The 67,068-nt window shown below is 30.4% G+C and overlaps 2 protein-coding genes across 3 annotated transcripts; one reads left to right on the plus strand and one right to left on the minus strand.

Moving 5' to 3' along the window:
* Positions 1 to 4,196: 4,196 nt before the first annotated feature.
* Positions 4,197 to 30,344, minus strand: LOC143079543 (large neutral amino acids transporter small subunit 2-like). 2 transcript variants are annotated; one of them, XM_076254951.1, is made up of 12 exons: positions 30,072 to 30,344; positions 22,420 to 22,578; positions 21,476 to 21,611; positions 14,053 to 14,178; positions 11,179 to 11,272; positions 10,338 to 10,382; positions 9,596 to 9,719; positions 7,864 to 7,967; positions 7,346 to 7,442; positions 6,549 to 6,698; positions 5,462 to 5,639; positions 4,197 to 4,417 (listed from the first exon to the last, which is right to left on the minus strand). In XM_076254951.1, the coding sequence occupies exons 1-12, from the start codon at positions 30,249 to 30,251 to the stop codon at positions 4,347 to 4,349; spliced, it is 1,464 nt and encodes a 487-aa protein (XP_076111066.1). In that variant the 5' UTR covers positions 30,252 to 30,344; the 3' UTR covers positions 4,197 to 4,346. The 2 variants fall into 2 exon arrangements, with proteins under 2 accessions (XP_076111066.1, XP_076111065.1); XM_076254950.1 differs by lacking the exon at positions 9,596 to 9,719 and adding an exon at positions 9,796 to 9,919 and having other exon boundaries at positions 30,072 to 30,340.
* Positions 30,345 to 34,190: 3,846 nt separating this feature from the next.
* On the plus strand, positions 34,191 to 57,917 carry LOC143079545 (large neutral amino acids transporter small subunit 2-like). Its single transcript, XM_076254953.1, has 10 exons — positions 34,191 to 34,965; positions 36,560 to 36,685; positions 41,456 to 41,555; positions 43,023 to 43,067; positions 46,021 to 46,144; positions 47,656 to 47,759; positions 49,433 to 49,529; positions 49,972 to 50,121; positions 51,119 to 51,296; positions 52,545 to 57,917. The coding sequence occupies exons 1-10, from the start codon at positions 34,479 to 34,481 to the stop codon at positions 52,607 to 52,609; spliced, it is 1,476 nt and encodes a 491-aa protein (XP_076111068.1). The 5' UTR covers positions 34,191 to 34,478; the 3' UTR covers positions 52,610 to 57,917.
* The last annotated feature ends 9,151 nt before the right edge of the window (positions 57,918 to 67,068 follow it).

Here is a 67,068-nt window from a genome sequence, read left to right on the forward strand (position 1 = left end):
GTACAGAACTAAAGTTGTAAAATCTGAAGAAAAAAACAATCAGTTTGGTGTGGCCTTAACACATAAAATACATTGGTGAATGCATTGAACTGCAACCACATTTGAGATTCTTAAATACATGATTAGCTGCAAGTATGTAAAACACAAAAATGTTCTTGTTACCATATGTGCTCAACAATTTACACCAAAACTCATACAACTGTTAACTAATTTTCTAGCAGTTCAAATTTAATTTCACATACAGCTATTTCAACATTCATATTTTAAAAGTATATCATATATTATCAGATACATGTATCAATTTGGCAAAAGCCGAAACAGTTCGTGATGGTGATTAAATTATTATGAGTACCACCAACAAATTTTGGTTGCATACATTTCTTCATAAAATTTCCATATGCAAGAAAATTTGTTAAAACATTTATATCTTTGGTTGTAAAGAAGTCAGAAACCCATCATTACACACACAGACTTTCACTATAGTTACACATTTAAACAATGTGCAATTTCTGTATAAAAATTTCCTCAAAATATTGCCACTTGCAAAAGTCATCAACATTACACTGCTGCAAGATCTTATTTTGCTACTCAAATATAAATATGTGTTTTTTTTTAAAGGCACAATCTTCATCCGCATCTAAATATACTTCATATCAAAATCTCACATGATCTTGAAAATAAGATCAATAGACTTACGACTGTGGATTTATTATTATTTGTGGTATACCAATTTTCATTGATTTTGGGGGCAAATGTGAACAATGAAATTCAATGTTCAAAGAAGTGCTGATATTATATAGTTTGAATGCAGACTTCACAAAATCGAATATTCATGAAAATTACAATTTTTTCTCAATACGCAAAAATTGGTACCCATGAAACTGAAACTAAATAAATCCACAGTTTTCTGCAAATAAATATTTCAAACACACATCTAAATATCTTCATATCCTATTAATCAACATTTGAACTTATATATCTGATACAAGTGTTTGAACAAAGTAAAGTAGTGTTATCTATATTTAGATCGAAATGAGATACAAACTCATTTTTTGATACATAAAAACTAACCATATATTGATCATTTACGGCCAATATGAAATAATCCTCAAATATTCATCAATCTGTACACAGGCAAGTTTTCATCACTTGTTTCTTGTAAAAAATTGAAAATTTCCTTGTTATAAATGAACATTTTTTCCAAGAGGCAAAAATATGAAATAAATAAGTTAATATGTGTGGAGATGAGATTCAAAGAATTACTTTTTGATGGCCTTAGTGAAGAAATGATGAAAATTCATTCAAATATTTACAATTCATTTAATTACATGAATACACAAAAGACATCGTATCAACACCTGATGTAATTCTGTAAATTCAGAAATATTTGCGATTTTTTTTAATTGCGAAAAATGCGACAGGGTTATTATCGCAATAATTTAAACATCGCATTTTGAAATTTGATACATCAATTAAAACAATTTTTCTCAATATTGCAAAAATTACAATCGCATTTTAGACTAAAATGTGCAATAATAAATGCACGCAATAATTTCTGAATTTACAGTGCATAAATACACAACTGTTACCAAGCCAAATGTTTTCTAACATGCTAATGCAAAAAATGGTTTTGGGATGAAAGACTAGAATTTGATACCTATTAATAATGCCCAAATAAACTGAGCAATATTTGTGTAAAATTTTCATTTTTTTTATTTAATCATATGCTTTTTGATATGGCAGTTATCCATAAGTTTCTACATGTTAATTCACAGCAAAGTTAATGTCAATTGTACCAACATGTCTAATTTTTGAAAGTTTATTCCTGACATATAAGGCAGTTAAGTTATTTATATCTGCATCAGAGGTAGGTATACTCAGACTCTATTAAATAAATAATAACAAGACACAAACAGTAAACAAAAATTACATACAATACTGTAAACTAAAAAAATTGTGTAATCTCATATTTAAAATGTAATACATGTTGTATCAAGGGAAGACACTTTTACACAAAGGGAACAACCAAATAATCCCCCTTTATGCCCCTCATTGAATATTTCTGTTCTTTGGATTTATAATAAATTAAATCTTTCAAAGGAATGAAAATATAAAATAATAATGTGATATGAAATGTGAAAATTATAGGAACCAAGTAGGATTAAAAAAAAAAAAAAAAAAAAAAAAGTAAGCATGTTTAAATGTATGTAGACCTCTACTTGATATATTTTCCACAATTTTTTCAGTTTACAGTACTCCAAATAAAATGGCTGACACTAAATAACAAGTCTCCAACATCATGTATCTTGTAAAATATAACACTTGAAGTCTTTCATTAACAACTTCTAACAATATTGATAAAATAGTTGTAAAAGTCATTAGAATTATAACATTATAGCAAAATCAAGCAGCTCATAAATGAAGCAAACATGTCAAAATTCAACTCATTAAAAAAATCAAAGATGTCAGATCTTACTCAGATAACTTACGATACAAAATCTACATCTTGTCAATTGCATATCTTATTTCGTAACATTTTTCAGTTATGCAAAATGTCACTCAAAATTACTTATTTTTGCATTTTATACAATTCATTTATAATAAAAAGAATCAAATTCAGAATTTGACAATTACAATGAACATCTAAAAGTTTTCTAATAAATTCAACTAAAGGCAAAATGAAAACTATAGCAAAAACAACAGAGATTCAAATAATAACAATTGATCTAAAAATACTAAAATTCTATTAATCTCAAAAATTGCTATATTATAAATATATTGCATTTCAAAGATGCATAAAAGAGCTAAATGAATGATTTTATTTCATGATATGATTAAAAATCCTATAAGGATAGCAGACAACTATAATAAATATATAACCATGATAAAGCTTAGCAAAACATACCCTGTGCAAAAAATACAATGCAATGATATTTTTTTTCAAATGTAACAAAAAAGTTATATTTCAACTGAGCGTCAATGATTTTTTTTTGAATATGAAACAATTCATCTGAGCTTCAATGAATTTTTTTTAATGTATGTAAAATTTCAACTGAGCAATGCCAATGGAGAGTAGCAACAGATTTTTTATGAAACATATTTATCCAAATAACATGTCGATGATCAATGTTTTACAATCAAGAACTTTAAATGCCTGAAAACAGACATAATTTTTTGTATCTTTCTAAACAGTTTAACAATGCTATAATTCATATTTTTATGAGCAAATTCTAAATTCTGTCATGGAAGTACAAAGAGTATTTGCCTAAATTGCAATCTTTCATCAACTTTTACACAAAATCTAAAAATACAATTGAATTTTATCAAAAAGTTTCCAATTTTTTCTATAACAGAAACTCTTTCAATCTTATGTAATAACATGTGGCAAACAGAACACGATAGATTTTTACCAAATAATAGAATTTCAATAGTATTTTTAAAGTGATACATGTTTGAACATCTCTTTAAATGCACAAATCTAAATGCAATCGACTCCTTTTCTCAATTTGACCAATTGCCAAAGAAATTTTTAAATCTCGAGAATTAATTGGTCTAATGGGACAGAGTCTTTACTTTACAATTCAGAAAAAATTAAATGAAGTTAATGCTTAATGTCATCAAAGTAATTTTTTTTTAAAAAGATCGTGCATTTTATTTATATGTTAATATTCTCTTTCATTCATTCCAAACATTCAAAGAAACAGGTCTTGCTACTTTTAAAAAATACTTCAGAAATGAGCACCATGTGTTTTATTAAATGTTGATACAAAGTATTTGCTAATGATATATAAATATATTAATGAAAAAAATAATGTACAATATGTCCTATTGCATTGCATTCCAATTTTATTGGCTAGGCTTTATGACATTTTCAAAGTTGAAAAAAGTTAAAATTAAATGTAAATAATAAATAAATTACTTAAAAATATTTCTCCAAATGTATGATTCAAGTATTGTATACATAGATATATATATATATATATAAGAATTAAAAAATAACAACATTTGTCCAAAAGTTATTTCTTATGCTAGTTAGCAGTCCTTTAAATGAACCATTTGATAACAACACATTTTTTATCAACAATTTCTTCAATAGTTCAGTTTAAGCAGTTAATATTGATTAAAAATTGAATAAATGCATTATAATAAATAAAAAATGAAGAAAAAAATAAAGCAAAAATGTATAGAATAAGCTGCTTTCGGTGAAATAGAAACAAACAATAGAGATTTGAAAAATGGCAGTACATACTGTTCTTAAAAAGATTGCTTCTGCAAAAATAAATATTTCAACAACAGACAATTAACAAAAAATGGCAATTATTTTGATCTCTAGATTTTCTGTAGTCTTAACTTTCCTTGACCTCTGTTTCTTGAGCGACTACATTACAACACTTCTGTCCTAGTATAGTACAACTTGCTGAAAATAGAGAAAGTCCAAATATTATAAGTTTTACTCATTATTTGTTTAAAAACTACATTTATTTCGAAAGTTTATTATAATTGCTTGTTAGTTATCACATATTATTGACTGTGAATTGCCATATAGAAAAGATTGCAAGTTGCCACATGTAATTGCTTGTAAGTTATCAAATTTTATTGACTGATTTGCCACATGTAATTGCTTGTAAGTTATCACATATTATTGACTGAGTTGCCACATGAAATTGTTTGTAAGATATCACATTTTATTGACTGAGTTGCCACATGTAATTGATTGTAAGATATCACATTTTATTGACTGAGTTGCCACATGTAATTGATTGCAAGTTATCACATTTTATTGACTGAGTTGCCACATGAAATTGCTTGTAAGTTATCACATTTTATTGACTGAGTTGCCACATGTAATTGATTGTAAGCTATCACATTTTATTGACTGAGTTGCCACATGTAATTGCTTGTAAGTTATCACATATTATTGACTGAGTTGCCACATGTAATTGATTGTAAGTTTTCACATTTTATTGACTGAGTTGCCACATGTAATTGATTGTAAGTTATCAGATATTATTGACTGAGTTGCCACATGTAATTGATTGTAAGTTATCAAATATTATTGACTGAGTTGCCATATATAATTGATTGGGAGTTGCTACATGTAATTGATTGGGAGTTGCCACATGTAAATGATTGGGAGTTGCCACATGTAATTGTCAATTGAGCGTTTCCATGTGTAATTAAATTTGATACATTTGCATTTGTATAAAAACAGAACCAAATGCATTGGGAAAATTGATTGTTCTACCATGTAGTTTAGAAAATAACAAAGAACTGAAGGACAGTGGCTAAAATGTCTTGTAAATGGTTTATTCACTACAATAATATAAAAAAAGAAATAAAACAGTGGAACTGTTTCAAGTTAAGGAAAAATAAGATATAAACTTTTAACTTAATAAACATATGAACCATAAGAGTATTAATAGGTATAAAATACTTTGCGTTATTCTATTTGTATACTAACCAATGAATTGTCTGACAGACTTGGGCTTACTCTTCCACTTGACACCAAGTACGTAAACTGGTAACCCAGACAGAACCATAAGCAGGGCCATACCAGTCTGTTCAGGTGCAGCATATAAAGGTACCACCAGTAAAAATATAACACACAACAGGAAGGTTACTGGAATAACCAGGTTGAACTGAAATATAAACATATATTATAAACAGTAATCAATAAACTGGAAGTAGCCAATTATTATTTGTGAGGTATCAAATTTCGTGGGTATAATTTCTCAAAGGATAATCCCTTGTTTTCAAATTTTGGCAAAATCATAAAATCAGACACTAATGAAGATATAACTTCTTCAACCCACTAAAATTGGTTCCTAAGAAAATAAAAGAATCTGAAGAAACTTATAAATCATCAGTGGGGGATCCAGAAATTTTCATAAGTGGGGGCCCACTGACTGCCTAAGAGAGGTCCAGCTCCGGTCATGCTTCAGTGATTCCCTATATAAGCAACAAAATTTTTCCGAGAAAAGGGGCCCCCCCAAATCCGCCTCTGATCATGTAAATGTGCTCAAGCAAAAATTGCCGTTCCTAAAGGACACTGACTGATGTTAGATCTATATAACCTGTTGAATAAAGCTAACTGTATTCATGATACAGGAGTTGGCTGCATTAAGTGCTTATCATAAACTTGTACCACAGAATGACCACCTTCTTATTGTCTATATAACTTTCATTTAAGACAAGTCAATTAGCAGTACTTTAAGGAAATTGTGTTTTATCGTTTATGTTAAATGTTTGAATAAGATGTATTGCACTAAGAATCTATGAAAAAGTCCATTATAACTGTTTTTGTTGGAACATTTAAACCTCCCTGTTCCCAGTTGTTTCATATACAACATTTCACTAGAGAATGATTGGTGCAACTTTACCTACAAAAGTGAAATTAGTCTTTAATTACAAGTCAAAATATTAAAAGTTTCAGATCATGTTTTTCGTAGGTCATATGAATTCGAACTATGCAACCTTTTTCAATGGAAATTGTGACGTAACAATGCATTCTTAAAAGCACAGAAAACCCACAAGACGAGGATAATTACCTTGATAGGACGATACATTTCAGGTCTGGCATAACGTAGGTATAATAATGCTGCTATAGACATTCCAACAGACAGCCATTGTACAAAACTCATGTAGTTAATAAGGAAGAAAACATCATCTGTTATTAACATCAGTATAGAAAGTCCTCCCTGGAATATAGAAATAGGGAAATAAAATAATAAGACTAAAATCTTTACAAATACGTATTTGCTCTAAGATGTCCTAATCGCAGTTCACACATTATTTCACTTATACAGTGTAACCTGCCTAATCTGACACCTGAGTATTCAAACATCCTGCTTTAATCAACACATTTTTCTGGTCCCAAAATATGCCTATCCTTGTAGAAAAAACGAAATTTTGCTTAATCCAACATTTTTTCTGGTCCCCCAGTGTGTCGGATAACACAGGTTACACTGTATATCCCTATTGCTTTCATATAAAGTTACAGTCTATTGTAATTTTGATGTAAATATTGAAACTTTTTACGCTTTTTATTCAAATTTCCATAACCTTTCAGTCTACTGGTAAGCACTTTATATTATATGTATATATCTGCAGTGAAATCTGTCTAATCTATGAAGTCATGACAAGTCACTTCATATCATAAACAAATACCAGATAAATAGGATAAACATATTGTAATCTTGATGGAATTTGGTTTAGAAGTGTTTATTGTGAGAAGAAAGTTCAAGAAACCAGTATGTAATACATGTAGTAGAATTTTCATAGAAAAAGGTGAACTTAAATCAATTTCAGTTTTAGACACATATAGTATATGATTATAAATTCATACCGTGAACAACATGGCGGGCATAGGTGTCCTTCTGTTAACCTGTATCATAGACAAGAAATCAGGAAGATGTCCTTCTCTAGCTCCAACAAAGAATAATCTGCAAATGCAAATAGCTTTCATTACAATAGTGGTAACATCAAGAAAGAGACATATATAAAAAGAAACATCTGTGAAAAGCAGTTTGTGTATTTTATGGTTTTACTTTTCCTATTAAGTCATCTCTTTATAAAAGCATGGGATTGTATATCATTTATAGAATCAATTAAGCTATCAATCGTTGCAGAATCTGACATATCCAGAAAGGGGGGGGGGGGGGGGGGGGGGGGGGGTGCAACTGACTACCTAAGAGGGGGCTTACTCCAGTCAAGTTTCAATGATTCCCTATATATCAACCAAATTTTTCTGAAAAAAAAGGGCACCCTGTCCTCCCCTAAATCCACCTCTGAGCACCAAGTGGGCTTCTCTATTGAATTGGGACATTTCAGAAGCATGTCTACTGTAAATACACAAATGTTTACCTTCCTGATGTGAAGAGTAGACCATTTACACCTCCAAATGTTGAGAGTGATACAAACACAGGTACTATCCAGGCCATTACACCAAAAACTTTATCTCCAAAAGTCTGAAAGTAAACAGCATATAAAACAACTTAAATAATCTCATAGGTTGTTGTGTTCAATGGTTTCAAAAAAGTATAAAGCTGAATAAAATCTGATTGTGTAATTTTTTGAATTTTTTTTTTATCTATGGTGGTAAAGGGCTTCAATGTCATAAGTTTTCTGTTTAAAATTATTTAGAATACTTTATCTTTCAGTCAAAAAAACTTACAAACATTTTTTCTCTACATGTAGCATTTTTGGTTTATCGAAATTAGTAATTTTAAGTACATCAAAACTTGTCAACACTAAAATTCCTTCTTTACTTAAGATTTGCATGGAATCACAGAAGTGTTTAAATTTCACAGTTTTATTCACTAAAGAGTAATCCATGTTTGTCCTGATGTAAGAGTTCAGCTAAGACTAAGTTTTTTCTCTCATTGTATAATCACACTATTCCGAAGTATCAGTTAAGATTTAAATAAGTGTACCACTTCATAAACATTGTCTACTAAGAATTCATTATTATTTGTGGAATATAACTTTTGTTGTTGATTTTGTGGATATTTATGTGAACCATGAATTTGAATATTTAATAAGGAATAAAATTTCTATAGGCCATAGTATGAAAAATTTTGAAACACCAAATCAAATATACACCAAATTTATTTTTTCAACATCCATCAATTTGAACCCACAAAATAAATCAATCTTCAGTATTTTTATTATTAAATGTAAAGAAGACATACGGCATAATAAGCATAAATACAAAGTAAGCATAATTAGCAGATGCTCCTGAAGATGAACACAGACAAAATACATCCGATAGAAGATAGCTTTTGTTTAGGGCTATTCCAGAAAAAATGTATGGGGGGGTTGGAGGAATGCACATTGTATTAATAATACATGGGTGATGGATATCAGAGCAATTTTCACACTATAATGCACTATTATTCTCAATTACAATTGTCTGGGTGGCGGTGCTGACAAAAACTGCCTTCCAACCCCCCCATACATTTTTTTTGGAATAGCCCTTATTTTCAAATTGCCCAACTCATGAATAGTTCTAGTCATCATAAATCAGATCAAAAAGGGTTGTTTGGCCTGAATTTCCCATTTGTAACAAGACAAAATTTGACAAAAATTTCCATTCAAGAAATGTTTCATGATCTCTTGACAGATTTTATTGAACAAATCTTATTCTGAACACACAATTTTAGGATAGTATATGCCTTCTAGGATATGTTTGGCAGTAGGAAAGAAAGGAAACAACATAACTGCTAAACATGCATGCAGTTGGAAAGTATTTTTAATTGGATCATCTCATACAATATAGTTTGAAATTATGGAAACAAACAAAAACAAAAATTTTTACTAAAGAAAATATTCAATTCCACTTTGACATAACTTGTACTAATTGTTAATAAACTTATGTTTAGATATCAAATATTTTTTGAATGAATTCAATAGTATTTAATTAAAAGGTCAAAATTTAAAAAGTAATGAGGGGTCTCATCAATTCTGGCTTTGAATAAACCCAACTTAACAATGCAGCAGAGAAGATTCTTGTAAAAGAAGAACAATGGATTCAGTTTAGATTGCAATGCAAACATTCAGTCGTCATGAAATAATGATTTTTTGGTTCATTACTTACAACAGCTACGGCATTAGATTCTAACATCTCCCGTGGTGAGATAATTGTCATGTAGGCGACGTTAGCCATGACGTACACAAAACTAACAATGGGGATTGATATATAAATTGCTCTTGGCAAATTCCTGCAAAAAAGGATAAGAATGTCATAAATACACATATATAATAAATGTTCGAAATAAAAAGCTTAAGAAAACTTACAACTGCTACTGCATTGGAATCAAGCATTTCTCGTGGCGATATAATTGTCATGTACGCCACATTTGCAAAAACATAGACAAAACTGACAATTGGAATAGAGATATAGATGGCACGTGGTAAATTTCTGAAAGCACAAAATTTGGTAATGTAATACATGAATTTATTCAATTTTAATGCAAGCATAGTGGCTATCTGTTTCTTTATGCATGTGTACAGGCAAACCTGCTTCCTTCTAAATGATTATTTTAAGTGGCACATGTTAAGAAAAAAAAATGAAGTTTACAGCAATTAAAAATTCTGTGAAACTACTGTGTATATAGAATTTAATGTCATTAAAAGCATTCCCTTTTTCTTTTGAATTTCAATAGTTGCTCAGTCTTAAGTTTTCTTTGTTTAGTGGACTGGGGGCTTTACATTTTCTTTTTTTTCTTTCTACCATGGTATTGTCTAACTTTTCAACTTTTTTTTTTTTGTACCCCCTCTGTATTTCTATATGAAATCACACATTTATATCCTAACAATGACTGAATGTGCCAACTTACTTGTAAGGATCAATCATTTCTTCTGTCACAAAATTCAAGAAGTTCCTGTAATGAAAATAAAAGTAAATTACTTCAAATATCGAATACAATTTTTGTATAGAACAGTACTGTTGGTTTTATAAGAATTGATATTGACATGATTCAACAAATCTGTCTCTTTCAAGAAATTTTAACGATTATATAAGTAACTCCATTGGTATCAAAAGCCAATTCGTAAATCAATATTCAGTAGAAGAATAGTATCTGTTATTATGCTGATAATATATAGATATAATTGGACCCAGCTAATGTCAACAAATTACACAGACCTATTTATGCAATAAGAAAAAAACCACACACACAATCTAAAAGGCTTTTGTACCAAAACAGACCACATGAATGTGTATAAATGGATCAAGCTATTGTAATGACTCCTAAAATTGGGTCTCAAAGTTAAGACCAAAATGACCTCTCAGGTTCAGCCAACAAAACATGGCTTTGGTGTTGCGACATTGTTAAAAACTTTCACAGCAAAAATGTATAATAGCTTTTCAAGATGTCATAGTTATTTGAACTAGATATACTGTATAGACTCTTGTTTAGACTATATCTTGCCCTCTAGATGGCTTTTTCGGTATTTTTTGTTGCAAACATAGTTGTCTAAGTAATTGGTTATTTTTCAGATTGGATTAAAAAGTGATAAGATATACATGTATATATGCAAAATGTTTGATATTCCTGTCTATGACCATCAGCATGAAAATGAAAGTCGATTTTTTTTTTTTAAAATAAAAGGATAAATTGGTTATAATTTAAGAACCTGCTAGTCAGTCTATTTTTATTATTATTGCTAAGTACTAACCATCCAGCATAAGCAAATAGTCCAGAGTACAAAGCCAGTGACATTTTTCCAACATCTGGATTTGTGTTCTCAAATGTAAAATATTCTGTTTCACCTGTAATATAAAATATTAAAATAAAATAATCATTTCAGCAAGATTTTTCTTAATATTTTTATTATTTCTCATCTTACTTTATTTTTTGAATTTTATTACATATATCCCATAAATTATCTTTTTGTGTCATGCAAAGTCACAGCTTTAATAAACATGTGCATATTTCATAAAAAGTGCACACTTCTTCACCATTTTTTCTGGTTGAAGGACCAGAAAATCAGTTTCTTAAGAAATTCAGTATACCGGGGTATTAATAAGCTTGTAACTAGGACTAACTCTTAATTTAATTTAGGTGTTGCTGGTATTACATTTATTACAATTTCACAAGCCTCATCATTTTGGGGCCATTTATAGCTGACAATGCGGTATGGCCTTTGCTCATTGTTGAAGGCCGTATAGTGACCCATAGGTGTTAATTTCTGTGTCATTTGGTCTCCTTTGCAATGTTACCACATTTTCTTTTTTTATATTGACCAATGGGCTGTTGTTTAATCATTAAGACTGAAACTGGTACACCCACCCCTCTTTCCCCCCTGAATAATCGAGAGTAAAGGTATTTGATTACATGTACTTTATAATACCCCATTCATAATTTGTCCCATTATTGTAACACATGTGACAAAGAAATGAAAGGAATATTTTCTTCTGTTATAAATGAACTTTTCTACTTTTGCTTTACTTATATTTCTTATATAGATATTTAATTCATTTCTTATATAGATTTTGAGTACCATATAGCATATGTTGTGACTACAAACATAAAAAAATCAATATTTAAATCATTCAAAAAATCATTTGTAACTCTAAAGTAAAATGAAGAAAAAATTCAACCGTTCTTACATTCTTTTTCAAACACGACTACAAACAGAGGCGAACCACCCATTTTCAAAAGGAGGGGTTCCCAACCCAGGATAAAGGAGGGGTTCCAACCATTATACCCATTCAAATGCATTGATCGTCTAAAAAAAAAACCAGGGTTCAAACCCACAGACCATTCCACCCTTCAAAACTGCAAGGTTTACAGGAAACAAAATTTGAACTCCTAGGAGGCTGATTTTAACTGATTGGCGTATTTTAATAAGTTACACAATATATCTTCTATTTGCAGGAAACTGAGAAAAACACACAGACTAAGATTTCTGGGTCCAGCAAGTCATGTGGAAAAGTAAGTGATATATCCAATCCATAATACATTAACTTACAGACCTTTGCATAAAAAAGTTATGGTGAGCTGCAAAATAAAGTGATGTATTTGATCACTTGATCTAACAGTGTAAGTTGCTCCCCAAGGAATCTGAATTTCCCCTGAGAATTCCAACTGGACTGAATGAAACCATGAAATAGTTGAGTATTGTATAGAAATTTGGATGACTGATCTTCAATCATTCTTAATTTCAGAAAAAAAAACTATGATATCTTTATTTCATTTTTTATGCCCCATTTATGGGCATTATGTTTACTGGTCTGTGTGTCAGTTCGTCTGTCTGGTTGTCCCTTCGTCCGTACGTTTATGTGTTCGTCTCTTCCGCTTCAGGTTAAAGTTTTTGGTTGAGGTAGTTTTAGATAAAGTTGAAGTCCAATCAACTCGAAACTTGGTATACATGTTCCCTATGATATGATCTTTCTAATTTTAAAGTCAAATTACAGATTTGACCCAATTTCACCGGTCAACTGACCATAGACAATTAGTGCGGATGGGGCATCTGTGTACTATGGACACATTCTTGTTTCCATTTCTTTAAGTTTGAATTTAGGTTACATTCACTTCATTTGAACTTTGGTGAATAGTCTCATTGTCAATCAAACCTGATCTCCTTATTTTGATAAAAATACAAGGAAAACTAATAAGTTTAATTCACTCTTCCGGAAATTAATTCCTTTATAAATAATGGCCATTTCCTTCTCTTTTTTAAATATCAAAGTTTAAAAAACTTGTTCATAACAACTACACTTGTTAATTCACGGAAGCATGGTAAATTTATGCACTTATGACATAAGAATTTACCTAACAACTTTAACAATAAACATGTACTGACGTACAATAGTCAGACCTTCAGACCTTAAGACCTTCGGCATAATTTTTATTCAAAGTACAAAAATAACTATCACTATAGTTTTAAAACCACAAATGCCACAGGTATAAATAAAACAACATTCTGAACTCAAAATATTTTTTAAAATTGCATCTAGTTTATGATCTAAAATTGTAATGATGTGTTATGATTATATTTTTCAAACCTTTTTTCTTGTATACACAAAAAGAGGAAGAGAATAAAAATACATTGAAGCAAGAGTAAACTGTGCTACTGATTAATTTTCCATGGTTATAATTTTTATAAGGATTCATGAAAAATGCTGATTAATTTTCCAGAATTCATGAAAAATGCATCATGGATAATTGATTTCATAGTTTTTCAAATGTCTGCCAATTTGACATTTGTTTCAATTCCTGCTTCACTTGTTTCCATGAACAAATCCTCCCCCCCCCCCCCCCCAAAAAAAATGGTTTCCATTGAATCCAGAGGTGGAAACCCCTTTTTTTTGATGGTCATTAATGCTTTTGAATGGGGACACATGGTTGGATCCCTCTCATTATCCTAGGTTGGAACCCCTTCTTTTAAACATGGCTTGATAAGCTCCTGATGATTTTATATTGTCATTCATACACAACGCTCACACTGAATGACAACACAACTTATGAGGTTCATAATTGTGACTGCCCTTAAATATCCCTTTACAGTCAATGAAGTTTACAAAAACTGACTTGACCTTTGACTCACCTTGACCTATCATAACAAAACCAGTTAAGGTGATGATTATCAGAGCAAGTATCTTAGCAACTGTGAAAACATCTTGTATCCTTGTGGCTGCTCGAACACTGAATACATTAATGAAGGTTAGGATACCTGAAATATACAAAATAATAAATTTACAAAACTCTCCAGTATATATTTCATTTGAACATAATTAAAGTTCAAGGACAGCTTTTACATGTTTTAATTAATAGGTGACGCATAATTATATGATCTGTTGTTAATATCTGTATATATAGCAGTTTAAAAAATAAATATAATGGTATTTAAGCTTCTAAAGCTTTCTGAATGTATTTTTTCAATTTGTTTTGATTCAGAACAACTACACTTGTTAATTCACTATTTTAATGGTAGTAAATTTAAGACTCCTGATGTAAGAATTTGCCTAGCAATTTTGAAGAATAAAAATTTACTGACATACAAGTCAGATTGTTGATGCATTTTATTTGTCAAATATTTTTTTCCTGGATTAAGTGGTCTCTTTTATCCATACCCCAACATCTCCTCTTATCTGTCTGCTGTACCAAATTTCTAACTTCTTTTTTTTTTAAATTTTATTAATATAGTAATAAAGACTGTATACTTAGTGTGACCTTGACCTCTGCGTTCCTTGTTTTTAGTTATTTTTTTCTGTTGATATGATACATTGTTTTGTTGTTGGAGTTTGATACATGACTTGACCCAGGATGATTTACCAGTCATGGTCATAACTTATATATTTTTAGATTTAATTGTTAATTAATTTAATTCAATAAAAAAAATAACCTTACATACCAACTAACAAGTTAAGGTTAGTGCCTGGAGTTATTCAAAGTGTAAGACATTACCAGAGTCCTGCATGAGGCCAATAAATTTTCTGATGCAGACAAAAAGGGCCATTTAATATAATTGCTGTTACTGTAAATGCTGTAAAGAACTAGATATTTTATGTCCGTCTTTTCATCTTATTTGAAGACGGGTGTAGCAACCTCAACACGAAATTTTTATATATTACAGATATTTCTCAATACATTAAGATGAAACCCACAAGGTCCCTTCTGTGATGCAAAACACTTTATGTTTCTATTCCTTTCTTTTCAGACTTGCTGAAGTTTATAAACTATAAAAATCTCCCATCTTTGATATGCACAACTAAAAACTTTGATAATGATATAAAAATAAGAAGATATGGTATGATTGCCAATGAGACAACTGTCCACCAGAAACCAAATGACATTGAAGTTCACAACTATAGGTCACAATATGGCATTCAGCAATGAGCAAAACCAATAATGCATGCTTCAAAATGTTCACAAGATCTGTCAAGTGACTTTCTTTTTCAATTTTACAGATTCCTCATTAAGAAAAGTGCAAAAAATGTCAGCGCTTTGAAATGACATTTACAAAAAATAATTTAAATTATAAAATTCCCATTTTTTAATATTGATATTCAAAAATTGTTTACTAAAAACATGCACAGTACTGGAATTTGTAATTAAGTGAAAGCATAGTTAACTATGTCGTTTTATTTTCGCATTTGTCATTTTTCTTCTCAAAATATGGTCACATTTGTCAAATAGTGTCTCAAAATATGGTCTAGATTTTATCCAATGTCACCTTCTTCTTTCTCTGAACGAATTTAATATTATAAATGAAAAGTAACTCAAGAGTCAGACAAGACACAACTTAAATAATGTGACAAAATTAAGAAAGATTTAAAGTCATAAAAAATGATTTAAGCTGTTTCTGTAGTTCTGTGTAAAAAAAAATCTAAAATAATTAAAAATTAAAAAATTAAAATATTTGTCAATTTTACAAGTTAGTGTCTTTTTATAATGTTTATGTTGTGTTTTTTTTATTATTATTTAGAAGCAGTCCTATTGTTTAGATTTTACACTATCTTATCAATCATTAATCTAATATTCACTTAAAACTTCAAATTGATAGATTAAATTGTATCATGGAAGTAATATTGATTAATATCTAAATATTACTTCCATGATTGTATCAAATCATTTAACAAGATGGTTCGAATTACATACCAAACTGGCCATCTAAGGGTGTCCTAAATAGAAAACAGATGACCATGCCACATGTTAACATGGTTAAAAGAGATTAAATATCTGAGATAAAATTAAGTGATGCAAGGCAAGCATTTCATCTTCCTTTCCATCGAAACCCTAATAATCCAGTCATATTCTGCTCACAATGGAGGACACTGACCTTAGCATGGCACTGAATTATTGCTGTTAACAGGAGTAAATGTATGTCATCCACTCAAATACATGTATCCATTTACAAGTAATCTTATAATTCTTATAATAATAAAAAGTGTACTTCATTTCGTAATCAGTTTATTTTTGACAGGGATTTCACTAGACTTGCTATATATAATTCCCTTTCTTTTATTTCTCTCTTACTAATTTATATGTTTACTGAAAACTGCCAGTATACTGATTGTCCTTGGACCTCTGTAGCTGTCATTTTCAAGGGAATCTCTTATTATAGCAGTTTAATTGTTAAAGGGGCAAAACTGAAAAAAAACAGATGCTCCGCAGGGCGTAGCTTTATACGACCGCAGAGGTTGAACCCTGAACAGTTGGGGCAAGTATGGACACAACATTCAAGCTGGATTCAGCTCTAAATTTGGATTGTGATTAAATAGTTGACACAGCATAGGTTTCTGACACAGAATGAATGTGTTCTAATGAACTTAAAATTTTTGTTTTCTCTTAGAGCAATTCACTATGTTGTTGAATATTAATCCTCTCAAAAAAAATGTTTGAAGAAATTTTCTTTTTTATTTATGAAATTTCAAATGAAAAAAATTGAACCCAATTTTTTTAATCACATTCCCCTTTCCCTTATTCCAAAACTAATCTCAATTAAAATTTCTAATGGAGTTTGCAACAATAACTACTCATTTAAATACATCATAAAATATTAAGATGTAAAAAAACTGCTTGTTATCACTGAATGGTAAAGATTATTTTAATTTATCAGTTGGTAGTAAAAAGTGAATATACATTGTATATTGTATATAACAAAGATTTAAGTTGATTCTGGACAAAGAAAGATAACTCCAATTAAAAAAAATCTTGCTATTGCACAATATTTTGCAATTAGATATTTCTTGCTTACTATTCTGGACAAAGAAAGATAACTCTAATTAAAAAAAAATTTGCTATTTCACAATATTGTGCAATTAGATATTTCTTGCCATTGTGCAATACTGTGCAATTGAAAAGACTTGCTATTGCACAATACTTAATATAATAATTTTGGATCCTGATTTGGACCAACTTGAAAACTGGGCCCATAATAAAAAATCTAAGTACATTTTTGGATTCAGCATATCAAAGAACCCCAAGATTTCAATTTTTGTTAAAATCAGACTAAGTTTAATTTTGGACCCTTTGGACTTTAGTGTAGACCAATTTGAAAACAGGACCAAAAATGAAGAATCTACATACACAGTTAGATTTGGTATATCAAAGAACCCCATTTATTCAATTTTTGATGAAATCAAACAAAGTTTAATTTTGGACCCCGATTTGGACCAACTTGAAAACTGGGCCAATAATCAAGAATCTAAGTACATTTTTAGATTCAGCATATCAAAGAACCTAACTGATTCATTTTTTGTCAAAATCAAACTAAGTTTAATTTTGGACCCTTTGGACCTTAATGTAGACCAATTTGAAAAGGGGACCAAAGGTTAAGAATCTACATACACAGTCATGACAGTTAGATTCGGCATATCAAAGAACCCCAATTATTCAATTTTGATGAAATCAAACAAAGTTTAATTTTGGACCCTTTGGGCCCCTTATTCTGTTGGGACCAAAACTCCCAAAATCAATACCAACCTTCCTTTTATGGTCATAAACCTTGTGTTTAAATTTCATAGATTTCTATTTACTTATACTAACGTTATGGTGCGAAAACCAAGAAAAATGCTTATTTGGGTCCCTTTTTGTCCCCTAATTCCTAAACTGTTGGGACCTAAACTCCCAAAATCAATACCAACCTTCCTTTTGTAGTCATTAACATTGTGTTTAAATTTCATTGATTTCTATTTACTTAAACTAAAGTTATTGTGCGAAAACCAAGAATAATGCTTATTTGGGCCCTTTTTTGGCCCCTAATTCCTAAACTGTTGAAACCAAAACTCCCAAAATCAATCCCAACCGTTCTTTTGTGGTCATAAACCTTGTGTCAAAATTTCATAGATTTCTATTAACTTAAACTAAAGTTATAGTGCGAAAACCAAGAAAATGCTTATTTGGGCCCTTTTTGGCCCCTAATTCCTAAAATGTTGGGACCAAAACTCCCAAAATCAATACCAACCTTCCTTTTGTGGTCATAAACCTTGTGTTAAAATTTCATAGATTTCCATTCACTTTTACTAAAGTTAGAGTGCGAAAACTAAAAGTATTCGGACGCAGGACGACGACGACGACGACGACGACGCCGACGCCGACGCCAACGTGATAGCAATATACGACGAAAAATTTTTCAAATTTTGCGGTCGTATAATAAATAAGGAAGGGACATGTAACAAGGCTATGTTTTTACCAACATGTCAATCAATAGCAATTCATTTCTTCACACAGAGAACAGTTGTTTTTTTCTCCTCATTTGCATACCTATTCATTAACATGCGAATATATATAAAAACAAACAGATGTCACCTGATTGTATGTAAATATTTTTTTTTTAGTTTGTCATGACTTATTTTTTTACATCTCACAACATACTTTGAACAAATTACACAAATGGCTCTAAACTCGCACAACTTTTGGGAAAGTAAAGTCTAATCGGTTACAAAAATAGTACATGTATATGTGCACATTTATGTGCATTGTATAGTCACCTGAAATAACCTAGATTTTTAATAACGTAGAAAATTTATTTAATTAGAAATTTAATAAAGGTATACTAATGTTGATACTAAAAAGATTTAAAAATGAACGCAAAATGTATACCTTTTTCTGGGTAAGTGCCATGCTTTGAAAAATAAATTCATGTGATATTGACCTGTTTCTATTTCAGGATAAAATAATATATAGGAGGAGTTATATATATTTTTCACTTTCATCAGAGAGAGAAATTTTTAATCAAAATTCAAAGTCGACTAAGAACAGCAACAGATGTTTCAGCAATTTATTTTGTGTTTTTCATAAATTTATTTTTCCCTGTTTAATCATCATTTTAAAATGTACCCTTACTATAAAGCATAGCATAGAAGGTTTTGATTTAATAACGATTCTTATGAAACCATCTTATTTATAAATCTTCATTTAAATGGAAAAAATAATAACCAGCCTCAATAATCTTACAAGTAATGTATACCTAATATATGCACATTGAAGCAAGGACCAAAACCGGATAAAAACACAATCAGATAATAAGAACTCTTTAATTGGAAGACCTGTCACCTTTGTCCATTGTGAACTAATCTTTAATATCACACCATAAATTCATGACTTATTTATATAGAGAATTTTTGGACCTGCAAACTTTCACAAATGATTTAAGCGAGAACTACACATTTTTGGTCCCTAGTCATCCTTATGTTCTGACTGTAGTCCTCCTTATGTTCCAAATCTAACCACACAAGTCAAAGCAAAGACATTCATTTGTTCCAAACCAACCTACATGTACATGATCAGTAGTAATTCAGTACATATCTATCTGTCTTCATTTCTTAAATCACTACATTTTACACCATTAGCATGATCAAGGTTAATTTTTTGTCAGTAATTATCTCATTCAAACTTCCACCACAATGAGCAATTTTCCATGGTCAATCTGTCATCTTCTGACAAGAGAAATCCATACCTTGGGAATCCCTGTAGCTCTCTTATTGAGGCCACAACAATTCATTCATGGATTTTCCCACATCACATGTTGACAGGTTCAAAATTGAAATAAAAATAAAAGGAGACAGTGTCCATTTTTATCCATGGGACATATTCATTCACCATCTTTTGTAAATATATGCCAAATTCATCAATTTTTTAATCTACAAAGGGACTTAACTCTAGAATGTAGATATTGATGCTGCACAAATTTGAACTTGATCTGTGTTAGGTGGTTACAAGTATCATGTATTGTGCACAACATAATCATAGACTAACTAACTTCTTTCCATGACATCTTGTACATTTAATACCAAGTTTTTCATACCATACTTGTTGCTTGTTTCATTATTATTGTGAAAGTACTAAATTCCAGTATTTCAATTTATAAGGTTAATGAAGAAAAAATCAATGATAAATGAGTGAAAATACCTAGTTCCATTTATCTGACTTAGTCAATGGAAATAATATGACATTTCATTAAGAACAGAGTTTAAGGTTTTGATTAGCATGAAAATCTCTGACCAAACAAATGAAAGGATTTTGGCTTCAAAACATTGACTAGATTTTCACACAACCACTCTTGAAACTTGCACACTTTTTAAAAAGTCATTAAAACTCAAGAAAACTAACATAAAAACATTTAGTAATGGCCTGAACAATCCAAAAACTGTCAAAAAAGGACACTCTATCAAATTTCACAGTTTTTGGTCAAGTTTTTTTGTTCAGCTTCATAAATCACAGATAAGAAAGAATATATCATGTCAAGACTCTATAAAAGACTCTATAAAAGACATCTCTCTTTGTAATAGGTTAAAAGATCAGTACCCTATTTAACACTTCCCTACCCATGCTAGACTTTAAGATGACCTGATAAAAATTTATACCTTATTTCAAATGTTTTTATTTCACTTTTTTATGTAAACTTATGAGTTCATTTAATTATTTGATTTGAAAGTACTATTTTCTTATTCATATTTTTTCAATTTATTTTAAATGTGTTATTTCATAAAATTGTGATGATTTAATTCTTTGAAGCTTGAACGTTTAATTTGTCAACACCTAAAAAAGATAGTTTTTTCAACCACAAATATACATTCCTTTCAAAATTAATGATTCCACAATATATTAATCAATGCTCATTGAAGGCTGTAAGACCTATAAGTGTTCAACCACATCTTTTTATTTTATAAGACAAATGTTCCCAAGAGGTAGAGTGTCTTCCAAATAAAAATGCAATGCAGAAAAACATTTAGTGACAAAATTTCATAATCAAACCATTAATCTTAGACAGTACAGAATTGTCAAGATCATTGGGAACATCAGAGTTTTACGTTTCATTTAAATTCGGACTGATATACAAAAACTAACCGTCCCCAACAAAAGTTAGAAACTTTTCCCAGACAAACGAATAATGGGAATTCAGAAGTCCTGAAAGTCCATATATATTGGTGATTACTTTAGGAGAAATGTGCGGTTTTAAAGCACCAAGCTTAACTAGCATTTGACACTTTTAACTCTCCTTTCTGCCACCAAATTATACTTACTTATGCAAATAGCAGCTAAAAATCTGACAGCAATCTTTGGTGGATCACATGTCTCAAATCCTGGTTGTAATACGTAGTAGGCAAATGTCAAGGACACCACTGCTTGGGCTGTAGGTCTAATGATTATAAGGTTAACCTGAAAAATACATTTTACATATCATTCCAAAGCACCTTCAAATACAGTCCAAATAATTATAGCAGTTTTGTAACTTTTAAAAAGCATTTTAAATGTTTTCCTTTGACGCCTTCCTGGCATTTAAATGAAGGATCTATATATAAAAAAAATTACCTTCAGCAGATGTCATTATTGTCTGGATTCCTTAATTAAGGTTTTTATTTCTATTTTTATTTTTTTAATAATATGTAGCTCCTACATATCTGAGTATACATGATGTACCTGGTAATTTGTTTTATAAATAATGATCTAAAACATTTTTTTTCAAAGTAAGTTGATGCATCTCTTCTGACAACTAAATCTAACCTTTTTTTACTAAGAGAACAGACATGTGAATACTGTAGGAAATTAGAATTTTACATTTGAACTACCGGTATATCTTAAAATTCTGAAACATTTAAATTATAAATTATCTCTTTTGAAACAATGTGATTCAGTTTTATATTTTTCTCTTTCTGATAAAATAGTAAATTAAGATATATATCTACCGTAGCCTATCTGATTAAAATTCAGATGCTCTGTCAAAGCTTTGCTTAAAAGAATCTGAAAAAGCCCTGTTTTACCTTCTTTAAATGTTCCTTTGGTTTTTCTCCAATTAATACACAGCTTCAACAATTTGAAGCCTGAAATTTCATTGGCTAAAAAAATATAATCAGAAGAGAAAATAAGAGAGATTTTATATCCTTGTAGGGCAGAGCTTGAACACATGATCTGGATTTTAATAAAGATTGATGTTAAAAAAAAGTAAGGGGTTCTAAAATATACCTACCCACAGCTGTAAGAAAGCAAGACATGGACCAAAGGCATCAAGGATATAAGCATAGTCTCCCCCTGATCTGGTGATAGTTGTTCCTAACTCGGCATAACACAGTGCACCAATTAACGATAGAAATCCACACATAATCCATATTACTAAAGCTGCTCCAAACTACAATGAAAGAAACATGAGTTAACTCTTTTTTTTTCTCAAAAAAAATATTGTACAAATTGCTGTCTTGGCTTTTCTTTATAACGGTAATTTCTTTTTTCATTTTATTTGATATTTTATATATAAATTGTATGTTTTTAATCTATTTTAAAGATGGTGACTTTTTTTCTATTTTAAAGGAACTTTTACTGAAAATATTCATTTCATGTTTGTATTTGTCGTGTACTACAATAATTATTTAAAATACCACTGTTGGTGACAATTTTGCTTCTTTTATTTACTTTTTTTGGCATGCATGCAAAATGATTTATTTGTTTTAATTTGATAAGGAGTAGATCAAACTCTTTAATTTTTCATTTTATTGGACATATATAATTTTCTTAGACTGAAAGTAGTAATTGCGTTCCAAATTTTTTAGGTGGCATTAAAAAGATTTATGGAAGATAGCCCTTACTGTATTATTTAATTTTTAAATCATCATAATGCATCAGAGTTATAACACATGATACATTTGTACAACTGGATTATTCAAAGCTTAGTGAAGGCCATTTTTACAAGTTCTGTTCTCAAAATAAACGTAACCAAATTTAATACATATATATATTCATAACAACATACAGATTATCACATTGACCAAACACCTGCCTACTCTATTGAAACATTGCATCATTGTTTAATTGTTCAGCAATCATGAGTTTCCCATTAACACATTTATCATGTATTTATTACATATTTAATACACAGAAAAATCACTTAATATACTGTCTCGAAACAGAAATATACTTCAAAATGTAGGATATTGTAAGAAAAAATAGTTAAATTTGTACTTTTGGTCTAGACATCTATAAATGTCATATCATGTCAGATTGTTCTGAAACATGTAGTTTGGTGGTTGTTTTTTATATGCTTTCTTTGATGTTTGGTGTATATTATAGTTTTTACTGTTTCACTTCAGTTTTGAAACATTTCAATTGCTCAATTGCAAGAGATAGTTCCGCTAATCACATGCAGACACATGTTCGTGCAGTCATTTTGTCATCAGACAAACTAATTAATTATGACAGATGTGTGGTTTTGATGAACAAATAATAAAACTGTCTCTTTAGGAGGACTCATTTCATCCTTTACTGTTTACTATCATTTTATTAAATGTTAAAATTTCAATTCTCAATTCTCAAATATCATGAAATAGTCCTTTGGTAATAAAAAAAAAAAAAAAAAGTACTGTATATAGTATTTTGTCAATTTGGACTTAAATGTGATTTTAATGTTTGCGATATTGAGAAAAATCTGAATTATTTCATGTAAAAAAAATTCAAATGTGAGTTTAAATTATTGTTATTTTAAAACCTGTCACATTTAAGCAATAATAAAAACATTGCAATAATTTCTGAATTTACAGTATTCAGCATGAAATCATATTTTTTCCCACAATCATGACAATGTCAAGAAAATTACTGAAAAAATTAGCCCTCAAGAAATTTAATAAATGATTACCAGTCTTATCCTTTGACTGTTATACTATAATACAATGTAGGTCTATATAGAAATATCATTTCATAAACAAATTATGTCTCCTCCCTCAAAAACAATCTTTAAACAGTCAAACCCAGATACCAGTAAGTGGAAATTTCTAAACAAAATAGTTGATGTCCAAATTGGCATCTAAAATAGGAAATTGATCTGTCTGGTTCCCATCCCTCACAGAATATGTCCTTTAAAACTAATTGCTGGAACCCATTTCCTTTATCCAGCATTCAAATAATGCATACGGAAAACCAATACAGTTTTAACAGTAGAGAGGATCTAACTGAGGAAATATATGTAAATCTTCTATTTTGAACATCCCTTAATAACTCTGACTATTTTGATGAAAAGATATTTAATTCAATTAATTTTTTAGTAAATTGTGTAATACCATACACAGTCTGGTACTAATTTTTCTTATATTTCACAGCTTAATGAGTTATAAGTTCCCCACCGATCTGATAATTATGAATACCATTACGACCCTCCTCAGTTGATGTTTTTAGATGACAATCACCATGATCCTACATTGATTTTGGATTATGAAATGCTCTATATATGTAGATAACATTTCATTTATGTAAACATTTATTATCTTTTAATTCATTCCAAATGATTTGTTGATTTGGCGTAGGATTGAAAAAACGATAAATGGCCTTACAACATTAACGAAAGTAAAGAGTCTGACTTCAAAAGATGAAAAATAATTATTTAAAATGAAATGTCCATTATATCTAGTGAAATCAGAATTTAAAACCTGTTAAATATTGTGAATTTATCCATTTGAGAAAGAAATATCGAAAATTCCTATACATGTTGTGTTTCATCAATGAATTTTCTGTAACATATTTTGCTTATTATAAACCGTCTCAAAGGCTGATGGTTCTGTGATCATCAATATATGTATGCAATAATTATACTGGACAAAAAGATTTATCAAAGATATGGATCAAGATATATTTCTGTTACAGCTACATGAAGGTTTCTAACACAAAAAAAAATCTTCTTTTCAAATGAAGCTGGTAAAAATCTGTATTTAGAAAATAATATAATAAAATTAAAATTTTGAAAAAAAAATGGCTTAATTAATTAGATGTGATCAAATAAATGCATTGATAAATTTCCAATCAAATTTAAAATGGTAATTTTCTCTTCAAGGGACTTGCATATTACTGGTAGAACAAGACTTCAAATGGAAGTGATTGTATTTGGTTCTGAAGCTTGTTCTTGTTTAATCACTGAACCAGTTATTCAAATTTCCCTTTTTTTTTGTAATTTATTCCAAGGCATCTCTCTAACTTTTTAAATACATGATCATTATTTTTTAAAGTTTTCTGAGAAAGAAGAGTGTTAAGCGGCCACAAATGTATTTTTCAAAAGTATGAAAAATCTTTTAAAATCAATAAATAACTTATTAAAGACTTAAACACAAAACATCAATATGAGTGAAATATTACTTCAGAAAACAACAAATATTTTTTATTCAACTACACAATTTGTGGTTAACATTGTTTTCCTTGACAAACAAACGGTTTTCCTTTTACCCTATGTGGTATTTTACTTTGAAGATAAAAGATCAATTATTCTTTTATCAGATATTGCATCACCACATTAAAAATGTGAATTAATTCTAAGCTTCTTATTGCATCATGAACATAATACCCATCAACATGTAGACATTAATTCCATGCACATGTTGGCTGTTGCATCATTGCATCATCAAATCATAAAAGGGGATTTCCTAAATTCCTGAGTTCCCTATTAACCAAGGCATGATTGCATCAGCATTATAGTTTCCTGCCCACGACTCAATTATTCCTTGAACTCTTTATTCAAGTACTTCTTGTTTAGAAGTTTTGAATAGTACTTAGTAACAGTATATTGAGCAATATTGATTTAGTACAGATTTTCACACTCGAATTCACATTTTTAATAATAGCTGAAAGGAAATTGTTTTGAAAAGTGTGTTACGGTAAATTGTTATTTAGGTGACTCTAAAAAGAGCTTTTTAAGCTATGGGATAAAAAGTTAAAAGGGTCAACACTAATCCCTCAACAGTACAAATATACACATACATTTATGTGACCATGTTTATAAGATTAGGCCAAAAATATATAATTTAAAAGATACAATGTATTTTAGGGGTTGTCTTAATTTCCCATAGTGCCATTGATTTAATTACATTGGATTCATTTATTTATGTGGGTATCAATTTTCATGGATTGATTAAAAAAAAACTTACATTTTCATGGATATTTGAATTCATGGTTTTACTATGTAATCTCTGAATACAAACCCTTTGAGTATTTATGATTTGTTGAACATTTGAAGTTGTGGTTCACTTTTACCCACGAAAATAGGTATCCAACGAATAATGATGAATCCACAGTACATTTACAAGAATTATTGCTATAAAAACAATACATATATATTTTATAATTTTTTTGCATAGTTGTGCAGTGTCACAGATGTTTCCCGAACATCCGTTAGCCTTTTATTTATAATGATTTATGATGATAAAAACTTTTCTGCAGAACCAATAAATATGATTATTTTTTTTCTTTTGCATATTGCTTTTTATTGCTCCTGGATCTGTTTGTAAAATTTACAGTGAAAACATTATTCAAGAAACTATTCAAATAAAAAAATAAGAAGCAATGTTGGGATTGCCAATGAAATAACTATCAACCAGAAACCAAAAGGACATGGTATAGCCATAATAGGACACAGTAAAGTCATCAACCATGAGCAAACCCCAAAAATGTATAGTCACTTATAAAAGGCCCATCATTAAAAAGTATGAAACAGTAAGAGCGAAAAAACCAAACTGCCTAATTTATGCTAAAAATATACAGATAAACAAATAAGGCATACAGCAACAACGATGACAACCACTGAATTTTAGATTCCTGATTTGGGACAGACACATCAAAAACGTCTGGCAGGGTAAAAGCACTAAACCCTGCCCTTTACCTGAGACAGTTGTAAAACAGCACAATAACAACATAAAGATGTCAGTATTTGTTTTATACTTTGATTATACTAGCAGCAGTTAATTTAATATGCAGGAATTTTGCATATAGAAACTATACCATACATCATAAAGCATAACACCTTTGATGCTCAGGTACAAAAATGTATATAATCATAAAAGATTATGTAACTGATGCTTCAAGATGTCTCAATCCGTGACAATTGCAGACAGGGTTGATGCTAATCCTAATAGTGCACCACGACACAAAACATTATCTTTTCTACAACACCAAACAACAGTTACACTCATAAACCACACACTAAAAAATAAATCTAAGAGAAACAACTATCATTTTAGAAAGAAAAATCCAATGGAGTAATGCACTAAATGATGTTAAAACCTTTACCAATTTATATTAGGAAATGTCAAGTTAATAAATTAAAGTAACTTAATTTAAAATAACCTCAAATCATCAGCCAATAAATAACTAGGGATAGTTATGGACTTCTGTGCGTATACAGAAAGTTTTACCACAGCTGATATAAGACAGATATCAATTAAAATAGACTTAGACTGCAGAAAAAAAATCTTGCTCTGTTTTTTTACAAATTATGATCTCAACTTAAAAATATGGAGAAGAAGTATGGAAATTACACAGTGGAACAATGTGATGTATTTTGTTCTTCTTAAAAAAGTGAAGTATCCACGGCACTTCTGATTGAGTTCAATCAGGTTCATACATACTGCCACTATTATAAAGGTCAAGGTTAGGTTAAATAATAACCATTAACATCAAAGACTTGCAATGACTGTACTAAGGCTGTGATCAGAAGACACATGAGCAGTCAGGGTCTAAATTTAGTTCAGCTTCCCTCTAGCACTTGAAGAAACTTTATTTTTAGCAAAATCTAATAGTTGAAAAGTACATGTATTCTTTCTTTTAAAGAAGCCAAGTATGTAGGTGTGAAGTTCAATCAGGTTCATTCATACTGCCCTATTATAAAGGTCAAGGTTAGGTTAAAAATAATAACCATTTAACATCACACATTTGCAATGGCTGTAGTGAGGTTGTGATCAAAAGGCATATAAGAGTATTCGTTGTCTTAATTTAGTTCAGCTTCCCTCTAGTTGTTGAAGAAAGTTTGTTTTTAGGGAAATCAAATAGTTCAAAAGTACATATACATGTATTCTTTCTTCAAAAAGCTGAGTATGTATATCCCAAGTTCTATCAGGTTCATTAATACATGTACCACCTAACCCTATTATTAAGGTTAAGATAGCCATTATCATCAAAGATTTACTTTATAACACAGCTGCCCTCAAAATACTTAACTAATTTTAGTTTTTACACCATTTTCTCTTTCAAGGACACAATAGCTTTCATAGCTCAGATAATAAACACCTTCAGTCATTTCAATGCCTAATTAATAATATTTCTTCCTTTTTTTTTTACTAAATCTCGTAAAAAAGTAGAAATTGATACTTTCAAAAATTATCCCCCATGTCATTTCTTTAGTGTGCTCCATTTTAACCTTATAATTTGTTTTCCAGAGTCAAGTGTAATATCAAGACACATGATAATTAACTTTTTGTTTAGTTATACTTCAAGCTACATTGTAGCTTAAGTTGTGATATGAACCCTTTCAATGCATAATAATTATATTTCTGCTATATTAAAGTAGTCTTGTTTTCTATGGATAAGGACTTAAAACGATGGAAGATTTACTGTTTTACACCACCTTGCACAATGTTAATAGCCATTTGTGAATGTTATCCTTTACGCCACAGGGAACTGACAATTTCACAAACTATGATGTTTAACAAGTTAGAAGTAGTAAGATTAGCATTAGTAATGTTAAGCTTAATACCTTCTTCATTTCAAAGAGCATATTTGAATACTAATATTTTTTGTTGTAAAAAAAATACTAGGCCACATAAATCCTTTTTTTTTATCTAATCATTTGTAAGTTTGTACATTTTTATTATATGCTATTCATTTTTGTCCATGAAATTAGAAAAGATGTATCTGTATATATGTATTAATTTATTTATTGTGACAATTAAGTGTAAAAGTGGACATTAATAAGAAATATATATCCATGTGACTGTCAACACTAATTATCGTCACCCTTAACAAGATTAATATTTTCATAGGTAAAATGGGGTTAACCCTTGTAATTTTATTTGGTAGAGAAAAGTGAAATGGATTAATGCTATTTCCTGCTTAATTTGATATTATATAATAATTATTAAAAAGGTATTAAGGATTATGTTGAAGTGCTATAACATATGACAATAATATAAAACAACATGTAATTTTGCCACCTGGCACCACAGTAGTTAATCAATATGTGATATATCCTGGTTTTTGTCCTGTATAAAACAATTACATGTATATAGGTAAACAAAAAACAATACTGTTTTATACAAAAAGCACCTGAATGACATATGCTATGATGTATGGAGTTAGATTGGACAGATCCCTTGATACATACAATGTATGTACATGTAAATAGTCCTTTTCATTTTTTTTTTTTTTGTCGTGGAAATACAATTAACAATTAACACTAAATTACTTGCTGTAGCACTAAATGATTTTGTGATGATCTTTAATGTGCAATATATATGCAGAAAAATGTCCAACAGACAAAACAATGAAATATGGTGATAAAGAAAAGAAATATTATTTTGTTTTATAATCAAATAAATAAATAATTTTACGGTGTCAGAAAAATAAAATAGTAAGGGTTGGTATTCATCTTTAAAAAATACACATATTTACAAAACTACATTTTAAAAATTAATTAAAACTATGACAATGTATGAATTAAATTAGATTGAAACATATTTTTTCCTTTCAACATTGTTCAAACATATTTTTCAAAGATCTTTTCGCGTTTATGACAATAACAAAAGACCTAAAAGCTTTTTCAGTAGTTTGTTTGTTTAATGTTCTGTGTATATAAAAACCACGTGGATTGTGTTTACTTACCGACCCTGCTTCAGCAAGTACACCTTTTGGGGAAACAAAGATCCCAGATCCTACAATTGATCCGACAATAATAGCGACTCCATTGAATAATGTAATTGTTCGTTTTAGTTCAACTTTTCCATTGTCTGATCCTTCTGAACTTGTGTCCAGCGCTTTCTTTTTCATATTGTCCACCGTCATGTCTGTTTGTCAACACACCTTCCGTGCTCGTGTTTTGAAAACTGAGAGATTGTAAACATGGAGTTGCTTCCCCTTTATTTCGTGGTCGAGTTCATCCTGAAAGGGTATACTCCGCCAAACTCTTGTTGGAATATATATTAATTCTAATTGTATATTAATTTTTGAATTATTAAAGGAAATTGTTAATGTCGATACTCATATCTCGACTAATTGATCAAATACTACGAAGGCTTTCTCGATTTTTAACTGACAGTTCTATCCTGACAACCCTAATTGGGAGTAAAAATTCAAAATTATTGCATCATTCAAGTTTCATTCATTTTTTCGTGTTTTGTTTTCAGAGAACAAATCAAGCACATCCTGCGCATCCTGTTTCTATGTATAAAAAAAACTTGTCGAATGTTATTTTTGATCTTTTCTTTATAGTATTCAAAATATCTTTACTTGTTTCTTTAGATTAAAAATTAAAAAAAAAAAACTCATATGTTTGTTTTTGTGTCTGTCATAAACTAAAATTATATGACTGAATTTATAAATAATGAGTTTTTTTTTTCTTCAATTTATTGATTTAATTAACGAAGAAACTCAGTTAGCGGATATATTTCGCTTTGGCATAGTTAATAAATGTTATTACCAAAGGAACATGGTTAGCAGATACAATTGGTTTGTTTTCATCATTGTAAGTGTAAAAGAAATGCAAAAGACCCAAAGTCCTCCAAAGAGACAATCAAACTAATATCCCGAAATCAGTAAAATGACGACCATACGCCATGACAAAAAAATGCTAAAGAATGGAGAACAGATCCTGCTCTACCGTATGGACACCCGTCGTGTTAATCCTATAACATACGTTGAATTGTATTATATATGTCTCTTGTTATATAACGTGATCAGTAGACATTATATTCGTAAACTGGCATAAAAATCATGATGCCAATCTAAATAATTTAATGCAATTGGGAGATGGAAGTAAATTACTATAAACAAATTAAGTTCAAATAACAATGATTTTTTTTAAACCCGACACTAAAAAGCATTGTGCAGTATATTTAACGCACATTGCGGACAAGACTATCAAAATCTGCAATTATTCTATATTATACCCGAGGATGATATGAGAGACATTTGACTCAGTTATATATATATGCACATTTATATAGTATCTTCGAAGTTTCTGCCTCTTTTTAAGCCATGTACATAGATTAGAAATGTTTTAAAATTCGGTCAAATTTATGAGGGAGAATCTTAATATTATAAAAGAGCATATTACTGAGGAATGTTTTGAAGGTACTTGAAAAAAAGGGGGAAAAACGCGGCGCGATAACGGCAAATATGACAAATAACCACTACATACGACGAGGACAAAAGAAAAAAAAATATTAGATACATATGTCTTATGAAAGTTTATGTTTGAAGTTTTAGATCTGTGACCAAAAAAAAAAAAAGAAGAAAAAGTGGGCAAATAAGATACACGATATATACATGGTTCGAAAAAGATAGCATCAGAGAGCAACAAAATAGCCATAAAAGGAAGACATCATTATGTCCAACAAATAAGAGACCAAAAAGACTAGCATTAATTAGTCCACAAACTATAAAACAAATACGAAATATGATACTCACTAAAAACAGGTGTACATTCAGGAGGTCCCAACAGGGCCTGTACTTCCTGCCTAACTTTTGCCAGTGATTTTTCCGATTATTTATAATTAATGATAAAAAAAATGCAGAACATGCAAAAGGGACAATCAGAAATTAAAAGAAAAACAGACAATACATCGTGACTAAAATTAAAGGCAAGAAAAGACAAAACACTAAACTACACAGAAAAAAATAGACAGAAAACCAGAAACCACACCCATATTCGGGGACGATGTCTGGTGCTCAAGAATGCCCCGAGATGTATGTGACTACGCCACGGTTACAATTATAACACATCCAGGTCAGCTGTTACATGGATATTTCATAAAAGTCAAGGCATCTATGAAATTGTTCCAAAGGCCGACTGTTACCTAAATAGGTGTTTAATCGCAGTCATTATTGTGATCATACAGGTGTAAGGGGAACAACTCTAAGAATTCTAACATATCTTAGAATAGAAATGTTCAAAGTTGTCACATATCCTTAGAACATGTATATTTTCAATTAAAAGGGTTTAAACGCCCTCTTTGACAACTTTTCAAAAATATTTGATGGCAAAAGGAATGATATTAACCTGATCCATACAAATTCCAAAATTTAAGATATTTATAGACTTGTTCGTTATCCAATAATCCTGCCAGGAAAATAGCTGTTGGTCCAAAGGAGCATTAACTGTCAACTCTATGATCATCGATTTATATCTAAAGACTCTAAGAGAAAAATAAAGAAATACCTAGATATATATATAATTAACAATGCTTTGTTGGTATTTTACACTATGTATTCAGTTATGGAATATCGACTTTAAATAAAACTTTGAATTGAATTGTATTGAATCTGGGAATAGTATATCTGTCAATATATATGTTTCTGATTGAATTGATCGACCAACCATTGACACTACCTCCATGAACGCCGATGTAAAGATAAATAGAAAAGACAGACGTGCACGTGCAATTTTACTGCTAATGACGACTTTTCTAGGTCTGTTTGATTTCAGATTTTAGATTGGAAAATATTTAAATTATCATATTTTTACTTGTATTAAACTGATTTTTTTTAGTTTAAACAGTACCTGTTACCTGTTACCTAGTCTTTATCTTCCTCCTCTAGCAGGAGCTTCGCTTCTATAGCGTAATTCCAATTTGCACCCTTATTTGCACCCTAACCCTTACACACGGGGCACTCATAAAATCAGTATACGTAGGTAGTTATTATAATAATTTATATAACAGTAACATATATACAGCATGCGGACTAATCCATCACCATGTAAACGTAGTTAACTATATATATTACACAGTCCAATCGTTATTAAATCAGTATTTATTAATGAAAAATTACAAGATAAATATTACAATGTTACATAACGTTCAAATATGGGATTCGGAAACAAGTTTGGAAAAACTTTAATAAATCCGTCTCCAGGCTATTTTTTAGTGTTGGGGGGGGTTACTGAATAAACGTTCAAATTTGTCTTTCCAACGACTCCTTTTATTCAGAGTTGATATTGTTTCCTTGCAACGTACACGCACATTGCCACTATTAAATGGTAAAATTAAACCTGTTAAAAGTTGCCGCATTAATACAATGCAAATGAGGTGCAACGGTGTTTTTTATTCAGCTTATGTTGACAAAATGGATTTGAACTGATCGGATGCTAATAGGGAATACTATTTTTCTTTTGATGTCTTAATCGTAGTTAAATACCTTTTCCTGTGGCCAAGATGTTTGTTATATAATAATTTATTTGCCAGATACACCCATATGGATCAAGCAAACACAAATACAAACATATACATAATTCAGAAAGTTAAGACTAAAATACAAATATAACAGAAATAAATTGTTATGTAACCTTTGATGGACATGGACCTCATTTTCGCAATTCTAAAGATTGCTTCATAAATTCACCAACTTCTGTCAAAACACAGGATTTAGAAGTAGTTTCAGCTTTGAAAGTGGTTGATAATGGTATTCATCATCAAGTTTATAACAAAGTTTATATAACAGTTGTGATACATACCACTCAGCTGAACAAATGTTTGCTGACTTTGACCATTGCTGTGACAAAGACTTGAAAAGACGACGGTCAGAAAATATAAATTCTTGAAAATACACGTTGGATAATAAAATTAATCTTATCTTAAACAAATTTTCTCTTTCATTTAAATTATTACATTTCTTATTCAGTTTGGGTTTTTTCTGGTGTTTTGTGTGTTACAAGCTTGTTTATCGTTTCTTGATGATGCAATATATTCATGAATGAATATTTAGTCATTGTGCGTAAATGGTAGTAAAATTAACCTACTTTTTGATTGGATAATAGTAGTACAGATCACGTGACGTCAACAAACATACACAGGAAGCATGTTTTCTCGATAGTTTCATCATCGTCCCGCGCTATGTGTAGATCGACAACTAAATACTTCATGTGGATGATAAAATTAGATAGAAACACAACTCTTTAGATATTTTAAAGAATTTAATTGTTCTATTTTTGTCTGTTAGTGTTCTCCTCAACAGTTAGCAAGTGACTTTTGTTATCATATTATAAATTACTATACACGTGTTTACAAAACCAACATGACAAAAAACAGTAATCTTATGAATGGAACTCGATCGTCTGATTCAGATTCGTCGAGTGATTCGGGCAGTGCTATTAAATTAAAAAAGGAACTTGGACTACACAATGGAGTGGCTATCATTGTTGGTGTAATCATAGGCAGTGGAATTTTCATATCACCAAAAGGAGTTTTACTTGAATCTGGTTCAGTTGGACTGTCACTCATAGTTTGGCTCATTTGTGGACTAATTTCGTTAGTAGGGGCAATTTGTTATGCAGAACTTGGTACAATGATTGTCAAGTCAGGCTCAGACTATGCCTACATTGGTGAAGCATTTGGACATCTGCCTGCATTTCTGTATTTGTGGGTAGCTCTTGTGGTAATTATCCCCTGTGGTAATGCCATTGGGGCCTTGACATTTGCAGCATATGTTTTAGAACCAGTGTTCCCATGTGATGGTGGACCCCCAGAGACAGCAATGAGATTACTAGCAGCTCTTTGCATTAGTAAGTATATGAATATGATTACCACCTCAGCTTGATGTCCATCATGATCACTTGGGACTCCCAATGGGGGGACTATTACATGTATAATATTATAGTCTCAGTTGCAATGATCACTAATCAAGCATTAACAAGATGGTATCATACTGTGCATATAATAAAGGGCTGGTTGTCTTCTTGTCTCATGGGGTTCACTTATCTCTATTTATGCATAAATGAGGGGGGGGGGGGGGGTAGGAGGGATCCTGATCTCGAAATCCCAGACTTAAAAACAAGAAATTCTGAATTTCCGTGGCTTAAAATTGAATCCTGAGGTTCCCAATATTTAAAAAAAAAGAATTCATGGAAATAAACATTTCAAATGCTTTTATATTGAATAATACATATATTCTTATTTCATTTGAAAAAAAAAATATTTTAATAGAATTGTTTGTTGTCACAGATGAGTGCTAATGTTTTTGAGAAAATTTGTAAGAAAAGAAATTTAAAGAATCATGAGAAACATATAAATTTCATGTAAGCCTTCAATCATTAATGTGATTTAAATTGATTGCAAGCCTACATGTAAGTCTAATATAAATTTAAGAATTTATTTATTGTGGTACATGTATGTGCCTACCCAAATTCTTTATTGTCCTGATTTGAAGAAGTTTTTTTTTAATCAGATAGGCATGAAGACTAATAAACATCTGATACTTCAATTTCTTAAAAAAAAAATTATGTACAGGTCTACCCACTGTCTAAACCTTGAGTAGGGTTTGGGCAAACCAAAATATTTTTAATTGTGGCCTTATGATCTCGCATCATTCTAGAATTTAAAGCATATTTGTGAATATAAATCAAAAACTTAAAAATTCTGTTAAAAGATACAATATTAATGTAAACTGGAACTTGGAATAATCCTTAACTGAACTTTTATAAAGTTTTTCCATTTATTGAAAATTTTTTTTTTAAATATCCATCAATCATTTCTATTTGATGATTAATTTTAATGTTATTAAAAAGAAAAAAAAACTTTTATGTTGGGTAATAGTTTTTTGTCCCAATGAAACATTTTTTTCTATTGAATATCAAATTGGAAGAGTTTTTAAACTGTTATTGTATTATCCATGTTATTCCATTTAAAAGACACCTTAAAAGAATGTTTTTATACAAAAAGTATCAGGGATCACCTTAGGCTACACTGTTTTAAGGAAAAAGGTTTCTTTATCCCTCATTTTTTTAGTTCTATTCTTTTCTACTGCATGTTTATTAGTTTATTTTGAAGTTAAGGAAAAGTTAATTTTAAGAAAAAAAAGTTGCTGTTAAATGTATATATTCAAAATTTGACCTTATTGTAACAGCAACTGTACAGGAAACATTCAAGGTTGGAGTTTGTAAAAAAATTACATGTATCTAAATTATAAGTTGGCTTCAGTGATTATCAATGAAGGCAAGCCCTATTCTTTTTTGTTATTTTTGTTAAATTCCCTGTAAATTCAACAACATGTACATGTAAGCCACCATCCTTCAAAAAAATAATCAAGGGAACAAAATTGAAGGGGTATTTTAAATGTTATAATTAGAGATTCATAACTTTATCTCTTTTCTTCTTCAGCAATTCTCACCTACGTCAACTGTAAAAATGTGAAATCAGCAGCCTTAATTCAGGATATCTTCACAGCAACGAAAATAATTGCCCTTGTCATGATCATCATCATTGGAATCGTCTTTATGTTCAAAAGTAAGTACCAAATATCATTGCCCTCGTCACGATCATCATCATTGGAATTGTCTTTACATGTACAAATATATGTTCAAAAGTAAGTACCAAATATCATTGCCCTCATCATGATCATCATCATTGGAATTGTCTTTATGTTCAAAAGTAAGAACCAAATATCATTGCCCTCATCATGATCATCATCATTGGAATCGTCTTTATGTTCAAAAGTAAGTACCAAATATTATGCCCTCATCATGATCAATTTTCATCATCACTGGAATTGTCTTTACGTATGTTCAAAAGTAAGTACCAAAGATCATTGTCCTCGTCATGATCATCATCATGATTCATCGGAATCGTCTTTATGTTCAAAAGTAAGTATCAAATATCATTGCCCTCATCATGATCATCATCATTGGAATCGTCTTTATGTTCAAAAGTAAGTACCAAAGATCATTGCCCGTGTCATGATCATCATCATGATTCATCATGATTCATCGGAATTGTCTTTATGTTCAAAAGTAAGTACCAAATATCATTGCCCTTATCATGATCATCATCATTGGAATTGTCTTTATGTTCAAAAGTAAGTACCAAATATCATTGCCCTCATCATGATCATCATCATCGGAATTGTCTTTACATGTACAAATATATGTTCAAAAGTAAGTACCAAATATCATTGCCCGTATCATGATCATCATCATTGGAATTGTCTTTATGTTCAAAAGTAAGTATCAAATATCATTGCCCTCATCATGATCATCATCATTGGAATCGTCTTTATGTTCAAAAGTAAGTACCAAAGATCATTGCCCTTGTCATGATCATCATCATGATTCATCGGAATTGTCTTTATGTTCAAAAGTAAGTACCAAATATCATTGCCCTTATCATGATCATGATCATTGGAATTGTCTTTATGTTCAAAAGTAAGTACCAAATATCATTGCCCTCGTCATCATCATCATCGGAATTGTCTTTACATGTACAAATATATGTTCAAAAGTAAGTACCAAATATCATTGCCCTTATCATGATCATCATCATTGGAATCGTCTTTATGTTCAAAAGTAAGTACCAAATATCATTGCCCTCGTCATGATCATCATCCTCGGAATTGTCTTTATGTTCAAAAGTAAGTATCAAAAAGCATTGGCAAATTGCCCTCATCATGACTATGATCATCATCATTGGAATCGTCTTTATGTTCAAACATAAGTACCAAATATCATTGCCCTTGTCATGATGATCATCATCAGAATTGTCTTTACATGTACCGGTATGTTCAAAAGTAAGTACCAAATATCATTGCCCTAATCATGATCATCATCATTGGAATTGTCTTCATGTTCAAAAGTAAGTACCAAATATCATTGCCCTTGTCGTGATCCTCATCATCGGAATTGTCTTTACATGTATGTTCAAAAGTAAGTACCAAATATCATTGAGTTTTAGTTCAATATTTATGTCAGAAAAAAATGTCCTTTGAAAGAAGGATGTAAAATAATTTACATTTTGAACCCTACAAAGATACATGTTTGTATAGCAAGATGTGGTATGAGTGCCAATGAGACAACTCTCCATCCAATTCAAAATTTATAGAATAAAACCTATATAGGTAGAAGTATACAGCCTTCAACATGGAGCCTTTGCTAACAATGATCTGTATCTCCTGACAAATGTAATTGGTGTTTTCAAACCCCAAAACATGATTTTTGATTGATTGATTGCAATTTGTTTATTGCATAGGCAGATCCAGGGGGGTAACCTGAGGGCTTCTTTTTGTGGTTGATTATATAGGGAATCACTGAAGCATGACTGGAGCAAGTGCCCCCCCCCCCCCTTTATGAAAAGTTCCAGATCTGCCACTGTATTGTTATGATTGTCAGGCTCATTTATCTTTGAAATACATTTTCTTACCCATTTCCCATTATTTTCAATTTATAACTATAAAAAACAGTCCTTCAAACTATACCTAAATAATAGCTTTATATGCAGCAATGCATAGGACTGAATAATATTATGATTTAGGGTGTATATATTAAGTCATTTAAATTTTCTTAAGGCATGTTATGTAAACTCTTTAATATTCAATCTACAATGTATACTTAATTTACAGCTTTGTACATGTATGTTTGCTTGAAGGTACAATCCAAAATATGAAGTTTTTATGATATATTGTTTATTATTTTTTTTATTCTTTTTAATGATGACTCAAAACTGCAGTTTGAAATGGTTTGGGGCAATGTAAAATAAAAAATAAAAAATTGAATACCAAGGGTTTTTTTTCAGAAAAAAATAATTCTTTCAGAAATATTGTACTTTTGCATTGTCTTTAGATATAATTGCATGATTTTGGTTAATGATTTTTTTAAATGCAAAATGAAAACTTTAGAAATATAAATAAAAATTTTGATACATTTAAATGAGCATGTAAAATTGAGAATTGAAATGAGGAATTCTTCAAAGAGGCAGCAACATGACCTAAGAGCAGAATGCTGCCCAAGGTCACCTATGGGTCTTAACACGGGGAGAAAATCCCACACCGGGAGTTAGGTTTTAGCTGACCCCTAAACAAAATGCGATTTATTTTCAAGACTTTCGCAAATGGAAAAATATCGTGAACAGAAATTGCCTCAAATATGTTGGACTTTTTTTCCCAACCTCAACTACTCAAGTAAATTTGAAAATAACAAAATTTAAATGGATGTGAAATGGGCTAAAAAGGGCTAAATGCGAAATAAAGTATCCTCAATAATAAGTTTGATTCTTTTCTGTAAATTGTTAGGCTGCAGATGTATTTTTATCCAGCATTCTACATTATACAGAAGGAAAAGTATTTACCAAGTCAGAAAAATGATTTGGTTTTTGGTGTTTTAAAGCCACTCTCAAGCACCGCTATTTCGTAGCAGCCAGTTTTTATTGGTCGATGAAGCTGGAGTGCCCGGAGAAAAAACACCCATGTTTGATAGTAAAACTGACATTCCTAGTCAATTAAATTTAGATTGGAGTCGAGTGCATCCACACAAGCAGGGTTCGAACTGACACAACCTCAGTGTTGACTGGCTAGTGATTACAGTAGTAACAACTTACACCACTGTCACCAAGGCCCCATTAGGAATCTGACAGTTATTGGATTATGAATGACAAACATATAAATTTTTTTTTACATTTTTGTTTGTTTACTTTTTAATTGGCTGACATATAATTAATTTCTGCGCAGTATCTATTTTAGCCTTGTTCAGTGGGAAGAACATGTTTTTCCTTCCTGCAAGATACAGCTGTATGTAATGACAAACCACCTTCACAACCGAAATGTTTTTAAGATGTAGAATAATAAAATAAACATCCTTGGATCAAGGTAGAATATAATATAATTCTTACAAACAACTTCCGCTGCAAAACTTTAAATACAATTATTTCTGAAAGGAGACTCCATGTTTATTATTATTCGGATGACTTTGTTGTCTGATAATTTATATTTATGTGGAGCAGGATCTGCTTACCCTTCCGGAGCACCTGAGTCTGAGATCACCCCTAGTTTTTGATGGGGTTTGTGTTGCTTATTCTTTAGTTTTCTATGTTGTGTCATGTTTTCTATTGTTTGTCTGTTTGTCTTTTTCATGTTGCCCCTTTAAATGTTGATTTTTAAAGTTTTGTAGATAGTGTAAATTACAAAAATTATCAGTAACACAGAGAGTAACCATAATATAACTTAGCTTGCAAACTGGCAATGTTTTTACCAGATCTAACTATGTTTCATTGATTAAATTGGTATTTATGGAAAAGAAGATTCCTCTTTAACAAACTTCTTTTAGGTTTAAATCATAGTGTATGATTGTGTCTATCTGAAAGCCAACAGATTCTTTTCCTTTTTTTTTTACGTAATGCTTATGCTATTACAGTAATATTACATAATACAGTTTGACTTTTGCCACAAATATATTTTGTCAGATTTTTGGGGCACAGCTTTTTGTGCATTTACGTATCTAAAACTACACACAAGGTCAAAGTTATTCCTGTATCTAATGTACTCAAAATATGACTGATGATCTATGAAAAAAAATGGTGAGGTTAAAATTGTGTTAAAAAATTCACTCATTTTTGAAAGATATTCAGTTTAATAGGGACAACATCAAAAAATCAATGAAGGATAATAATAAATCATTTTCATCTCCAGAAATTGGTTTCCATTCTTAAACTTACGTTTGCATAGGCAGATCCAGGGGGGGGGAGTGGGGGGGGCCTCCCTTTCGTGGGAAAAATTTGTTTGATTATATAGGGAATCACTGAAGCATGACTGGAGCGGGCCCCCTTAAGAAAAGTTCTGGATCCGCCACTGGTTCGCCTCATCCAAATGTTATGAAACTTATACACACTGTTTTAATATTACCACCAAACACAAATCAAAGTTGAATTTGGTGGCATCACATTCACTGTTCTTTTATAAACAGAAAAATTGCTATATTTGATGGAAATTTATAATGGGGGAATCTGTGTCTATTGGATAAGTTCATCTTTATTTTTTTGTCCTATATGTAGAAAATTCAAGTGCAAAATTCCATTAAGAGTAAGATGAATGTGTTAGTAAGAAATTCAAAACAAAAAATCCCATTTGAGGAGGGGTTAATAATATTTATTGGTCTTGGAAAGTCACAGACTATTTCAAGCACAGTTGTACTTAAACTATGTTTCTGAGGAGCTTGATCCGGTTTATTATTTTTTTTCATATATGAACCCAGAAGGTAATCTCTTCAACCATGTTTACCATTTGTATCTTTGCAGGTGATAGAGAAAGTTTCCAAGAACCATTTGAAAATTCCACAACATCACCAGGCAAATTTGCATTAGCTTTTTACTCAGGATTGTATTCCTATGCTGGATGGTAAGATTCAAATTTTACAACAGCATATTAAATTAAATTTACAATTTATCTACGAATGTAAATCTTAAAAGAATACTTAAAAATATACAGTTTTAAAGATTTTCTTCAAGAAACACTGGAAAATATCACCATTTTAAGACCAAGCCAAACAAAATTTCATTTTACTTATGTTCCTTACAAAATTCTAAGGAAAATGTAACCACCCCTATTTTACTAATTTAGGTGCCTCCTATCCCCTCCATGAATTCATTTTGGAACAGACTTATAAGAAATTTCACTTCTCACTCTCAGCGAGACATTTTCCACTGTTCCATGAAACTTAAAGTGCTTGTGAATAATTTTACAGAAAAATAGGTATTTTTTACTTTCACTGAAAAATAGTGATGCATGAAGTTACTTGAATAATAAAATCCCTCTCTGTGTCCAATTTAATCTCCAACGCAAGTAGCTAAATATAACAACTGAACTGTAAGGGTAACAGAAGAAGTAAACATTTTCCTTGATAGTCAGAAAAGCATGTGATTAATTTTTTATAAATTCTTGACAATATACCACACACTGGTACTGTGCATGAATTATTATTTATTACTATGATAATACATGAAAATGAGGACCATTTGGTGCACAAATTTAGTTAGTCAATGAGGCGACACTTTTTCTAAATCATCATCCACATAACTAAAGAATGAACATCCTTTTGGCTTATAATTAGTACCATAATGTAATGGTGCAAAATTAAGCTGTAAATGCATGACTTGATTTAGGCCAAAAAAGTATAGATATTTCTGGACTTCAACAGTGCTGACCAAAAACTCCACAACTTTAACTAGGCTTAACCTTAAATTTACATACAATGTGTAAGTGTATACTAGGAAAGACATAAAGTTATAATGCCAGATTGGTTAAAACGCCAGAAGTATCACAAAATTACAGTTGGTAGTAAAGAAAACTGAACTTTTAAAAAAATGGATGTAGACAAATTTTGACAATTCCAAAAAAAGGCTGCCAATTCATGCAAATCAATTTTTATACCCACCTACAATATAGAAGAGGGGCATTATATTTTCTGGTCTGTTCGTTCATTGGTCCGTCCGTGGTGTCTGTCTGTCTGTCCTGCTTCATGTTTCAATTTTTGGTCAAGGTAGGTTTTGATAAAGTTGAAGTCTGAACAACTTGAAACTTAGTACACATGTTCGTATGATATGATCTTTATAGTTTTAATGCTAAATAAGAGTTTTTATCCAAATTTCACGGTCCACTGAACATAGAAATTGATAGTGTGTGTGGGGCAACCACATACTGTGGACACATTCTTGTTACTAAAGTTTTAGAAAAGAAACCTTTTTAAAAAAAATGTAAAATGTAGTTAACTGTTACCTAAGAAGGTTTTTATCTTTGCCATGGCTTTTTAGTGCTAGTCTTAACTGTTGTATGCAGATTTGAAGTTATAATTTATTTAAATTTCAGGAATTATTTGAATTTTGTAACAGAAGAATTAAAAGACCCATATAAGTAAGTATAGTGACAGTACTGCAGTCTGCACCAAAATCCACTGGCAAGAAGTTAGGCTGGTGACCCTTAAAAAAAATTGTTAGACCAGTAGAAAATTTGGACCAGACTAACAGGAAAGAAAATCAATAGTTTTTATTTACTCAAACAGTTAAAATGACTTAAGTGGAAATTTTGGAAATTTTATCATAAATGGACAGCCTTGACCTACTTTCAGACAGTTTTATTTAGATTGACTGAAAGGTAAGATGCACCATGCTGAATTATCACCAAGTATTTGATAAAGAGTGTCATTGTCAAATGTGTGTAGATAATCCACAGAGGTACTACTACAGTAACTGATATTAATGTCTGCAATGGTCAAAGTGCCCTCATCATAAACAGTTATCATAAGCTTGACAGCAGTAATTGTGAACCCGATTTTGTTTTTGGTAATATAGTCATGAGTATGTTTGCATATGCTGTGGATAAATTAGGATAAAGAAAGAAAATCAGTATCTGCTACAAGGACAAGTAGATACTGTTTTAAAGTTAATTCTGAAGGTTTTTCAGTCTACCATTAAAGCAATTTAGAATTGTATAGTTTTAACCAATGATTAATTTATTGCATATTTTTTTTCTGGAAATTTGAAGTACACTTGAACTAAGTACAGTCTGTGACAAACTGTTTTAGGTTTGTGTGATTGAAAAATAAATGTGACATTTTCTTATATATATTTTTAACTAAAATATCTAAAAAATTCTGTCTGACTGAATGAAATTTTGTCAGTCAGACAGAGTTTAGGATACACTACATTGTATGTTACTTATGCATCCTCTTTCTCATACATGTCACATGACCTTATAATTCAGCACAGGAAATGTTGCATTTTGGGAGATTTATTAGAATGCAGTTTTAATATCAGCAAAGATTATTGGAAACGTCTGTAGTATAATAATACTCCTTACACTTTCTTAAACTAAAAACCAAATATGTTTAAAGATTTGTTTTCATTATATTTTTACGGAAGAAAGCTTAAATTACAAAATTTAGAAAAAATGTTAGAAGGTTAAAAATTACAATGAGTAAACTATGAAGTTGAAAAACATAAAAAAAAGAAGAAATAGATTTTTTTCAATCGAACATGCAAATTATCATTTTACAAGGAATTTTGTTGAATCTGGAATAAATTAGCATTCTGGAAAATTGATAAGAATATCCGATGGAAATTAATCCAATCATTGAGGGTTGGCCATGCCGTATAGATTACTTTCACGGCCATGCGGTACAGATTAATTTCTCAAGGAACTAACTGACCCTCCACACATGGCTAACCCTCCATAATTAGATTAGTTTTCATTATAAATTTTCTTATGAAATTTTTCGAGAATTCTGATTTATTCCAAATTCAAATAATTCTTTGTTTGTTACAATTCATTGTTTAATTTGAACGTCAGATGAACTCCTTATAGGACAATGTTTTGTTTTGTTTTTGGTCTGGAATTCAAAGATCTTAAGCTAGTTCGTTTTAAAGTTTCTTATCCTATTAAAAAACTCATATGAACATTGTTGAAGGTGAAACAAAAGTAGATACAAAAGCATTAGGTCAATAACAGCTTTTGTTTTGGTGAATATGTACAACATTAGAAAAGCATGACTTTATACCATAAATCAATATTTCCTAATCTGTATCAACATAGCATTGTATAGAATATCTTTGTTTATTTGTGTGTGTAAAAGGACAAGTATTTAAAAGAAGGATAAGACCGTGTTTCCTGTAGTGTTGTTTTGAATACTTTACAAAACAAAGATAATGAAACTTTTGGAATGTGTTTGTGTGAAATGCTGTTGATCAATTGGCTACATCTATAACACCTAAAAAGTACAATGCATATATTCAGCATCAAAAGTGTTAAATTCCCTTATTTTTGAATATTTGGTTACACCAGGTGAATCGGTTAGTACATGTAGTACCTACCAGCTGTCCAAATCAAGATCCTGTAAAAATTTCCATTCATTACTGAAAATTTTGGTTTTATCATTATTTTGTTGTTGACCATGCACTAATTTTTTTTTTGGCAGTCAATTGATATTATATAGGGACAAAAATATATGTTTTATTATCGCTATTTTGTGCATTTTTCCTTTGATCTTTTTTTGTGATAATTTTCATATCATGCTACTCGCTTGAGATGGAAAATTATCGCTAGAAACTAAGCATGCACGTGGCGTTGCTAACGAAATTGACATGAAATTGACAACATCGTCATAGGTAAAATAGCGATAAAAAGATTATCATTGCTCATCTCAACTCGATTGCCTTTCTCGCTTTCGTCTCCAGGCTCAAGCGAGAAAATCAATCTTGTTGAGATGATCACCGATAATCTATAAATATCTACCACTATACATGTATATGATTGTAGTGTCCAAATAAACTCATCAATGTTTTGCAAATTACCATATCCTGACGCCATATCAAATAGGGCAAATGTTCTGTGAATGGTACCTTAATTTGATTTAGAATCGGGGAGGACTTGACAAAGTTTAACAATAAAGCCTAAAGGAAATAAAAATAACAATTGTTCATCTTGAGAATTAACAGCCAGTTACAGAATACACATTTTATATAGATTTAAGAAGATGTGATATGAGACAACTCTCCAAACTCCATCCAAGTCACCAGTTGTAAAAGTAACCATTATAGGTGGAAGTACGGAATTCAACACTATACTTTGGCCATTGCTGGACACCTCAATTGTTCCTGTACAAGATAAATGTCTGATATCACAAATGAAAAAATATTTGTTGTATGACCTTATAAGTTCAAGTGTTACCAATTCCCAAATAGAGATAAGGTCTATTGATTTTTTTTTACTGCAAAACTTTTTATTCTATAGCATCATGGCCTAACTCAGTTCTGATGAATGTATGAAATCAGGAAAGCTAAAGCCATTTGTATAATTTTATATTTTTCAGAAATTTACCACGTGCAATAGGCATTTCAATTCCATTAGTGACGATTATTTATTTGTTAGCAAATGTTGCTTATTTTGCTGTACTGACACCTGCAGCCATGTTAGCATCAAATGCTACAGCAGTGGTGAGTATTAGAATTGATACTCTGTAATCAGAAATAATTTTTTTTTTTTTATGCAAATACTGCTGCTAGGCCGATACATGATACATATATTTATATGGAGCTTAACCCGATATCACAATAATATATTCGTCCTGAATATGCATGAAATATTTGCCACTGGACGTTAAGCAACCAACAATCAATCACAATGAAACAATCAATCACAATGATATATATGTAACATTTACATTCTGCCTTTAAAAATTGCAGTGATAATTGAAAGCATTAATTTCTGAATTCAGAATCTTTTTTATACAAATTCAAAATGTAGTGCTATTTTGACCATTGGTTGATGATAAGCAGAAACTTGGAGTGCTGTCATGCATGACCTTTAACTTTACTGAAAGACTTTCTAGTATTCTTAAACACCTGGCCATAGGTTTTCTTTATCTTCAAGGTATGCCATATTTAAGATTAAAGTAAGAAAACGTAGCTTTGTTGGGAATTTCTCAGTACAAGTGTTATTTGATGTTCTTTTTAGGTGTCTGATTAAGTTAACACCAAGAAGTTAAAAAAAAACTACAAATTTCAACAACTAAAATATTATAATTGAGACTGCACAATTGGCAGGAGTACCTAAATATGTCGTCTGCCCTGAGTAATCTGTGCAGATCCTTTTTCTTGTACTCTCTACTAACTTTATTATTTTGGTATATAATATACATGTACATACATGTAATGCTGTTTCCCTTAATTTGTTAATTTTCATATTTACTCTATAGTATTTCATAACATTAACAACATAATTGTTTTGTTTTACACTTATTATCAGGAATTGGTAATAAGGAACTACTACCAAAAATAAAGCTAAGCCAACGAAATTTTAAAAGTAATTTTACAAAACACGATTGGATAGGTGCACAAACAACATACATGTTAGATATTTTGGTTTATTATCTCAAAACATGTCATGTTTTGAAACCGATAAAAAAAACAGGTTAAGGTCATATTTAGCAATTTAGATAATCAAACATTAATCCATAATGAAAATCTGTCACATGGAAAAGGGAACTGAGGAATAATCTGTTAATGAAAGAGGAATTTTTTATCGAATGTCCTTTCTTTATCCATCATTTTAATTCCAGACTTTAAAAGTGATAATTTTTTTTGTCCATTTATGGGCATTATGTTTTCTGGTCTGTGCATCTGTTTGTGCGTTCGTCCATCAGTTCGACATTTCTTCTATCCGTCTGTCCCACTACAGGTTTAAGTTTTTGATGAAAGTGAAGTCCAATCAACTTGAAACTTAGCACACATGTTCCTTATGATATCATCTTTTTAATTTTAATGCCAAATTAGAGATTTTACTCCATTTTCACGGTCCACTAAACATAGAAAATGATGGTGTGGATGGGGCATTCGTGTACTATGGACACATTCTTGTTTTAATTTTTTATTGCAATGTTGAGCACAAGTAATCAGGCAATATGGTATAATTGATATATTTATATTACATCTAAATTTAATTTCAGACATTTGCAGAGAGAACATTAGGTGTCATGTCATGGATTATGCCTGTTTTTGTTGCCTGCTCAACATTTGGTGGCCTTAATGGTGCTATCTTCACATCAGCAAGGTAAACAAAAAGAGACACAGACTATTGTTATTCCACTTCCAAATAAATCTTTCCAAACTTTTCAGATTGAAAGATATATTAATATTTCTTACTCATTGAAAATACTGATACTACAATTTTGGTATGGAACTATGTAAACTATTGTTAATAAAGTCTTTAATATTAAAATTAATGGTCATTTTCTAATGTATTGAAGTACTGTTTATTCAACATGTCATTCAATAAGTTCATGACATTGACAATTTAAATAATTTTGAATGGTGTTTACCAAAACAAAGTCCTTTTAAATTAGTAACATATTGATTAACAAGATTGGAAAAGTTTGTTTTGATAAACTTTGGTGTTGAATTACTTTGCATGTTTGTTTACCATTCATTTTAAATATGAATGACCCAAATTGTTTTTTTTTCTTTCCAAAAATAGATTTATCAAATAGGAAAATTACAAACATGATAACATAGACATAAGTTCAAAAAAGGTCAAAAGCAGGTTTTGGCATAATATACTGTCTATAATTTAAGTTAAAGGAAAATATCTGATTTACTTACGAAATGCACGATAGTGCAGTCTTATAAATCTAATGAGTTTATTTTAGATTTATGAAGGAGGTTAACTGGAATTTACAGATGAAAATTTTATGAAACACACATTTGTTGCTTACATGGGATTTTATTAAGGGACGACATCAAAAGATCGATGTAGGATAAAAAACTTAAATCAAATAGTTTGGGGGTTGGGGGGTCAACATTGCTGCAAGTTTTGTTAATCTAAAATCGATTTTACACATATCCCTATTGGTCAATCAATTTTCCCAATTTAAGTTAAGAGGGGGGGTGTGGGGGTCAATGAAAAAACTATGTGTATTAAGTTTTTTATCCTTCATTGAACTTTTGATGTCATCCCTAAGCCTCTTATTCATTAAGTGGTGATCCCTATTAGTACAGACATTATAGCCCATTTTAGCGCTGAATTCACTGTTCACCTGAAATTGGTTTCACAAAAAAAAACTTAACGACTAAGATTGAGCATAACTTATGAACAATTCAGAATACTTACGATCAATCTTAGTTTTTTTGTGAAACCTGACTCTTGTATTTATGATTTTTTGTCTGTTTGTCTGTCTGTCAAAAAAATCTTTTCTAAACTCAAACACTTCCAAAATTTAGTTAGGAGGCCACTGAAATTCAAGAATATTTAATAAAAATAAGTTACTTCTAAAAATAATACACAAATTTTTAGGATACTTATATAAAATAGATATTACAATTAATTTATAAACAAAAAACAGCTTGTAATTATCTTTTAAAACAAAAAAGTTATGTAATTATTTCGAAAGGAAAAATACACCAACAAATCCGAATTTTGATCAGATATCTGTAATTTCGACCTCATTTTACACAAAAAGTAGCACATGAAGGTATATTTTTTATTACATATTTGATTTGATCAGGTAAAAAATATCCTTTATGCAAATTTTCATCAAAATTTAAATATGGGATCAAAACTGTATCATATGCCCTCTTAAAACACAATTTATTTATTTTAGAATATAAGACCATTTGAGAAAAGAATGTTTTTAGATTTTAACACAATAAAAAATGATCCATAACATACAGGTCAAGTTTGATTTAAATGTAGTAAAGTAAAGAAACATATTTTCACTTTTTTTGCAGATTGTTTTTTGTTGGGGCCAGAGAAGGTCACTTGCCAGGATTTCTTGCTACAATAAATATCAACAACTTTACACCAACACCTTCCTTAGCATTTGGTGTAAGTAGAATTAGATTATTGTACACTGTGCATTAAGATTACACATTTTCTGCATTAAGGTTATGGTCTAAGGGAGATAATCCTGAGGAAAATTTGATTATTCTGAAAAGATGAATAGTTTTGATGAACATGGAGATATGTCTTTTTAGGGTGTTTTGTAATTGCATTTCTTAGGACTATGTTGTATATCAATATTATTAAATTCAATCTTATGGAAAAATTGTAGAAAGGATGATCATGTCTTTACTGGTAGAAATGATAAGTTGAACATTTTAATTAATTCTCTCTGAAGAAGTTAAGAATATTACACGTAAATGAAATTTTGAATTTTATTTTCAATAGAATTAAAATATAAAACAATTCACATCACTTAGATTTGATATATTACATATAAGATGTAGATTCCTTATAGGCTAATGATATTCTTGTTATTTTTTTTCAGTGCCTCATGTCTCTTGTATATTTAACGTCAACAGATATCTATGCATTAATTAACTATGCCAGTTTTGTGGAGACAGGATTTATTGCTATCAGTATTTGTGGCCTGTTATATATGAGATACACTCACCCTAATGCACCCAGACCAATTAAGGTGAGAGTTTAAATTATATAAATATGGTAATGGTAAATCAGTTTACTAATTGTACATGAGTAAATGTTGTCATCTTACAATGGACATGTGTAACTGTTGTCATCTTACAATGGACATGTGTAACTGTTGTCATCTTACAATGGACATTTGTAACTGCTGTCATCTTTCAATGGACATGTGTAACTGTTATCATCTTAAATTGTTGTCATTTTACATTGTACGTGTGTAACTGTTGTTGTCTTGCATTGGACATGTGTAACTGTTATCATCTTAAATTGTTGTCATTATACATTGTACATGCGTAACTGTTGTTGTCTTGCATTGGACATGTGTAACTGTTATCATCTTAAATTGGACATGAGTAAATGTTGTCATCTTACATTGGACATGTGTAACTGTTATCATCTTAAATTGGACATGAGTAAATGTTGTCATCTTACTTTGTCCTTTTTTTATCATTGTTGATTGATCAACTTAAAGCTTCATGCATAGCTCTTTTTCTCAGTGAATAAGATATTTAGTCTATAAAAAATCTGTATAAATAAGGGGCATAAAATCTTCATTTGAGATATATACATTACAAGATGTAAAATCTGTGAAATTAAAAAACTATTGCGAGGTAAAAATACTAAAGCAAGTGGGTGAAGATTGCAATAATGAGGACTTGCATACTTATATATCTGTATGCAGATTTCCCCGAAATTGCAATAACAAATCTCACATTTTAGTCCATTCTTCAAAAATCGCAACAATAAATATACATAATAATTTCTGAATTCAGCCTGCACCAAAAACTTTTTCATCTACTAGTCCGGACACTAAATATCAAAACTTGTCCCTATAAAACTATATAAAATTTTGAAAATTTTCACTAGTCCGAATCTATATTTACAAGTCTGGGGCATCAGACTAGTGGCTAACGGCGCAGACTGTGAATTTACAGTATTCTTATAGCTTTGGAAGTTCTGTAATTTAATCCGCTGTATATTTCTTTCAGGTACATTTAGCATTCCCAATATTTTTCCTAATAATTTGTGCATTCCTGTTGATCGTTCCTTTGTTAGACAGTCCTAAGGAATGTTTTATGGGAATGATTGTTGTTGCCTCAGGCATACCAGTCTACATTCTAGGAGTATGTTGGGAAAAGAAGCCAAAGTCTTTCCTGTCTCTTTGTGGTGAGTCAAGTATACTGAGCAACAGAAAAAATGATGCACTTTAATTGATACACTTTTTTTTTAATATTTTTTATATCTGTTTGGTGAGTAATGTATTTGTATGCAATTTTCCTCTGTACATTTAGAACCAACCGTGCAAGACTCTTGGGGGTAGTCAAGGTCGTTAAAAAACACCCTTTAGTGTATATTTAGACTTCCTTTCAAAATTGATTTGACACAATATTAATCCCTTCTTATTTACAAAAGGTGTATTGTTCAAAATTTGTTTATGGGGAAATTATTATCTGACAAATAATAAATTTATTTTCTGTAGAAATTGAAAGCTTCATAGGGAAATATTATTTACATCAATACCTCTAAGGAGATCACTGGACATTAAAACAACAAAAATCAATCAATCACATTCCATGCCATGCAATGTAAATTGCTGTCATGTATATGTTAAACAGTTACGGAAAAACACCTATCTATACCCAATATTGACGGATCATTGGTCAGATTAGTAGCAAGGAAAAATTGTTCATAAATGAAGGATAAAAAACTTAGTCTGAGCCCAATCAGCAGCAAAAGACGCTGCAAAAACTTTATTCTTTGTATGCTAAGATTTAAAGTGTTCTGTTCTGAACAAAATATAGACAGGGCTATATCGAATGTAAAGTTTTCACTCTGATATTTATGGAAGAACCATTTTATTCTTCTCTGATTTGCAGAAAAATAGAAGAGAAGAATAACTATGCTTTGGTGATATTTATAGATTTAAAAACAAATTGCATGTTATGTTCAAATAATTACATTAGATGTATGTTTCATTATAATACTTTATTCTGATTGGCTAACTGCACATCACGTGTTATTCCGTAAGCAGTTGCATTGCTCAATACTACTTTTCATTCATAATACGCGTGGTAAAACAATAAAGTGCACAGGTGAATTAAATAAAAAAATATATAAAATTTGTGTTTTCATGACCATAGCTAAAAAATGTAATTATAAGTATTGAATGCTTCTTTTTGTAACTTTATAGGGTTGTAAGAGCGTTGACCGTGCGCACATTTTTAGAATGAAGCGCGGAAACAAAATGTACTTCGGTCAACGCTTTTACACCCCAATAAATTTACAAAAAGAAGCATTCAATTCTTAAATGATTCACATCTTCAATGTTCATTGTAATGCATTGAAGTAAAAAGGGAGGTCACTTGTGATATTTTAGATAAAAACATGCTCAAACTTTTAAAATTTGTATTTCAGATAAATTTTCAGTTTTGACACAGAAGATATTTGTGAGTGTTCGTGAAGAGTTGAAAGAAGATTAAAGGAAGAAATAGTACAGATATACCTCATGTGACTGTTATAGAGCAACGATATCAACATTATAAAATTTCAGATGAGATTTTTATTTGTTAAAATTTTTTTTTGTAAATCTAAGGTTCTATACACCTTGAAAAAAAAATATTCAAAAGTTACTTTTTTATAACATTCTTTCTTTGTAGAAGAAACATTTGTTAACTGAAAATTATTTTAAGATCATTTTATAGTAAAAGTTAAAAAAACAAGACTTGTTGGATAAAAACGAGCTGTGTTTTTAATGTTGTTAAAAAAGGTGTGGGAAAGTAAATTAAAGAAAAACCTTTGAATGACTATTTTTGCATTTATGAATATTTACATTGTTCATTTTATACTAAGCTTTGATTGTTATGGATCGGACATTTTGTTAATATTTATGAACTTACTAATATTATGATTTTTACAAATTGTCAGTAACCCTCTCATTGAAATCATTTAATTTGTCACCAAAAACTGTTTTCTTTAACTACGCAAACATTTGACTACTGCAATGTCAGATGATAAAATCTTATAATTTCAACTTTTGGCTTTTTTAGATTTATTAAATATTTTATGTTTCTGACTTTAACATAACCAAAAAAGCTGCAATTACCAACAGGAAACAATATCATATCTTTTAGGTTGAATGTCATATCTTTCTCGACCACGATGAACATCTTGCTGTTTTCCCCATTATTTTATTCATTCAATTGATCACACAGAATATTTTTTAAACTTAGTCAATTAGAAATTGTGTTCAAAATTTTACCAGGTGCAAAAGAAAATTATTTTCACCTTATTAGTTGAAATACATGTATATTTATAATCCTGTATAAGTACACAAGTTCAGATTTTTTTATGTGATGGTATTTTCTTTCATTACCTAGAGATATTTATTATTATGTAAAAGATTATGGACATTTCTTTTTGTGATGATTTTTTTGTTTTGTTTTGAAGGGTGACACTTTTAACATTCGATAATGTTTTTTTTTTACAATGCTTTTAGAATACCGGTACATCACTGCACAATTATGCAGAAAATCATAAAAATTGAATGTTGAAATGATGTCATCCGATGTCAATGTAAAATGCATAATTGAGCTCTAAGAAAATAAGCGTTGTATGAAATTTGTTTTGTTTTGTGGTGTGACGTGTTGTTATCATATATTGTTTCCAAATGTTGGGTCATATTTGTTAATTTCCATTGTTTTTTTTTGCTTTTTTAAATAATTAAAAAGATAAAAAGAAAACATACTGTTATATATGTAGGATTCAAAAGTGGGATTCTAAAACGTGATTGCCTATAAGCTAACGTCGAACATCTGCAATCTATCTTGATGTTTTACAGTCTGGTGGAAAATTATAAATTAAGGGAAAATAGTATTGCAATTTTGTTTTTTTAAGCCCTATTCAGAATAAACTATTGCTATTTCTTCTATTAAAGGAGTATGTAAATATGTATGAAATTTTTTTCAAAACCATTTAAATACTGCTCAACACAGTTTATTGATGTCAATATTATGTATATTGTTTGGCTACAGTTGCCATACAAATGTTAATGTGCCTTTTTTATACAGTCTGTCTCATTGTTTTTGTCAATTTTTTAATATATTTGTTTTATTTCTGATTTATGTTTTTGATTGTTGAATATTGAATATCTCTGGTTCATGGTATAAAAATGTAACCACAGAATTGTTTTGTAAATATTTCTTTAGAGACTTACTACTATAAACTGTAATATAATTTATTAGTTAATCAGAAGATTCTCTTATTTCCTACATATCAAATACCAATACTTTTAAGTAGCAGAAACATTTCTATAGATGATGTGTGTACTTGAATTTTTACCATCTAGCTGTAGTTAGAAAAAATTTAGCATGCTTTCCTTTAGAACTAGTCAAAAATTGTACCAAAACTTGAAGCTCAGCTATGTTTTTGACAATCAAAATTATGTTAGTTTTTCTCTTCTCGATAAAGGCATGTTGAATCAATATTTACATCGCATTTTTTTTATTTAAATGAGTATGCAACTCATAAACTTTACTTTCACATTCATTGGTGTAAAAATCCTTCTTGTCGTTGGTATTTGAAACAAAAGTATGAAATTTAAAACAGTCTTCACGTTGAACTGCTAAATCTACAGGCCTGCAGCTCAATTTTTGAAAATTTTTAGTTAGATTCTGTTGGCCTGTAGGTCTGAATTTTACAGGCCGAGAGCAATTTTACCAGCCTAGGCTGCCTGGGCTGCCACTCGTTGTGAAGGCTGTGAAAAGACCAATAAACCTTATATAACACCTTAACGTTTGCATGAAAAGGTGCTTCGCAAAATTTTCATGTGAATTCAAAAATGACAAATGTTTTAATTGTCATTTCCTGTCTTACTAGCATTTTCATTTCATTTGAAAAATATTAGATATTTTAAAGTTGAAAAAGATGATATTCTCATTGACATTTTCCATTTCAACTGTCCAACATAATTTTGGATGTCATTGTCTCATTTTGTGTTTACACATAAATTCAGATTCATTCATCTGACAGAAAAATCTCAATTTCATTTCATTATTCAAACTTATACAGTACAATTGTTGCTATTATATACAACCTGTACTGTACAATTGTTACTATAATATGAAAGTTGTACAGTACAATTATTGCTATTATATAAAACTTGTACTGTACAATTGTTGCTATAATATGAAACTTGTACAGTACAATTGTTGCTATGATACAAAACTTGTACTGTACAATTGTTGCTATTATATTAATAAAACTTGTACTGTACAATTGTTGCTATTATATTAATAAAACTTGTACAGTACAATTATTGCTATTATACAAATCTTGTACAGTACAATTGTTGCTATTATATAAAACTTGTAATTTACATTTGTTGCTATTATACAAAACTTGTACAGTACAATTGTTGCTATAAAATAATGACACTTTTATATTCCACTGCCTGTCTTATACCCATGGTGCCTGGTACTATTTTTTTATAAATTGTATAATTTTTGCTACTTTTACATATACATTGCATTTCTGTTGACGTTTTTTATGCAATCTAATAACTTAAATATCCAAAATTTGATGTCAAATAAAACATATCCAATCATATGTATTTCCCATTGTAAGAAACTTACCCAAAAAAGAACTGTATAAAATATGCCAGATTTTTAGTAACAGGCATCCACACATATATATTTTTCAATCAATAAATATCCTATCAATTCTAAATCGAAGATTTTTTTTGGTAAAGATTTGATTTACTGATAGATATAATATTTCAACAATTTTTTTGTAAATTGCTGTATATAGTTACTAACTACGCACATAAATATTAACGTCTTAAAATATATTAATAAAATTGTAACAATTTATATACATTTTAGGATTTAGTGCAATAAGGTTAAAGATTCTGCTTAAAGCATTATTATACCTGCATCAACGGCATCAGGTTAAATATAGTGTTCACTTACTGTGAATTCATTAATGTTCATTGGATAATAATTTTTGTGGATTTCGTGGGTAGAGGGGAACCACGAATTTAAATGCTCAACGAAATTACAAATGTTTTTTAAGCAATAAATGCAGACTTTGTCAAATCCATGAAATTGAATATCAGGGAACCACGAAAAATTGGTATCCACAAAAATTAATGATTCCACAGTATATCTGTTAGTTACCCTCCATTAGCTTGTCTATGTGTCCTTTATGTGTCTTTTATTTAATCTTAAATTCCCATCTAAAACTACTGGTTACTTTAAAAATTGGTATTAGGAAACGAGCTGTGCTCTAATATAAATTCATCTGCCTATATATTAATTTTTAATCGGCCAAAGGTGTGTCACTTTTGTACATTATGATTCTGAGATGATGTTGATGTAAGAGTCAAATTTTGAATATTCCGCTGTAAAGTGAAGTATTGGTTATCACTTTGCCTCCCAAACTACTAAATGAACATCCCTCAAACCTGTGCCACTACCTCCCAAGTATAGTGTAAATTGTACATTCTGGATGCAGTTTAAAATCAAATTTAGAAAGGAATTAAATAATCAAAATTAAGAATCACAATAATATTAGAAAAATACAGAATTGTTTCTGTAAAGTTATATCAACACGTTTCTTACTGAAAATTGCTGAAAGAATTTCAGCCAAATACACAGCAATTCTTCTCTTTGTATTATAAATATGCATCAACTACTGTAAGTGATGTCATATTTTTGATTTTTGCAAAAATCAAAACTTGCATTTTAAATATTTTTACGCATTATTATGCTTTTTACAGGAGTTGGTATAAGTATGCAGCATTTCTCCAAAATTTTGTATCCAGTTTTTTGGCTATTATTTGCATTTAGTATTCATATTACTCCATGGGATAAGAGTAGACATGCATTTCAGGTAAAACTTGTAGAATAACATTGACCATTTATCAAGAATTTTATTATGGAAATTATTTATTTATACCAATGGAAAGAATATCTGTTTGATAAGATTGCAGTTGCATTATGCATTCCTTCAAATTACAAATATATATACATATACCCAATTTTCAGTTGGTATATTTTGACTGTTGAATGAGTTACTAGCGAAACTACTGGTTGGAATTGTAATTACAAGGTCCACGTTATAGTTAGTTAGATTTGACTTTAGAGTTACCAACTTACCATACTTACCATACCTCGATTAATTTTTAAATCAAAAGCGGTCACTTTTTATAAATGGTCCAGCAAAGATAAGAATTTTTCTAATCAGCTGGCATTAGAATAGATGTTTACCAAGACTTTTTTGCAAAATATGTTTATTTTGATTTTGTGTCAAACTTATCTTTGAGATACTTTCTAGACGTGCATACAAATGTTTATGTTTAATATTATATAGTAAACAGTGTTTTACATCTAAGTTATAATTAATTAATGTCTTATTTTATGATTTGACGAAGGCTTTGATGTTTTGTTGAGGTATTTATAAATATGATAAAATGAAGAAAAGATAACATGTCTGTCAGATATTTTCTAAATTATATGTTTCATGCATTTGCAAGCTTTGTCATGGAAAGCTGAAAAAGAATAAAATTTCGTACCAACATTTAATAAATAATATATCCAAGCAAGTACCCTTTGCTCTGCTTCCTTTTTCTAAAAGTATAATATATATGTTACAAAAATCAACTAATTATTACTATTCAAATGCTTCCAGTTTATCTCATTAATATTTGCAAATACATGTAATGAATGCACTCACGTTTAATTATGTGGCTATCTTGGAGAAAGGAAAGAAATAAAACTATTCAAAATATGAGTTGTCTTTTGTTTTACTCTCAGAACACAACAGTTTTTCCTTGTATTTCTGCCTTATGTGGAACCAACATAAATCTTTCTTTTCTGTTGATAATAGACATACGTACATTTTTCTATAACAGAAAATTTGAGATACATTGTACTAGTATATTCAGAATTTATTTGAATTTTGAGATGGACTTTTACAACTCAAAATTCCCTATATTCCTATATATAAGAAGATTGTTTGACTGAATCCTCTCAAATTTTAGATCCCTTATCCCTTTATTTACTACGGAGATCCATTATCCCTTTATTTACTACAGAGATCCCTTATCCCTTTATTAAATACAGCTGTAGTGTGTTGACATCACACAAAACAATATATATAAATTCATTTATAGCTTAAAAGGTTCTTGAATTTCAAATAATGGGGTATGAGTGTTCCTTGTGAAGGCAAATCTAGTTTTTTTTAGCTCAAGTGAGCTTTTCCCATCACTTTGTTTCCGGCGTCGTCATTGTGAACTTTTACAAAAATCTCCTCTGAAACTACTGGGCCAAATTAAACCAAACTTGGCCACAACCATTATTGGAGTATCTAGTTTAAAAAATGTGTCCGGTGACCCGGCCATCTAACCAAGATGGCCGCCATGGGTAAAAGTATAACATAGGGGTAAAATGCAGTTTTTGGCTTAAAACTCAAAAACCAAAGCATTTAGAGCAAATCTGACAGGGGTAATATTGTTTATCAGGTCAAGATCTATATGCCTACAATTTTCAGATGAATCGGACAAACCGTTGTTGGGTTGCTGCCCCTGAATCAGTAATTTTAAGGAAATTTTGCTATTTTTGGTTATTATCTTGAATATTATTATAGATAGAGATAAACTGTAAACAGCAATAATGTTCAGCAAAGTAAGATTTACAAATAAGTCGATATGACCGAAATGGTCAATTGACCCCCTAAGGAGTTATTGTCCTTTATAGTCATTTTTTAACCATTTTTCGTAAATCTTAGTTATCTTTTACAAAAATCTTCTCTGAAACTACTGGGCCAAATTAATCCAAACTTGGCCACAATCATTTTTTGGGGTATCTAGTTTTAAAAATGTGTCAGGTGACCTGGTCATCAAATCAAGATGGCCGCCACAGCTAAAAATAGAACATAGGGGTAAAATGCAGTTTTTGGATTATAACTCAAAACCCAAAGCATTTAGAGCAAATCTGACATGGGGTAAAATTGTTTTTTTTAGGTCTTGATCTATATGCCCTGAAATTTTCAGATGAATCTGACAACCTGTTGTTGGGTTGCTGCCCCTGAATCGGTAATTTTAAGGAAATTTTGCTGTTTTTGGTCATTATCCTGAATATTATTATAGATAGAGATAAACTGTAAACAGCAATAATGTTCAGCAAAGTAAGATTTACAAATAAGTCAACATGACCGAAATGGTCAATTGACCCCCTAAGGAGTTATTGTCCTTTATAGTCAATTTTTAACAATTTATTGTCGAGCCTTCGACTTTAGTCGAAAAAGCGAGACTAAGCGATCCTACATTCCGTCGTCGTCGGCGGCGGCGTCCACAAATATTCACTCTGTGGTTAAAGTTTTTGAAATTTTAATAACTTTCTTAAACTATACTGAATTTCTACCAAACTTGAACAGAAGCTTGTTTATGATCATAAGAAAGTATCCAGAAGTAAATTTTGTAAAAATAAAATTCCATTTTTTCCGTATTTTACTTATAAATGGACTTAGTTTTTCTGCGAGGAAACATTACATTCACTCTGTGGTTAAAGTTTTTTAAATTTTAATAACTTTCATAAACTATCCTTGAATTGTACCAAACTTGGACAGAAGCTTGTTTATGATCATAAGATAGTATCCAGAAGAAAATTTTGTAAAAATAAATTTCCACTTTTCCGTATTTTACTTATAAATGGACTTAGTTTTTCTGCGAGGAAACATTACATTCACTCTGTGGTTAAAGTTTTTAAAATTTTAATAACTTTCATAAACTATCCTTGATTTGTACCAAACTTGGACAGAAGCTTGTTTATGATCATAAGATAGTATCAAGAAGAAAATTTTGTAAAAATAAATTTCCACTTTTCCGTATTTTACTTATAACATGTATAAATGGACTTAGTTTTTTTGCCAGAAACAAAATATTCACTCTGTGGTTAAAGTTTTTGAAATTTTAATAACTTTCTTAAACTATACTGAATTTCTACCAAACTTGAATAGAAGCTTGTTTATGATCATAAGAAAGTATCCAGAAGTAAATTTTGTAAAAATAAAATTCCATTTTTTCCGTATTTTACTTATAAATGGACTTAGTTTTTCTGCGAGGAAACATTACATTCACTCTGTGGTTAAAGTTTTTTAAATTTTAATAACTTTCATAAACTATCCTTGAATTGTACCAAACTTGGACAGAAGCTTGTTTATGATCATAAGATAGTATCCAGAAGAAAATTTTGTAAAAATAAATTTCCACTTTTCCGTATTTTACTTATAAATGGACTTAGTTTTTCTGCGAGGAAACATTACATTCACTCTGTGGTTAAAGTTTTTAAAATTTTAATAACTTTCATAAACTATCCTTGATTTGTACCAAACTTGGACAGAAGCTTGTTTATGATCATAAGATAGTATCAAGAAGAAAATTTTGTAAAAATAAATTTCCACTTTTCCGTATTTTACTTATAACATGTATAAATGGACTTAGTTTTTTTGCCAGAAACAAAACATTCACTCTGTGGTTTAAGTTTTTAAAATTTTTATAATGTTCTTAGACTATCCAGGATTTCTACCAAACTTAAACAAAAGCTTGTTTCTGATCATAAGATATTATTCAGAAGTAAATTTTGTAAAAAAAAAAATCACTGTTTCCGTATTTTACTTATAAAAGGACTTAGTTTTTCTTCCAGTTAACATTACATACAGTCTGCAGTTAAAGTTTATAAATCATTTATTAGATTCATAAACTATCCTGGATTTTTTTACCAAACTTGGAAGCTTCTTTCAATCAAAAGACAGTATCGAGAGGGAAATTTTTATTGATGTTTTTCCTCATTTTTGTTGAGTGTGCGATTAACAGCAAAAGTAGGCGAGACACTGGGTTCCGTGGAACCCTTACGAATTTTATTAACATTTTCCACTTAAACTACTAGGCCAAGTTCATTATAGATAGAGATAATTGTAAGCAGCAAGACTGTTTAGTAAAGTAAGATGTACAAACACATCACCATCACCAAAACACAATTTTGTCATGAATCCATCTGCTTCCTTTGTTTAATATTCACATAGACCAAGGTGAGCGACACAGGCTCTTTAAAATTGAAGCAGTAAATAAAGAAATCAAAAATAATATCAGCTGATATGTATATAAATATGCATCGTAAACACTTAGTTTTAATCTTAAAATGAAATAAACAAACAAAATTACTAAAGCACAAGCACATGTACAAACATTTAAAATTAATGAAAACAACATTTTCTATTATAATATTTAAAACAAGACCGAGGAAAAATAGCTTTGCTTTAAGAATTTCCAAGTTATGGAGTAAGTTACCAAATAAATTAACAAAAGCGCCATCTATAATATAATGTGTTTAAAAATAGATTAGATAATTAGTTGGAATACAAAGAAATCTATTATTCTGATTATCGAGCTGAAATAACTGGAAGCAGCAAAAGATATAATAGGGATAATAACACAATTTATGAGTCTGGTGAAGAGGAAACATGAGGATCCTATACCTGAAACTTATCATTAAGTAAGATTGAAAAGTAAGTTAAGATTCAATGACACCAGTTCTAAACTGCTTTCATCATTTCGATATTTTTTCTTCAGAAAAACAGTTTTCCAAAATGTAAGAAGTATGCTATCTTTGGTAACTCTTGCTAGAACTTGATACTGCTGAGCCGATATTTTTCTGTGTCACAAAGCCATAATGTGGGATTTTCTAAAATGCTGAGCAGAATGGGGGAGACATACATAAATAAGATAACACCTATAACTAAGACTATGACAAGCATCAATTTCATGAAACTGATTCATTCTGAACATGCATGAAATATTTGCCACTGCACATTAAGCATACAACGATCATAACTGTGAATTTGAACTTTCCAGGACCAGCAAAAAAGCAGTAACTTAGTCAAAAAAAGATGGAAAGAAAAAGTATAAAATTGAACTGATATTATCATATGATATATCTATCAAAATCAGTAGACTTTTAGGATAGATTAAGAATGGAAGAAAATGGTATCATTTGTTCACATTTATTTTCAGAGCAGTTCCTGATAAGACTTGTGTTGAACAATCCCAACTGGCTGCATTAAAAGGCAGAGTGAACTTCAAAGTCAAATAGTTTTATAGAACTGATACTTGTATACTCCATAAAGAAATATCTGGTGTGATTTTATTATTAAACTTCAGTACTTTAATAAAAGAAGAACAAACAGATACCAATGAAGTAATACAAACCCATCAGAATTCAAATAATGAACACAACATACTTTCAATAACCAAAAGATTCAACCCTTCAAAAATAAATCGGAATGGAAGTAATTGCTGCAGAATTCATAAAGATGTCCAGAAGACTTTGTCCATCTGTATAGATTTCCTCTTTAGAAAAAAGGAAAGATTTGTCATCACAGACTGAATTCTACTCTTTATCCATAGATGACAGTTTAAAAACAGTTCTGAATGCTTCATACACTTGACATTATTCATTAAAAAGTCTTGTAACTGTCACATACAGCAATACTTTATAAAATGTACAGCCTGCCGAATATATGAAGATTAATTTACTTTTACTTTTTTATTTATTAATGAAGCAAATTTTTGAATTTTTGTATTGGAGCCAATTTACATTCAAGAAGAGGCTTAAAAGATTACATAATTTGTAACTGACCAATGTACTTCATGAAAATATCTGGATAATTATGTGTACTGAGTATGCATTTCATGAAAAAAAATATGATTTACTTTTATTAAGAAGTATGGAAAACATTGTATCCTATTATATTCATCAAAACTTATATAGCTCCTTTACACTGGCATATTATTATTGATTGAATGTTAAGAGCTTTTCATTTATTTAAGCTGATTTACAAAAATCATGGAGTCTATAGCACACAGCACTGAATTACATTCAGAATGAAAAAATTTTATGTTCCATTTTATATGATCTTCTGGATCTATTCTTGCTTTTCATACACAGAATTTTTCTAATGCGAATGTCATAATTGCCACTGGACATTTAGCACCAATCCATATATCCATCAATGGCGGATCCAGAACTTTTCCTAAAGGGGGCCCGCTCCAGTCATGCTTCAATGATTCCCTATAAAATCAACCAAATTTTTCCCACGAAAGGGGGGGGGGGGGGGGGCCCGGGCCCCCCTGGATCCACCTATGTTCATGCATAAAAATCTGGAATTTCACATTTTCTTAACTTTTTTTTTATCAGGAAGACATACAAAAATTTTTTTTTTTCAAATTCACATTTATGAAGAATGACTGAAGTTTTTAACTGTGAACAGTGCTAGCCATTTGTAAAGAAGTGTCTAAGATTTTACATTTATAGAGAAGCTTTGAAGATCAACTGTAGTAACTTTTTTCTGCCGCTCATAATTTATATGTATTCAATACTTTACATTCATGAAGAAAAATCTGAAGAAATCCTCTATTTGAAGTACTTTACATCCAAGAACCCTCATACAGTATTTATTGAAATGAAATGAAGATTTACAGGCACCGTAAATGCATCTTGTAGTTACTATAATTACGGTGATAATGCAGGAACATAAACTCACGTGCATAAACTGTCCTCAACTTTTGACAAATGACATCATTATACAAAAGAGATGTTTGGTACTCACTTTCATTTGTAGTATAAATTAAAGTCTATTAAACTGTGAAGGAAATATGTTGCCACGAAGATATTAATTCCAATTAGTGTTGCATAACCAATTCTGCCTGATTAAATGTAATAATATTTATGCGGCTGCCGCTAAATCATCTCCTGAAATTGTCATTTTAATGTTTTTCCAACCCCATTTCCTAGAATGTAGAATCACAATGATGTGGATACTTATTCCCGAGTTGTTTACAGATATATGAAGTTAAACACTGCTACTGCTAAAAACGCGTTTTACCATTTTGTCTGTGAATGAAAAAAAAATGAAGTTGACCTGGGCTCATTCGACGGAAAACGCGTCAATGGACATAGTGACGTCAAGTTTTCCCGGGGGAATACATATCTTGTTTCTGGACTAGGTGAACAAAGACAGTCAACAAACCGCAAAAGATTTGAAAATCATGAAGTCAAAATGAATAAGCTTGTAAAAGTGTATATTAAAAACTCACTCCGTACAAAATAACCATTGTGTACCGGGTTGGAGATGTTATATCCACGGACAACATAGAAAGGTAAGACAGCATTTTTATAACATATCATTCGTGACGACATCAAAAGTTCAATGTATGATAAAAAAAAATGTTTCCTGCACTCAACTCCCTTATAACTTAATTGAAAACAAAACTGATTAATCGGTAAAGCATAAGCATGCAACACACAGGTACGTGTTTCTGTCAAGAGGAAAATGGTGTTTTGGTGGTGGTGGTGGTGGTTTGGGGTGTACATACACACGTAAAAATAAATCACTGTTCGTACGACTCGAGTGTGGGTAGTAAGCCCCAATTGACAGAAACAAGTGCCTGTGATGCAATATCATTATTGTTGTTTTATCAACAATGATAGATTGCTAGTTGCTTATGATTCAGTGGCAAATGTTTCATGTATTTTCACGACGAAAACATAACAATACATACAAAAGGTAAGTCCTATAAAAGGATTGCCCAGGATGTCATGCCGAAAAGCTGGAAAATTTGGACTGTCTTTAGAAATGAGGATACATTGGTAAGGGAAAACATGACACGTACGGACCTTCTAAGAGTTGTTTCAATGGATACAGAGCATGAGACTGAGTCTCTTTACACAAAGCATCGAATTTAGGTTATTTGACCGGCACCGGCTAAATAGCAAATTTGCTATTTGACCGGCACCGGCAAAATAGCAAATTTGCTATTTAGCCGGCACTGAATAAAATTGTTCATTGATGTGATTAGTCATGTTTGTAGAGAATAAAAAAGCTTAATAATAATTTAAAATCATTTTATCACAATATCAAGCATTAAAAATACAGTACAATAAAAAAAAAATATTGAAGATGTTCATATAAATAAATAGTTTATAACTTAATAATATTAATTAAAAGCATGAAAACACCATCAAAAGATCAAAGAACTAGCTGCAAACTGCAGTTCAACCGAGGAGCTCTGGTTAGTCTTTTAAGACCAACTTAAACCAGAGTGTGGCAAATCACATCCCGAACAAAACCGCAAAACAAAAAGACAGCCTGCCTTGGCTCACACCATCAGTACGTAAACTAATAAAACACCGTGACAGATTGTACAAAAAGCATAAAAAGTTAGCTGATCTTACAAAAACATCCAAACTTAAAGAAACAAAGAGAATGGATGAATGGTACAAAGAGAGCTCCGTCGTTCATATTGGAAAGTTAGTTCTACAATGAGAACACCTAAGGAGGAAAACAACCAATATAGTAGTATGAAACGTTTCTGGACATACATCAAACATCAGAAAACAGAATCCTCCTTCCAAACCGGCTTCAATATTGATAAAATTTCCCAGCGTAAAGGTAAGTAAGTTTATTGAAATGGAGTTGCACCATTTCGCAGTGAAGGTATACTACACACACACCCCGTTGACCACGCAACCATTCTAAACAACCAATTCCAATCTGGTTTTCCCATCATTATCTTGTGCTAGATTAAAACAACTTCCAAAGGCAAATAATTGGTTTTGTAACAATTGCAAATGTTAAATCATGTGTCCTTTTGAAATTCGTTGCAAACAACTTTTAATGGTCTATTTTATGATGTGCGTAGTTTTACATATTAACACTATTTTTATCGCATGGCAGGATATTTAAACCATAGATTTACACAGATTTGGACATCTACTTTTTAGCTCACCTGACCTGAAAGGTCAACATGGTCAAGTGAGCTTTTCTCATCACTTGGCGTCTGTCGTCCGTCTACTGGGCCAAATTTAACAGAGCTTTGCCACAGTCATCACTATGGTCATGATGGTATCTAGTTTTAAAAATGTGTCTGATGATCCGGCCAACCAACCAAGATGGCGTCCATGGCTTAAAATAGTACGTAGGGGTAAAATGTAGATTTAGTTTATAAATATTTTATAAAAAAATATATTTAGTAATGTATATACAAATGTGTTCTTCTGCTTCTGCCTAATAATGGCCACAATTAACGTGCTGATTATTATGCCATGACTTAGGTGCGAATGCAGACCCCCTACCCCACCCACCCATTTGATAATTTAGTTCAGCTTTGTCAGCGAGGCTTTAAGGCCTCGACTGACGGTGCTGATGCTACCCCAGGAGGGAGAGCGTTTCAATCCCTGATCGTTTTCGGGAAAAAAAGAGTATTTCCTGTAATCACTTCTGGATGCTGGAATTTGGAAACTTTTTATTAGTGTAAGTACTGACGGTGTGAGCCAAGGCAGGCTGTCTTTTTGTTTTGCGGTTTTGTACGGGATGTGATTTGCCACACTCTGGTTTAAGTTGGTCTTAAAAGACTAACCAGAGCTCCTCGGTTGAACTGCAGTTTGCAGCTAGTTCTTTGATCTTTTGATGGTGTTTTCATGCTTTTAATTAATATTATTAAGTTATAAACTATTTATTTATATGAACATCTTCAATATTTTTTTTTTATTGTACTGTATTTTTAATGCTTGATATTGTGATAAAATGATTTTAAATTATTATTAAGCTTTTTTATTCTCTACAAACATGACTAATCACATCAATGAACAATTTTATTCAGTGCCGGCTAAATAGCAATTTGCTATTTAGCCGGTGCCGGTCAAATAGCCACTGCCTCGAATTTAAATGCCTTTGCTGATTCGACATTACTACAAAAATATACATTCCGTGTAACTAAACGATTGTCCCACTATCGGAAGGATATCTCATTTTATCGATCAGTGATCTTGAGGTTACGTGATTAGGTCTGTTTTTCAGATATTGTCAGCAGTAGCAGAACTTCATT

Source organism: Mytilus galloprovincialis, chromosome 6 (assembly GCF_965363235.1).
Source record: "Mytilus galloprovincialis chromosome 6, xbMytGall1.hap1.1, whole genome shotgun sequence".
Taxonomy (NCBI): Eukaryota; Metazoa; Mollusca; class Bivalvia; order Mytilida; family Mytilidae; genus Mytilus; species Mytilus galloprovincialis.

Excerpts from the sequence above, each read along its gene's own strand:
- LOC143079543 (XM_076254951.1), bottom strand. The coding sequence starts at position 30,251 with ATGACGGTGGACAATATGAAAAAGAAAGCGCTGGACACAAGTTCAGAA. Across the intron at positions 11,273-14,052 it reads TTTTGTTATGATAGGTCAAG|GTGAAACAGAATATTTTACA; the intron begins GTGAGTCAAAGG and ends TTTATATTACAG. Across the intron at positions 6,699-7,345 it reads TGCCCGCCATGTTGTTCACG|GGAGGACTTTCTATACTGAT; the intron begins GTATGAATTTAT and ends TCTATATTCCAG.
- LOC143079545 (XM_076254953.1), top strand. The coding sequence starts at position 34,479 with ATGACAAAAAACAGTAATCTTATGAATGGAACTCGATCGTCTGATTCA. Across the intron at positions 41,556-43,022 it reads TTGTATTCCTATGCTGGATG|GAATTATTTGAATTTTGTAA; the intron begins GTAAGATTCAAA and ends TTTAAATTTCAG. Across the intron at positions 47,760-49,432 it reads GCTATCTTCACATCAGCAAG|ATTGTTTTTTGTTGGGGCCA; the intron begins GTAAACAAAAAG and ends CTTTTTTTGCAG.